The 61,397-nt window shown below is 36.6% G+C and overlaps 5 protein-coding genes across 6 annotated transcripts; 3 read left to right on the forward strand and 2 right to left on the reverse strand.

Annotated features, from left to right (window-relative positions):
* Window positions 1-10,821: 10,821 nt before the first annotated feature.
* On the forward strand, window positions 10,822-15,242 carry LOC127166533 (E3 SUMO-protein ligase CBX4-like). Its single transcript, XM_051111888.1, has 5 exons — window positions 10,822-11,048; window positions 11,241-11,284; window positions 11,756-11,821; window positions 13,155-13,221; window positions 13,361-15,242. Exons 1-5 carry the CDS (start codon window positions 10,980-10,982, stop codon window positions 14,741-14,743), a joined length of 1,629 nt encoding a protein of 542 aa, XP_050967845.1. The 5' UTR covers window positions 10,822-10,979; the 3' UTR covers window positions 14,744-15,242.
* Window positions 15,243-19,977: 4,735 nt separating this feature from the next.
* Window positions 19,978-21,959, forward strand: cbx8b (chromobox homolog 8b). The gene is made up of 5 exons (XM_051111903.1): window positions 19,978-20,142; window positions 20,258-20,301; window positions 20,563-20,628; window positions 20,719-20,785; window positions 21,003-21,959. The coding sequence occupies exons 1-5, from the start codon at window positions 20,074-20,076 to the stop codon at window positions 21,837-21,839; spliced, it is 1,083 nt and encodes a 360-aa protein (XP_050967860.1). The 5' UTR covers window positions 19,978-20,073; the 3' UTR covers window positions 21,840-21,959.
* Window positions 21,960-22,958: 999 nt separating this feature from the next.
* c6h17orf67 (chromosome 6 C17orf67 homolog) lies at window positions 22,959-25,575 on the reverse strand. The gene is made up of 4 exons (XM_051111912.1): window positions 25,403-25,575; window positions 24,037-24,125; window positions 23,692-23,829; window positions 22,959-23,374 (listed from the first exon to the last, which is right to left on the reverse strand). Exons 1-3 carry the CDS (start codon window positions 25,452-25,454, stop codon window positions 23,713-23,715), a joined length of 258 nt encoding a protein of 85 aa, XP_050967869.1. The 5' UTR covers window positions 25,455-25,575; the 3' UTR covers window positions 22,959-23,374; window positions 23,692-23,712.
* Window positions 25,576-26,412: 837 nt separating this feature from the next.
* Window positions 26,413-39,751, forward strand: dgke (diacylglycerol kinase, epsilon). Its single transcript, XM_051111887.1, has 12 exons — window positions 26,413-26,574; window positions 26,817-27,275; window positions 28,244-28,400; window positions 28,993-29,112; window positions 29,245-29,388; window positions 29,664-29,821; window positions 29,912-29,960; window positions 30,167-30,280; window positions 31,015-31,086; window positions 32,369-32,496; window positions 32,679-32,790; window positions 37,639-39,751. The coding sequence occupies exons 2-12, from the start codon at window positions 26,842-26,844 to the stop codon at window positions 37,852-37,854; spliced, it is 1,704 nt and encodes a 567-aa protein (XP_050967844.1). The 5' UTR covers window positions 26,413-26,574; window positions 26,817-26,841; the 3' UTR covers window positions 37,855-39,751.
* A 196-nt stretch (window positions 39,752-39,947) lies between these two features.
* On the reverse strand, window positions 39,948-53,773 carry trim25 (tripartite motif containing 25). Of its 2 annotated transcripts, XM_051111881.1 has the most exons (11): window positions 53,121-53,773; window positions 46,285-46,380; window positions 45,905-46,138; window positions 45,476-45,644; window positions 44,860-44,886; window positions 44,041-44,109; window positions 43,834-43,905; window positions 43,654-43,722; window positions 43,315-43,413; window positions 42,808-42,867; window positions 39,948-42,728 (listed from the first exon to the last, which is right to left on the reverse strand). In XM_051111881.1, the coding sequence occupies exons 1-11, from the start codon at window positions 53,712-53,714 to the stop codon at window positions 42,196-42,198; spliced, it is 2,022 nt and encodes a 673-aa protein (XP_050967838.1). In that variant the 5' UTR covers window positions 53,715-53,773; the 3' UTR covers window positions 39,948-42,195. The 2 variants fall into 2 exon arrangements, with proteins under 2 accessions (XP_050967838.1, XP_050967839.1); XM_051111882.1 differs by lacking the exon at window positions 44,860-44,886.
* Between the last annotated feature and the right edge of the window lie 7,624 nt (window positions 53,774-61,397).

Consider the following 61,397-nt stretch of genomic DNA (forward strand, 5'->3'; position numbering starts at 1 on the left):
TAAACCATACCTTTTCCTGCACACCTAAAAAGTGCACCTTGCTTTAGTTATATCATTAAGTAACATTACACCTACATGTCAACTCTCAGTGTAGTATTAGACTGCTAACACTTTCCCCAACACACATTCTACTGACTATAAGTAAGTTTGCACAATTATTCTACTTACCCTAACCCAAACGTAACAGTCTACAAATACTCAGCTAATACTCTATAGTGAGAGTTAGTTGACATGTATAGGTGCAAAGTTACAGAATGTCAAAGCGGATCATCAAAATAAAGTGTAACTGTAATATTTATTACAAATTTACTGATTAAAGTTTCCTCAACATTTCTTAAAGTGTAAGTGTCATGAACATGTGCAAGAATGTGACACTTTATGCATAGCCCATGTCTTATAGATCTATACTCAATGCTTGCAAGCACCTTGAGATGTTTCCTTTAGAAGGAGTGAAGGCAGAGTTGTAGGTGACAACATGATAACCTGGGATTTGATGCTATTCTGTGCCATATGTCCTACCGGATTACTGTTTTGTAAGGTAATCATTCATTTTCCTGAATTAATATTAAATGTGATGAAGGTAACTGATCTCCATTCACACCTGTCACTTAAATGCTGCAGTTTCATGGAAAATGAGTTGAGATACAGTTTATACACTCCCATACTTTTTCCTGTGAGTAATGCTCATAACTCAGAGATGGCCACTTTCATGCAGAGGTTAACTCCAACACACCTGCCTGAAAGTTTTTAGCGATCTTAATGACCTTAAATAGCTGATTCAGATGTGTTTGATTAGGACTGGATATGAAAAGATTAGACATCCCTACCAGTGTGTTTCTTGTAGAAACCATACTGAATTAAAGGTTGTAGTGCTTTTGTCGTTTTATCCTTTTTGTTGCATTTTTATTTTTTTAAAGACTGATCTTTTGTATCTTTTTGTGATTGATTGTGTTAAAAAATAAAATGACTAAAAATGGCTAGAAAATATGTCATTTTTATTTTAAAAGGTTTTCCCCAAACTTTGAAATGGTCAGGTATTTTCTGAAGTTCCAGTGAAAGGTAGTTGAAATATTAATGTTGTTTCAACATCAAATGGCAACATTGTTTCAACATTAGCTAAGAGTGAATAAGTGATGCTGGTTAAATAACATTACCATTGATTTTTTTTTTTTTTTCTGTAATCTCAATTTTGTTTCAACATTAATTGTGGGCGCAAAAGTAATGTTGAACCAATATCACTTCATAACATTGATTCAATTACATTTTCATTGATTTTCTGTCTAAATCTTAACTTTTTTTCAAATAATTTTAATTGCAGGTGCAAAAGTGATATAAAACATCACTTTGTAACATTAATTCAATGCAGTTAACATTGGCACATTAAAATGGACTTACTTCAATGGTTGCATGCTATCTTGAGTCCCTAACTACACTCTGAAAAATAAAGGTGCTTTAAAAGGTGATGCCACAGAAGAACCATTTTTGGTTCCACAAAGAACCATTAAGTCAAAGTTTCTTTAAAGAACTTTTCTTTAAAGATCTCTTTCTTACCTTTTTGTAATCTGAAGAACCTTCTTTTGCCACAAAGAACTTTTTGTGAAACAGAAAGGTTCTTCACATGTTAAAGGTTTTAAACAAACAAAAAAAGTTCTTCTATGGCATCGTGAAGTACCTTTATTTTTTTAGAGTGTATATATGTTAAAAAAGCGATAACAAATCTAACCGGACACTTCATGCAATTTTACAGTTTTTGGAAGTAAAAAGATTATCTTACAATTCACAAAAAAAAAAAAAAAAGTTTAGCAGTTTCAGGTTAGTTTAGCAGCAGTGTGGTAATGCTAATTAGATTTTTTTTTAAACTGTAAATTTACATGTTCTGTAAAGATTTACATTTTTACACTTTAGTTTAGAGACCAATTCTCACTATTAACTAGGTGCTTGTTAGCATACATATTACTAGCATATTGGCTGCTAATATATGAAGCACATATTAATGTCTCATGACCACATTTTGATCTCATAACCTTACCCCATATCTAAACTTACCAAGGCAAATGTTATAGTTAATAATTACTTTATAGTGACTGGTCCTAAAAATAAAGTATGACCTATTTTTATTGTATTTTTACAGAATAATTCTGGCAACCACAGCTGCCATTTTTTTAAACAACAGTGTTTTCTTTCCGCACACAGTGCAACAGTTTTTATTTTTGACTAAACTGAAGCTGCTGTTTGAACAAAACAAAAACAAAACGAACAAACAAGCAAACATTTAAATTAAAGCATTTAAATTATGTGACATGACTAAACATGAGTATCTTAGTGATTGCACTTTTTAATCAACACCTCTGGAACCTTTTTGTATAGAGTCACACGGGGAGCAGATCCACACCATTAACACAGTTAGAAACAGTCAGGAATGCTTGAGATTCATTGACTGATTTAATTATGTTTTGAGTCCTGTGATCTGGACGGTAGCAAGTGTCCATGTCTTTGTTTGAGATGGGGGGTGGGTTATTTATAGAGTCTCACCCAAGTGTGTGGGAGTGTGTGAGGAAGAGGGCAGGGTCATATAATACAGGACCGCACACACTAGGATGTTTCCTTTTCTCTCGTTCCGAATTACAGTAAACACCACAGGGAACATTCAGATGTACTGATCCCTTCTGGAATCAGAAAAGTTCATCTTTCTATTCTGCTGAATACATTTTTGCAAAATCAGTGAAGCTGGACCAGCTCGCTGTCTGACTTGGGAAACAAGGTTTACTGAAATTTAACACTCAGGAAGGGGATAATAGCCATTCAGCAAAATCTGAATGTATACTGGATCTTTGTTGATTCAGCACTAGTTGTCCATATCAATTTAGTTCCATTCATGAATAGTCATTTGCATTAGAAACTGACAGTGCAGTTCATGACAATTTGAATTTATTATATACATTAAAAAAAGATTGAAAATTCAAAGATTCATCGTAAAAAGAGAAAAATGTGCTGTCAGTACCCAAGGTCGTTATCTGACCTGACCCATAAAAGTTCATTTGATTGGTGTAAACTTATACAGTCAGGTTGCTTCATTTACATTTAATCTTATTTTTGATGAATTAATCCAGTTAATCTAAATTGTACAACATGAATCAAATTTTGGACTAATTAAAACATAGACCCTAGCACATTTTATAGTGTGGATAAATAATTAGATTTCAACAAATACACAAGCTATGTGATCAGTATAGAGATAAACTACATTTGGTTTATTAATGAAGAGCAGTCTTATGCGAAACATTGAAAAATAAAGTTTGTTTTTCTAATCTCTTGATTTGGTTAATAATACCTTTCTCATTAATCATGACATTTCTCAGTAACCATGTTTTGTTTTGCAAGTACTCAAAAGCAACCACTGTGCATTTCACGTTTAGTCATTTTCTTGAAATATGATAAACCAGCATGTAATTGATATGAAAATTACTTGTCTCCAGTCAGGACTTTGCTGATAGATCATTATTTGTGGCAAACTGCTGATGAGTTTTGACTGTAAGTAAATATGTTTCTCTTATTCTCTCTCCTGCTCCAGTATATTAACATGCAAACAGGCAAATTAGCCTCTCCACAAGTTAGGTACTCCAATCAATGGCCTTGATCCATGGGCAAGAGAGGAAACCGAGGATTTGCATGACAGAGGTGATAGGCACTGGCGTATGATGAGGATTAAAGTGTGCTAAGATGGAGATGTTTCAAAGATTTGAAGTCCTATGGCAAGTGCACAGGTTTACAGTAATATTTGCTTATTTCACGGTCCCATGACTTGCTGTAAAGTGTGGTAATTGTTATGTTAAACAATTATTAACCCTAAAAAAAATAGGTTTATAGAATGTCACATCTTCACAATGATACATAATGTGTTTGTAAAAACAACAGGATTTGCAAGTGCATTTAAATAATAATTTAATTTGTTTAAATAAATAAATAAATAAAACCACTTTGATGTGGATCCAGTTTTCCTTTTAATTGACTCTTAACAGACTTGGAGTGCAGTATCCCAGAACAAACACCATACACAGTTCTTGCATGTCTTTTGTTAGAGGTTTACCTGCAGGTTGTCGGTATATGCACGACTCCACACACCCTGATGCACACACTTCGCTTCAGAGCTCATTTTGCTCACTTTCTTTCCCTGTGGCTGCAAAGTGCTCAATACAGTATTGACTTGTTCTCCACGGCAACCTGCAGAATTCCACCGACTCCCCTCCACGAGCCTGGTAGTCCGTCTCTCTACCCCTCCCTCTTTCGCTTGCTCTGTCTCCACCGCTTCTCCCATCCCCCCATCTCCAGCTCTAGGGATGTGGTGACACTAAATGTGTGTGTGGTTGAGAGAGGGAGAGAGTGTGTGTATCATGACTTCAGATGTGTATGTGCATCATGCATGTGTGTGTCCACACACCATGTGTGTGTTGTGGGGGTGGCTCATTGCGTGGTGCTGCAGGCAGTGTATTTTAAAGAGCCAGTCACTCCAGCAGTCGTGGTAACAATGACTTCAGCATAGCCATTTCAGATCGCAAATTCAGAAAACACACACAACCGTCTGCATCTGTCAATCTGTCTTTCTGTCAATAAAATAGCTTAATAAAATCTGTAAGAACACATGTGACGTGAGGTGCACATAATTGCTTTCAAATATGCACATCATTTAGAATTTATTTTTCTGTATCTTACTGCTGTGCAGTTATCAACTGGATTTGATCTCTCTCAGTAGCATGAGTCTTACTGAAGGACACAGAGGCTCTGCCTGAGGGATGCAGTCCCATGAAATGAGTGTGTCATTATAAAAGGCTTGTTATGAAGCCGGATGCTGATCATGCTGCTCTGTGTTAATGTGGAAATGTGAGGGTGAGAGTGTCTGAAGCTAATCACCTCCCGCTGATGTCTGACTGCCATGCTTGAGGCCACTCTAAACATTTCTCTCAGTCTCCATCTCGCTCATTACATGACATTAATTTTACAAAAATTCTTTCAGTTTTAATATTAAGCTGCATTAATCAAATGTACACATATAACAATCAAAAAACACATGAACTGTTCTGGCTTTTAATTTTCTACTATTTAATTACAGTTATGATGTGCACTTCCCACCATTCCATAAAAATTATATTAGGAATTATATTAGGAAAAGGTATATTAAAGAACAGTACTAACGTCAAGCTGATGTCAGCTGTACATATACCAGCTACACTCTCAGAAAAAAGGGACAAAGACTGTCACTGGAGCGGTACCCTTTTAGGTACTGTTATTCTTCAACATACTAATATTCGCCCTATTTGGAGTAAATAAACCTAAAACGTTTGGCCAAGTAAGGTGTACCTTCTGAAAGGGTGACAGCTTTTGTACCTTTTTTTTCTGAGAATATATTAAGCCCACAGATTAACCTTTACCACCAGAGAGTTAGTGCGTCAAAGCCACAAGAGAGAAAGAAAATGGGAGAAAGAGTGGTAGAGCTAGACAGAAAGAGATTGTGTGTGTGCACAGAATAATAGTGTTCCACAGTGAGTCATTCAGACTGGTCGTCATTGTTCAATAATCATGAACATTACCTGCTATTTATGTACTGCACTCTGAGAGACTCTGAGCCAATGAAAAGTGTCTAACTCGGAGAGCTTGTCTGAGTCACTGTGATGACAGTCTGTTTTTCCATTCTCAAATAAGGCCTTTAGTTACAATTGAGATGCCGGTTGACACTGTTAGTGTGCAGGTGTTTGCAGGTGTGTATAAACAATATCATTAATTTTTCATTTTCATGAGTTCGCCTGCCCATCCAGTCCTAATGATTAATGGTAAATGAACTTGACTTTCTGTACTCAGTGGAGGCCTGAGGCTTGGTTTGAGTTCAGAGTTCAACTCCCCCCACCCCCCGTCCCCCCATAGCGGTACAACCTAGAGGGAGAATGAAGGAAATAGAGGAGGAGATGGTGAGGTGGAGGGATGCCGTAAGAATTGACGCTGAGACAGTGCAATGAGTGCTGCTTATATAGGCTCGTAATGATGATTGACAGGACTGAATGAATTAGGCTCCTCCGGAAGCTACGTTTGAAACTTCATTTAAAGTTGTGACACAAACACCTTTTATTTTTTATTATTCCACCTCTGTTTTGTTTTAGATGGGTTACAATCCAAAGACATTCCACATGGGACAAAGCCTAGAGTAGTCAGAATAAAATCATATTTCCAATGACAAATATATACAGTATACTGTAAACATCTTATGACATTTCAATATTATTTCAGTAATAAGCAAATGCAGTGTGAATCCTTTGTGTCTGGGCAGAGGAGAACTGGCCCCCCGACTGAGCCTGGTTTCTCCTCATGGTTCTTTTTCTCCATTTTGTCAGCGATGGAGTTTTGGTTCCTTGCCGCTGTCGCCCCCGGCTTGCTTAGTTGGGAACACTTAATTTTCAAACGATATTGTATACTATTTGAACTGAACTGAGCTGAATGATGATATCACTGAATTCAATGATGAACTGCCTTTAACCGAAAATTAAGTGTTTACTGTTGCCCTTTTGCATTATTGATGCTCTATTTCCTATTTAATACTGTAAAGTTCTGGTTTAGTTCTGTATTGTTAAAAGCTGTGTAAATAAAGGTGACTTGACTTGACTTGACAGTAATATGCACAAAGATCCCCCATGAGGGCAAGGACACTGATATCAGCTGAGAGGGCCCCAATGCAATACACAGTACAAGGAGCCGTGAAACCCTAGTCCTATGGCCATTTACCTGACATCTTGAAAGGATGGATGCAAGAACTTGCAACTTTATATGAATTAACTGAAGGTTAAGATTATGCTTTCCAGATCCCATCCATACTATATTCTTAATTTAATATTTCTGTCCTGTGATATTAACTGTAATTTGTTAAATCTGTTTATTGCAGATAAAAGGTGTAAACACTTCTGAGGTCCTGTACAACAGTTACTTTATTTGGGTTTTCATTGGTTCAGTATTAAATGAGAAAGAGATAGTGATATATGACTCATGAGGAGGTTTTTTTGTTTTAATAAGAAGGTGTGATTTGAGGTATGTATCTTCAGATGTTTAGTTGTTTATTACATACTGGTTGGATTAGTTATGAAGGCAGTAAAATGCATGTTCAATGATTTGTCATGCATCAAACATTTTCCTGGTAAACAGGACTGTTAAGAATCAGATGTATTCTCAAAAAAATCTCTACTGTATTTTTTTCCAGTGTGGCTGGGCTTTGTGTGTTTATATTAAAACCTACATAGCTGATTGTTTCACAATAGTAACATGCATTTCTTCCCCAACGTTTAATTGCGCCACTGAGTACATAATGGGTTTGGTTTTAGGTTGAAATCAGCCTGTCTTTATTGGTGGTCAATATCGTTTTTTTAAATGAATATTTAGCAGTGTTTCTGCATATATTTACTGCATATACTCGCTATAAAAAGTTATTTATTGTGTTCACATCTGCACTCTTATGACAAATATCAACAGTCATACAAACAGAATAATTCTGTTCAAGTTAAATACACAAACTCAATATCCATTTTAAATTTGAACTTCACTGTCACTGAGAAGAGGTGTAATATAAATAGTGTTGACTTGCCTGGGAGTTACAACCAAGGAAATAATTTCAATCTGAGTCTAATAGAGGCTGTGTATTACAGGTACTTATTTATTTTTAAGATAATTTTGTTGGTTGTGCTCTGTGCTCTCAATGAGCAAATATGGAGTGAAGTCATCTTCTTGTTTTCCATTCCATTTGCTTAATGAAGCATGCTAGTGATCATTTCTGACTGTTGAAAATTGAGCAGGTACTAAGTCTTCCTGACAACTGTAGCCATGTTCTGAGATAAGAAATTACCCCTATTATTCTAAATTATGATGGTCAGTGAAATTTTACTGACAGCAGCACTGGAATGGAGTAAAATCTGTCAGTTCAGAACACAGAAAATTACACAGACACTGGACACCTGGTCAGATTAGGATATCAGGGGGAAAATGAAGTGCAAAATGTAGGACAACTTGTCACCAAGTTTGCATCTTTTCATGCTATTTGGAATATTTGCTCTCCAGTGCAGTGTTAAAAATGATCAAAAGTCCTGACATGTCTGGATGTTGCACGAATCTGGAAGAACGTCAACTCTTGGTTCAATCAGCCTTAAAAGGAAATAACGCTGGAAGCACCTGAAGCTCAGCTTCACCCAGCACCAAACTGCACCCCTGGATTCCAGAGAACCTTTATGATGATACGACGGAAATTTTAAATTGGGTTGCAAACGATACGAAATTCAGTGGCGAGCACATAATTAACAGATTTCATTTGTCCAAACACCGTCAATTTTTTCAAAGGGTAGACCAGTTTGCGTGATATTTTAATAGCTATGTAAGAATGCCCAGTCAAAGACTGCGATGTCGAGTTATGCATTTCAAAAAACAACAGAACAACCAGCTGGAGGTCACAACTAGTGTTACCTTAGACCAGTGTTACCTTTACAACCTTTATATGTAACTGCGACAAGAAGGTTTTGAATGTCTAACGTTGAAATCAAAGCCAGTAGAAACTTCATATAGTCATACATTTTATATCCATATGACAACGAATTACTGAAAACATTACTGTGAATCAAATCTTTGAATACAGGGAAGTATGCTACTGCTTCTTTTTCCAACAATGTTTTATGGTCTTATGACAGACGTCTAATATGTGCGTTGACGGGACAGAATATGCTGAAATATTTCGTTGCATTCAAAGTTTTATCCGCCCCGACATTTAGGGACAATTCGAGATGGTTTCTCTCAAGAGTTTAACAACCCTTCGCCCTGTGATTAGTTACACAGACAATTATGTAGTTTTTCCCATAATATTCAGAGTATTTTATTGTATTTAGTACGAAGTCAGAAGAAATAGAATGTGTCAGTTGTTCTTAAATTTATTCTGAAGCTACAGTTGTGTTCTTTCTTTGCTGTGCGGTGATGTTTAAAAACACTTGAATTTGATCTTATTTGCAATCCGTCCTGTATGTTAGTACTTAAGGTAGAGTATAGGAAAGACTTCAGTCGACTTCTTTATTTAACGTGAAAGTATTAAACAAATAAGGAGTTAACAGGAACCTCTCACACGAGATACGAGCACCAGAGATCAGCAGGTTGAAAATACTGAAATGTTGCTTGTTGACGAAATAAGTAATTCAGGGTTGTCTAATGATAACATTAGTTATTGCATGGGGTAGACCATGACAATTTTACGCTACAGAATTCCCTGTAAAAAGACACAGACGGATTCACGCGATGAAACGGTTTGCAATTCGACAATTCGTCGTCTCGGCTAAGATTCATTACAAGGAAATCTTATATCTCTCTAAGAAGTCTATTTTTATGCAAGTGCATAATATCAGTGAATATTTCACAGTAATAAATTTCATATATTATATATTCAAGTATTTTCGCTGCTGTTCAGTAGTCATTGCCTTATAAGGAAAGGCAGTCGTGCCTTTCTGCAATAGGCTGAGAATTGCCGCCTGCAGTTAACCCTTATCATGCTGAATTTTTCTTAAGATTTCACCATTTTGCGGTCGCAAAGACACATTATTGTGATTCTATGATCAAGTAGATTACTGAGTGTATGTATGTAAATGCATCCGTGCATATTTTGAGTGTATGTTCACATTATGGTTGTATGTCTTATTGTGTGCACTTGTGTGTGTGCGCACGATTTCTTTCATACTCGGAAGATGGTACGCAGTACGCGGCGTGTAGCTTTTGTGGCATAAGGCAGTGAATGATTGGGCATTGCCCAGGGTTTTCACACGTTCGTTTGCCACTGCAGTTTGTTTTTCACAGGTCTTACAGCAGCCGTTGGCCGTCAGAAGGCAGATGTCAGATGAACTGAGTGCTTGAGGCTTTGAAGACCAACCACAATGACCTACATATTGTACCTTCGCGGTCAACTCTCATGTGCATTGAATGTGTACATGAGTTTAAACAACTATGTTCCTAATCATACTCTAATTTAGACTACTTGTAATCAGACAACGAAATAATTTGCATCCTACTGCATCTTATCCAAACGAAGACAGATGATAGAACATTAAATAGTGTTTAGAGCGAGTAGGTATGCGCGATGTTTAACCTAGACAGAATATCATAAAAATCACCAAATCTAATAGCCAAGACATTCAAATCTGTCATTTTAAACTGCCAAGTACTGGTTATTAAAAGACATAAACGATGAATCCCAATGCCGTCCATTTGATTATTTAATGCATCAGTGTTCTCCATTGCTTCAGTTGAGAAAAATATAAATTAAAAACACTGTTCAAAATGTAAAGGGTCAAAATATATGCTGTTCTTTAATTATCTAATTTGTGAACGTCTTAGCCTCAGCGTATGGGGTTTTGTGTAACCTGGGTGTTTGTTCAACATAAACATTTGTTCATAGCTTAAGCCTTCACTTCAGAAGGCCTATATGTCATGTATTCCTATTATTATAAAATGTTTTACAATATTACTTTCCACAAAGTTGTCTCTACAGTGATACAAACTTAAAATGGATGGTAAATCCACACCTTACTGATGCTGATAACGATTTAGCCTGTTTTCTGAACTGCTAGATGACAACTTAAGAAGTAATCAAGCATAAATTTATAAATTGTCACAAGTGTGCCCTACTTTGCGTCATGAAGAAGGAATTCTAGATCAGTACTTGAAAGGCTGCAGTAACGACTCTTCATTTGCTCAGTAAACCCGCGGCACAGGGCTGACCAGCCTCTACACCGCCCCTCCTGATGTGACGTCACCCCATGGCTATTTGCATGAAGTACGCTGTACAGCTCATTTGAGAGTTAAAACTGAATCTCGCTTGAGAAGCTAGAGACCATACGAAGCGGGAGAGCGCGAGAAGCCTGCGCGAGAAGAGCACTCATGTTATCGCGCGCACACTGAGAAGTATTACAGCGCGCGCTGAAATGGAGCTGCCCGCCGCGGGTGAGCACGTCTTCGCGGTGGAAAGCATCGAAAAGAAACGCATTAGAAAGGTTTGCGGTTTTCTCTTAACAAACACTTCACATTTTTCATGCTGTAAGCCTATAAAACGTGCAGGTGTAGGTTTGTATTTTAAAAGAAAGAACACAGGAGTAGGGATTTGTTTCGAAACCCAGGATAATGGATTATTTATTTTATTTACGGTGATTTCCAATCGTAACCGACTTTGTTTTTGATATTTGCAGGGAAGGTGTGAGTACCTGGTCAAATGGAGAGGCTGGTCTCCCAAGTAAGTTTCACTTCAAGATGTCACTTGCTTTGCTATTTTAATGTGTTGTGTTGTGTTGTGTTGTGTTGTGTTGTGTGTGTGTGTGTGTGTGAGAGAGAGAGAGAGAGAGAGAGAGAGAGAATTAGCGCTTACCAACTGATGCAGGAATGTCATAACTTGTGTCTATGATGAATAATAATGTTTCATATTTAAGCTTTATGCTATAGAAATGCGGTTGTTTTTGCAAAATAAAATATACAGCTATAATACTAATAGTTTACCAAATAGGAAATGTAGCATCAGCCATGTAGCATTAGTAGCCTATTTTTTACTCCCTAACATTCTTGAAAATTCGTTTAGTAGGACCTTGGTGGCGTTATTCGTTCAGATGACAGCCACGTTAGAGAGTTCGGTTGAGGGTTGCTGGTGATATTCATGCTTCTGTGCTCACCCCCTTAACCTCGCTCTCCGCCTGCTTTCTTCTCTTTATAGATATAACACGTGGGAGCCAGAGGAAAATATTCTGGACCCAAGACTTCTCGTCGCTTTCCAAAACAGGTGAGGCACAGGAGCGGTCTTGGTTTGACGCTCTGAGCTTGTACAGCCGAAAGGGGAGGAGGAGGGAAGACGCTTTCGCTGCCGCTATGCGTGTTCATTTTTTTCACTTTCTCTCACTGACAGAAGGGGGGTGCACTCAAGAGCTGGAAAGAGCTTGTGCGCAGGCGCGCCATCATATACAACTGAATTTAATTTCGCGATACACCAATGCCACGGCCAGGAACTAGCCATTAAAAAATGTTTACATACAGACGTGGCCAGAAAATGTGAGCCTTTGAGACATCTTGCATTCCTTATGGAATCATTTTACCTCAACAAACGCGCCACCCTTTCAGTATTGTACTGTTATTTATTTCGTCCGGTTTGGCTGACAAGTGTCCGCTTTTGAACATCTCTAGACGTCCTAAACCGAAAGCATTGCAGTAAGCGCAAATACATATTATTTTCTATCAAGCTTACAGCCGAAGTGCACCCCCACACTAATTGACTGCATTTTGCATTACAAATGGTCGGTTTTTCCGTGGCTACACATGCATTCACGCCTCCCCGAAATTCCACGCACATTTTTGTCGGGTATTCATTCCTTTGACTGGCATCTGCGCGCACCATTAGCGGTCTCCCTCGCGACGCGGAATTCTGTTTGGAGTAATTGCACGCGCCCCTTGAGTATAGAACCGTTCTAGGTCGTCTAATTAGGTTTTTGCGATATTATTTTATAGAAGGTCGATGGGAAAAGAGCTGATGGCCCATTTCTTTCGACAGTCAATATGCTTAGTTTGAGCTAACAAATAAATAACAGAACCCATTGGAAAAGCTTGTCAAACAACGACCATTTATTAATAAGTGTTGTCAGTTTTTAAGTGTTTTTCCAATTAGGATTATCCACCAAATTAGTAAACAAGATGTGTGCTGACTGAAGCAACACAGAATGTTCTTTATATGTGCAAATTTTAAGAATGCCACTGGTGGGCAATTTAAAGCCAGATCATATTTTAAAGGATACACAAAACAGGCAATAACTTGACCATAATGCACCTTCGGAAATAAAGGTATAAACGTTGTCTCTGGGGCAGCACCTTTTCAAAATGTGCTAATATTTATCATTTGGGTACTAATATGTACACTTTATGTACTAATATGCACCCTTGGGGTAAAGTACAAAGGTACTTTTCGAAAAGGTACTGCCTCAGTGACAATTTTTGTACCTTTTTTTCTGAGAGTGTGGGACAAATCGTCAGAATAAATCAAAAGTGGAATATATTAGCTTGGGTCTTATCTTGAATTTGGTTTCTTTTTATCATGACTTTCTATAATCTAAAACTTTTCTTTTCAGGGAAAGACAAGAGCAGCTAATGGGTTATCGTAAACGAGGGCCAAAACCAAAACATCTTCTCCTGCAGGTAATTTACCATCACTTACAATATACAATATACATACAAATATGTCTATGGACGCAATGTACCCAATTAAGTTCTGTGGAAGTCATGTCACTAATTGTTTCTACTGCAAAGCTCATTGTTGATTTGTCTGGTTTCTAAGGTGCCATCATTTGCGCGAAGATCCAGTGTTCTTACTGACCTTCAGGAGGTGTCTCAGGGTGAGGATAACCAACCCAAAGCAACTTCAGACCTGGTCCAAAGCCAGCAATACCAGCTTAACAGCAAGAAGCACCATCCCTACCAGCCCAACCCAAAAGACAAGCAGGGAGAGGCACGGATAAATGGGAAAAAAAAGCACTACTACCAGCTTAATAGCAAGAAACACCACCACTATCAACCAAACCCTAAAATGTATGACTCCCTGTATCAGAGGGTCAAGGAGACCAAAGTTCCTGAGTTGACTGACAAGGAATGGAACTTATCTCCAGCTCTACAGCAGAAATGGGTCCAAGATAAGGAATCTGGGGGCCTCAGTAAGGTGAGGAATATTACAATGGAGTTGAAAAAGCTTCCTAAACTAAATGGTGGAGCTGACTTAAACATGAACACAAGCAGTGATGCAAAGGAAGACAAAGCACCGCCCAATGGAATAAGCAGCAAACTGAAGATTGTGAAGAACAAGAATAAAAACGGGCGCATTGTCATTGTCATGAGCAAATACATGGAAAATGGCACCCAGGCAGCTAAAATTAAGAAAAGAACAGCAGAGTCTGAGGAAAAAAGGCAAGAAAAGGATTGTAAGTCCTGTGAAGCAGATGAGTGCACAGAGAAGATAAAGCACACAAAGAAGCAAAGTCTTGTGAAAATGATTAAAAAGGACAGTGAAGCTGAGTCTGCCGGTTTAAGGCTTTTCAATGGACTATCATCTTGTGGAGGGGACAATCCTAAAAAAGCATGCTCCATAGTATTTGAGCCAAACAACTCAAAGAAGCCTGGCAGGACTGGAGATTATGTATCTAATGAACAGCCCTTGCAACTGACAACCAAAACCAGTCTGACTACAGTGCCTTTTGAGAAGAGTGATCAAAGATACACCCAATCTACTCAATATGGTCCCCCCACCTTCCCTCAGAAGCGTTGCTACTCGGAGCCAGACAGTGACAGTGGGGAGGCTAAGAGGTTCCTAAGTTCTCAGAGTATAAGTGCTCCAAGTACTGACTTGTCTCACTCTTGCAACGGCACCACACACTTTAATGACCATCAGCACTCTGGCGAACATGACTTTGAAATCCTGGACTCCAACCAAGATGAACCCATAGACCTCAGCTGTGTAAGGTCGAGAGAAGAGAGAAAAATTCCTACACATTCTCAGATTGGAAACTCTATACTGACTGGGAAAGCAGCAATCTCTACACCACAACAAGTAGAGAAAGAAATGAAAAAATCTGTTCCAAACTTCACACCTTTTCTTGGGAATATAATAATCACAGATGTCACAGCAAACTGTCTCACAGTGACATTCAAGGAATATGTTACAGTTTAGGAATATGTGATGAATATAAAGTCTATAAAGACTACTGACTATTTACTGTGAATCTGTATAAATGTAAAGCATGTCTAATCATCAAGTTTTTAAACTTGCCTGAAATTTTTGAAACAATCTAGTGTAAAGTTTTGATAGTTTCAGATTGTGTTTGATTTAACTGATCTGAATTAATTTTCAAATTCACACATTTAACTATTCCATGTTAGGGATAGAAAAAAGAAACTAAACAGGTTTTCCTGTTAATATCTTGTATCATATTAGCTTAACGCTGTTTGCAGTGCTGTATTTCAGAAGGCTTAAATATAAGAAGCACTTACTACACATGTAATACTGAGAAACGTTTTCTACTGATCTGTCTTTTATAGTCTTTTTTTAAGTCACTTAAAATGTGTTATTTAGGTTTGTCTAAGCATATTAAAAGTTTTATTTTATGTTCTTGAGTAAGATCTGTTTGTTTTTGCCTGTACTGTGAGCAGGTGTGTGTGTGTGTGATGAATAAAAGAGTTCCTATTAAACACATGAGAGATGAGCAAACAGATAGGTAATTTGAAAGATAGCAAAATATTACTATCATGTAAATGCACAAGACATCAGTATCAGACTGAACTTTGCACAGCCTTTAAATAGAACATGGATGAAGAGGAGGTGAGTAACACGTGGACTTGTCATGCGGATTTTTTTCTCAATTGTTTTTTTCTTTTCTTTTCTTTTCTTTTCTTTTCTTTTCTTTTCTTTTCTTTTCTTTTCTTTTCTTCTTCTTTTTTTTACTAAAGAGGGTTTGCCTGCTTTTACTCCCTCCGCAGTACTATATATTTGGGCACTTTTATTATTTGAGAATGAGATGGGCACTCATTCTCAGTTCTAAGACATTTAATTCATTTCCTTTAAAAAACATGGCAACGGTGCCAAAGTGTAGTACATAACTCTGATCACCAGCTGAAAACTGGCACGTATATGGGAGTATTGGCAGCAGTGTTGTCTCACTATAGCATCTCTGTTATAGACTAGGCCTAACTTAATACTCTTCCAGAAAAGAACGACAGTAGGGCTTTATAGTCTTTAATTGTGTGATAAAGCTTATCTACGCATATATCTGGACACTTATTATCGAGATCACATAGTAACATAAGGGTTTCAAGAAAGAAACTTTTCATTTTCTTGGGCGTTGGATTCATTTCTATTTATGAGATACCACATTTCTTGCAACAAGAAACATTAGCTAAGAAACCAAAAATCTGTTTTCATGACGTTGATATTGCCTCAAAAAAAAAAAAAAAAAAAAGAAATTCCGTGAGCTGTCAGGCAAGGCTAACATAAGCATAAGTTATAAACAGTTATAAACAAGAAGGAAACGTTCTCCTGGCGTTCTAATGGGTTTTCCTTTAATGTTAAGATAATGTTCACAGCTATTTAGAATGACTGTTGTGTAAATCGAATTTTGTGTCACAGCATTTTAATAGCATGGTGAGCACAGAGATTATCAAAAAATAAAATATAAATAAACAAATAAAAAAATAAATAAGTAAGTAAGTTACCGGAGCTCTCGGGGGGTTGGGGAACATAAACAGAGCTGATATTTTACATCTTATAGACATTATTATACGTGCGTATCAGGCAGAATGCTTTATGCAGATCCCTCACAGGTACTCCAAAATATTAATGAATGTTGAGTTTATAGATAGAATGTGCATTTTAATGTCATCCAAATAGAATAATAAACAATGTGCTTAAAGCTATTACTAACTTTGTTTATGCGCAAGACGGTCCATACAAGACCAGCAAGAAGAGATTCATCCCGTATAGGCATCGTCAAAGGGTTTATAGGTAAAAGACACTCTAGGCTAGAAGGATATAAGAATAATTATTATAGGTTTAACGGTAGCTTTCGCTTTATATGGTACTATCATGGAGCTTGTATAAAGCTTTAATAGTCTGATGTATAAAACTCTACTCATTTTTGTCAGCGCTAACATGGCGGACAGCAAACGTCTCTCTTTCTCACAGCAAGCTCATGATTAGCATTAATCCATCCAAAAACTACGCAGGGGTTGGTTAGTGGTGAAATTTGTGTCAAAGATGGGCTTCGGAAAAGCACTTAAGCCTCACTGAAACGGAATCAACCATTTCCTTTGCTGCACCGTCTGAGATAAAGCTGCTCTCGCTGCGGTTATAAAATGGCTTCCTTTGGTCCATCCACTTTATTTGCGATCAGCTTATGAATTCAGCTTTGCTGCTGTGCATTTTAGCTGTAGATGGTTAATTTCGGCAAGTTTATTTAAAAGACGATTTGAACAGCTTTTTTAAAATAATAAAGTAATAAAGATTACTTGAGTTAAGCATTAGGTTACTTAATTGCACAGATGGCTTTAGTAAAATAAAGCATTTTGATAATGAGAGGTACAAAGACATTCTAAAGCTTGAGTTCATTAAAATATTGTCTTACGTTTGAATTACCTACAATAATAATGTGATAACATTAAATAATAATAATATGATCTTAGTACAAGTTGCTTTCAGGAAGACAAACGTAACTTATGTTTATCTTACTGAAATAATTAACTAGCAGAATATATGCAGTTGGACTGCTTTTTTTTTTTAACTTACAAATCAAACAACCGTCAATACAAGTTTTCTTGTTTATTGGCAAAGCTTAGATTAATTTTATGTGGCATATTTATTTTTAATATAAATCAATAACTTAATGCACGTCTTTCCCGAAATTCACAAAGGATTTACAATTATGTAAAATTAAAACACATATGGCGACTGGTGAAACTAATATGCGGCAGAAAGCGCTCGATTTATGGTCTTATTAAATGTGTAAGTCTTGGACACAATGTGACCTAAATAATCAATAATCCAACAAAAACAGGGAAACCATGTAAATGTTTTTGGTAAAACAATTTATGTCGAAATATACCTTTTTTCAAACATTATCGAAAATTGCATCAAACTGAATGAAACACACGGAACAAAAATAGTAGTGTATTTGCCATTTCCCTTTGCAAATTGTGCAGAATTTGTCATGCTGGTTGCCCAGAAACGAGTTAACCAATAATATTCTTCCAGCTCGATCTAGAGCCCATATACGGATATAACCACTGCAGTAGTCAAACCACCAATCATCTTCCGCAGAACCAACCACAAGTCCGCTGTTTACCTGTTTTTGTTATGTATATAAGAAATGAAAATGAAAACCAAAGCCTTGGTTTTACTGTGGAGAATTCTTTATACAATCGTCACAATATTTCTTCAAACCACTAGACTATTCAACTGTTCATTATTATGTAGCGGATGCATTATATTTACTCACCGAATAAACCCCCAGCATAAACTTCGTTTTCAGGCCACCAAGTTAACAATCAATATCCCTGCGTTCATGTTTATTTTCAAAGTTTTAAGATATTATTTTAAGATATTTTTTATAGGCCTAGCCTTCCTAAATAACGTTACATTCAAACGCATTTTACAATTTGAAAATGTCTAAAATTCACACAGGAACGAATTAATTTATATCATAATTTAGCTACGGAATTTTTATTTTTATTTTTTTACCTGTGATGCACGGTTTGAAATCCAAGTGATTGTGCAGGAATGAGCATACATTTTCGGAAGAGCTGGGATAACAGAGTATTCCCTTTTATGGCCATTTTCCTTGATGTGTATAGCTGGTATTAATGTTTGCTTGCAATTTCAATACTTAGGTGAAATTAATTATATTTATATCGATAATTCTATATTTGAAATATAATTTTCGCTAAACCAACATAATTATGTGAGACTTTTTTAATCGAATGACATATGAAACACCTAATTTAGACATTTTAAAATTTATTTTTTATAAAAAAATAATAAAATATAAAATTATAAATCTCTCTCTCTCTATTTTTTAAAAAAAAATTAAATAAAGTCGAATTTTTTGAGCCAAAATAGCTGTGTTAATGTAGAAAAAGTCTGGCCTATATAATCGTTGTTAGGGAAACCATTTAAGAGGTTACCTATAGTAGTGCATTTAGTAACTCTTGTTAATAAAAAGTTAATAATCATAAAATGTGCCATTTGCATTATTGTGCTGTCTTTTTATTTCTTTCGTTGTCTTTAGCAGAAGTTACTGTTCTTGTTATCTTTGGTCTGTTGTAATGTTTAATAGGATACATATTTATATCATCGTTTTAATTTTTTTCAATAATTAAATTGGGGTATAATTTTATTATTGGGGTATTTTATAAATGAAGTATAAAATAAAAATCTGGGATATTATTACAATGGCGCTGTTTCATAAATATGAGTTTGATTCTCATTTGGGTGCACATAGGCTACACAAAAGTGTCAGTCAATTAATTGTTCATTATTCATAATTATGAATAATAATAATAACTATTATTATATTTATTGTTATTATTTCGAAAGAGCTATACAGTTGAAGACAAAACCTAAATATCTAGTAATTTTGTTAAAACAAGTAGGCTGGGTGGTCTTTTTTTCTTTATCAGAAAAAGAAGAAAAAAATAACACCTTTTAGAGAAAATAACGTGGTAAAGTAGGTTACCCTACCGTACTCTTTAAATCATCGTTTAGTATAACCTACTGACAAATTCAGCCCGTTCTGTTTATTTAACGGCTTTTAGAAAACGTATAAAACACACACACAAAAACAGTCATTTTGTATATAATTATGCTGTTATTCTGCAGTAGGACTCATATTCAAATCAGTATTCATTTCCATCCATGATAAGTTTGTCTTGCATAAAGACTTAATGTATGATTTTGGCGGGATTGGTAAAATAGTCTCGTGAAAAGCATAATATCGATTAAAATAAGGTGACATACATTTTTCTATAATAACACATGTAACGTTACAGTAGCCTATATCAAAGTAGCTATTAACAGAAAAATTGTAATGAATTATGCCTGTTTGAGAAAATGCAACATTTTAGAGTCCATATAGCCTATATGTCCTTGTTCTGCAAAGATTTAAATGATTACGTTTTCCTGTTTTCTAGTCTTGACGTAACACTTACGACGAAACATTAAAACCATCTGATGTGTTTATTCAAGTATTGATCAGATCTTATCATATTTCTGTCAAGAATGCAGGTATGTTACTAAGAGCAAGCCCCGGCTACTTAGCAACAGCGAAGCCAATGAACAGCCTCCAAATCTTTCCACCTACAAGCGGTGCCAAGGCAACATGCTAAAGAACGTGATGACGTCTGGCTGTGCACGAGAGTATTATGGGCTGTATGGAATTCTGAAGCTAGAGCAGGCAGACCGGACTCGAGCTCACAGCTAGCTTCGCTGCAAGCTAACGGTAGACGAAGGTAAACATGGAGCTGTCGGCTGTCGGAGAGAGGGTGTTCGCGGCCGAATCGATCATCAAGAGACGAATACGACGGGTATGTGTTGTGTGAGAGATATCTCGACATTTTTGGCATATACGTGCTAATGTCGTCGTCTCGCGCTAACGAATTCTTTTTGTGTGTGTGTGTGTGTATGTGATGGCACGCGCAGGGTCGAATGGAATATCTTGTGAAATGGAAGGGCTGGTCACCCAAGTGAGTAATGCATGCTCATCCTGTCTGTGGTGCCTTGCACTGGTGTTTTGGTGACAGTGATGGCTGTCAACCCTGCTAGATATCGCGAGGGGCGTACATCCACTGGCAGGTTAACATGCTGGTTATTACTGCAGACTGGTTTTGGCAGATGGCATGCTGCAACATTAGCTGGCCCTGCTAGCTGGCCGATAGAGCAGTGGTTTAAATACGTCTAGAGATTGACAAGTCATTACATTAAACTTTTTTTTTTTGTTCTCACAGGTACAGTACTTGGGAACCAGAGGAAAATATCCTAGACTCACGCCTATTCGTTGCCTTTGAAGAGAGGTATAAAATGAATAAATAAAGATAAAGAATAAACTATTAAGCGACCAAAAATACAGACGTTTTCACACATGCGCTTGTATTTGCATGCAGGGAGCGCGAGAGAGAAATATTTGGACCCAAGAAAAGAGGACCTAAGCTCAAGACTTTTCTTCTAAAGGTTATTGTCATTTATTTATTAACAAATAGATAATAACAACAGTCTTATTGGTGAAATTATCAATATATATATATATATATATTCCCACTTAAATATTGACTGAAGTTATTGGGTTTGCACTCAAGTTTTTGTCTAGGTAAATAAATTGATACATTTTATATAAGGGCATACTTTTGTATTCTGTACTAATTTTTTCAAAATCATGTATTTTTCACAGGCCCAAGCTAAAGAAAAGGCAAAGTCTTACGAATTCCGAAATGAATCATCCAGAGGCATTACATATCCCATTCCAGAGCCTGTGGTAACCCCTAGAGCAAGAGAGGGGCTACGTGCTGTGGTTCCCACAATTTTCCCTCCCAGCACAGTCAACCGAGGGGAGAGTGTAAGGATTCCACCTCCAGAACCAAGGGAGCATCGTTCTTCACACTCACCCAGACCTAGCACTGATGCATTTACCCTCAGCCCAAAAAAGAGAGGACGGAAGCCCAAATTACGCTTCACAGATGGTTATACAAGCTCCTTACATCCAGAGCATTCAAAAAGAGCAGCAGACGAAACCATGGCAAGCATTCCTTCCAAAATGGCAAAGTTAGGTTTGGGAGAAGAGGAAGAGAGATGCTCTGAAATAAGTGGGAGTATTAAGATCTCTCACAAGCACATGGATGCTACTTATTCACACAGACAAAACAGAGTCATTCCAAGCAGGAGTACCCAGCATATTTCTCCAGAGTGGAGTTTGCATTCCAGCAGAGTTAGTGCAGACTTACAGGGCCGCAGGACTAATCCACAGACAAGCCACTTTCACCATAAACACCTGAAGCACCATTCAAAACGAAGAATATTTGAACATGGTGATTCCACCAGCAGACAGCCTTCGCTTATTGCCAAAATTCCAGTGTCACGCATATTTGGAGAGCCAGAGGAAGGAGATGCTTGGAAGCCTTCCTTCAGTAATGTGGAGAAAGTCATAGTTACTGATGTGACGACGAACTTCCTGACTGTAACAATCAAAGAGAGTAGCACAGATAAAGGCTTCTTTAAAGATAAAAGATGATTCTTTACTGCAGTACTCCAGTATGCTTCTTTCCTCTTTTTAGAAGGCCTTTATTGTCAGAAAATATTCTGTGTATTGTATAAAAAATCTTATTCTGTTTTTTTTTTTTTTTTTTTTTTTGTCACACTGAAATCTGTATTTATTGTGAAAATGCTGCTTTAAGAGATTTGCATGCACTAGACAGTTAAACAAGGCCAGAACTGCGTTCAAATACATACAGGAGTTCTCAGATCATTTGTTGTAAATAAGTATTAATTACACATTGTTTACCTGTAAACATACAAAAGTATAATTTGTCTCCCAGACAAATATTAAAAACTCAAACATTTATGTACAGACCAAGGGTTGGCATTTTGCACACTAGACCTAACCTTGCATCACATCATTACGTTTTCAGTTCTTGTAATTCATCAATTCTTGTAAATGTCATTGATTTTATTTTGTCATTTAATACTGTAAGTTACCTTGTACACTTATTTCACGGTACAGCCGTTAACAATTTACACATATGAAAGTGTAAAATGAAAATCTAATTTTCATCTCAACTCAAAAGTAAAATGTAGAATGACCACATTTCTTTTGTTTCTGTTTCTTAAGCTCGTATTCGTAAATATTTTGTAATGTTAAACTTAGAATTCTACGTATTTTGTAGGGCGATTTTGTAATTGTGATTATCTATGAATTGTGCGAATAAAAGTTATTTAATATGACGTTAAATAGAAAAGCGCACAGGCAGTGTCCATACTCGAATCATATTGAATCATTATTTTACAAATAGGCTAACATAAAAAATATACATTAGTAGTGTAATTAAATTAAAAACAACAACGTAAAACTAATATTTAAATGTAGGCTATGCTTATTTGCACGGAGTAGCATTAAATGCAAGACGAGATTTTTCGGTGTTTTAAGGGGGAAAAAATCTACGTTTAAATTTGGTTAAACAATGGTGTACTTATTGATTCCATTTTACAGGCTTATATTTGTTTACTTATTTAGGTTTTATGCTTTCTTGTGTGACACGTGACAAAATGTAAACTTTCAGGTTTACATACATTCATTATGCTTTCGATCAATCAGTGTTAGGCCTTTAGATATTGCCGTGTAAAGGTCAAACTCTTTGTTTATGGACCGTTTGCGCATTATTACTGTTTTAAACTTTTAATCTTGTAGTTTCGATTTTACCCATATCATAATGTAACTAAAATACTTCTAAAACCCGTAAGATGAAAAACCACAGTCACAATCAAAATATAGCACACCATTTTTATTTTATTAATGAGTCTCATTCAAAATGCGATTTCGTAATTCGTGTTTATTTATCTTTTTTTTTTTTTTTTTTTTAAAAAAAGAAAAAAAATCTACAGATTGTAGGATCATCTAAGACATCTAAAATGCGTCTACATTATTAGGTGGGTGTCTTCGTGGATTGCGTATCCTTGGCCTCCTCGGCATTTCTGGGTGTTTTCGTTTTTACTGCAATCTATTTCATGGTCTTCATCATCTTTGTCGCCGCCGGAATTCCTGTCTTCGCCCTGAAAAAAAAAAAAAAAAAGATTTGCTTTTACATACGGGTAGAATTTTAGTAGCCTACATATAAACATATATATATATATATATATATATATATATATATATATATATATATATAAATTTAAACCGGAAGAAAAAAACGTCCCATATGACGTACAATTATGAATGCCTTTATCCGATTTTTTGTTGTGTAGACACATTGTAAATCTAATTACTTTCTTCACCTAGCCTAATTCTCTTGTATTTTAAGAAAAAGTGTCCAAGTAAGCTCAAGCATTGCAGTCTTCAGGGATATACAAAAGCTGAGGGGTGTCAGAACCTCTAGATCTCTGCAGGCCGGTTACACAGGGTAACCGTAGTTGCGGTCACAGCGAGGGAAGCAGTGAGGGTTCATCCAATGCTCCATATTGGTCTCCCGAGCCCTCTGCTCCAGCCTCTGCATATGCAGCATGTGTTCCTGAAATACACATGAACTCTGAATTCTAGAGTACTGACGTGAAACTAATTTCACTTATTGATTTGTTAATAATTTTTTATTTAAATCCAGGACAAAACAATATTTTTTACTGTCACTAAGAATTACAGCCAGGCTCTCATGCATGATGTTTTCTTAAGATTTGTTATTAAGTATGTAAATAAAGGGATTCTGTTGTTGGCATCCAACCCTCATAGGTTCATCAGGGTGTCCAGGCTTCTGTCTCTTGGTGCGGAGTAGCTGCTTTGCAAAACTCTCCTTAATGACGGGGTTTGCATCTAGAATATATACATGTATCAAAATCACCATTTTATACTGTAAATTCACGGTAATGACAACATGGTGCATTCATGTGAATACATTTAACTTATTTATTTTTCTAGCTAAAGGGGTTACTTACAGTGTAAAAATGTCACACCAATTGATTTATTGATTTATTATGTATTTTTATGTAAACAAAGACTTTAATTTTGTGTCATTTAATATTACCATTCTTTCTTTCTTTCTTTCTTTCTTTCTTGCTTTTTAATACTACATGCTAATTTTATTTTCTCCATTCTTCCCCAGGCGGCCATTCTGTCCTCTGATCCTTTATTCTTTCAGATTTCCTCGAGTCCTTTGGGGGTCTAATTTGTATGAATTTTGGCCTTTCTCTTTCCCTCTTTCTTCATCTCTCTCCCTTTTTTCTCTCTCTTTCACACAGACAAGTACGCACACACATACACTTCACTCACTTTCTCTCCTGCCTCCCCATTTCAACCCCTCCCTCCCTTTCCCAGCGCTGTTTCTCTATGGAAGAACACAAAGTGCCCATTCATGAGCGTGTCTCCCCGGGGAGCGCGCCCCTGCGCGCGCGTGACCTGGAGCTCTGACCCGCGAGGGGTATGAAAATGAGCCCGTTACGGTAAACACTGACGTGGCAGATAAACAGCCGAGCAGCGTTTTTCATAGCAGTTTTTATACGTTTATCTCATGTTAGTGTATAATTAGATACGATTCTTTAATTTATAGTGGGTGGGGAGGATGGGTAAAATTATCACATAATTTTTAAGACTAGTGTGTTCAGGTAACATTTTTAGCAGCTAAAACTATAGGAATAGAAATATATACTATAGAATAGGATGGGAATATATAAAAACAAACACAAATAAAATGGAAACACCAAAAATTAATAAAAACAACTACGCAAATTTTGAATTTGCTATTCAATAAGCTATTATTAGAAATAGTTTAGTGAGGGGATAGAAATAGCAGGTGAGGGGATTAAAACAATGACAATAGGTAAGCATAAAACTTAATGAAAATAATCTCACAGAAATACACACCCATTTCTGTCTTAACTAAAACTGCAGGAAGACCGAAAAGATAATAACTTTTCTTCGAATGTCATTATGTCCAAACGTTCCAAAACGCTCTTATTTTGCATGGAAATTATTATTGCTAAAACAGGTCATATGCACACAAACTTCACAACCCACAGTGAGAAGAAAAATAAAGCCACATTAATATGCAAATAAAACCTATGGTACAAGATTTCTACAGAAAAAAAACATACCAGTGCAGAAGGTCAATAAGACCACGCAAAAGAGGCATACCAACAGCTTCATTTTTTACTTCCGTCCGTCCTCAGTTCGAAATAACTGCACTTCAGTGTTTACCCAACTTATGAGGAGGAGAAATACACGACAACGTCATTTAAAAGTTACCCCCACAGCACCTCTGCTCACAGGCCACTGGATAGGCTACAGAAGAAGACGACTCCTGGTAGCACATCTGGATGAGTCTGTTAGTTACAGATATATTCCACAAGATGTCGCCTTTACTTAAACGTCGAAGTCTAGGCCTATCACCCTGCTACATAAATAATAAGGGTTAACCCTAATCCCTGTAGTTTTGTGGTTTATTGAAAAAATAGACAAGTTTAAAAACTGCGTCAAATTTTCAGTCATTATAGAATGTCATTTTGTTGTTTGTGTATTTCAGTAACAGCACCTGCTGTTGGGGCAAAAAGGCACAGTTTGATAATAAATAGTTGGCTGACTTTTCCAGTTGTTAAAATGACATGGTTAGATTTAGATAAATATCATAAGCTGGGTATCACAACATACTACTTTATCTTAAGTATTTGTATAAATACTTGATGCCTTTTACCCTTGTTTGGAGTAAAAGGCTCACCCTGCCACCTCATACATTTATAAGATTTTAAACAAAACAAACCACTTTTATGCTAAATAAAAACATATAGTATATATATTTTTTCGGCAATCATACATTATGGGAGTAGTGAAAAACACAAACCTCAGGTCTTATTTTCAGTACTATTACCCATAGCATTCTTAATGTAACATTTATGCTTAATGTAACATTTTCCTCTGTTTCATTATAAGTTACCCCATTTATTATTTTTCATCTCACGGCAGGCTACATGATGCTCAACTGCCATTCTGGTAAGCTGCAAAAATCGTGCAAATGTTACGGTTACGGTTTTCATTCTGTCTTACGTATTGTGTTCCTATTGGTCACTGACCATGTTCCGTCATAAACCTACGTCATCATTTCCGTTTCCGTATATTGAACTAGATGAATCTTGTAATGTTTTTATCCGCTTTTTGTGTTATTACAGTAGTTTCAATGCACTTTTAAAATGTGTGGATAACAGAGATGATGACGGGATCTCCCCCTTGAAAACAAAATGTAGAACATATACGTGAATGCATTTTATCTGCTGTAAGTAAAATTTGTCATGCTGTAGCAAGTCTTTGACAGCAAGGAGGTGTTTACGATGGCTGTGCTGTAACATCAGTGCGACTCAGGTTTGGTGCATTGCCTGGCGATGCGATTATGTGCTACTCGTTTGGGATTAGAAATGGGATATCGTTGTGGGACGTCAAGACGTCAACACCTTGTCTAATGACGATTGCAGGCAATTACTGATTATTTTTATCTTCTCTTACTTGTGCATGTCAAAGTTCCTGTAAAATTTGAATTGTGGCTATGGAGGAGAGTACTGAGGAGATGAGGGAGGAGTGGACCTTGCTCCTCTGGACCACGGTTGCTGTTCTGGTCCCAGTGCTCATCACACTGTGGTGCAGCTTCCAGCGTCCCAAACGCAAAGTTTATTTGAAAGATTTGTTCCGAAAGAGCAAACACGGCTGGCACTACACGGACCTGTTCAACAAGCCCACCTACTGCTGCGTGTGTTCTCAGCCCATCCTGCAGGGGGCGTTCTGTGACTGCTGCGGCATATGTGCGGATGAGCAGTGCATACAAAGGGCAGATCGCATCCTCTCATGTAAGGAGATCATGACCCAGAGTCAGACAGATGGGATGTTTTACCATCAGTGGGTCAGGGGAAATGTCCCTCTCGCCAGCTACTGTGCCGAGTGCAAACAGCAATGCGGGACTCAACCTAAACTCTGCGATTATAGGTATTGCATTTAACACTAAACTTTGTTTCTTGATATAACAGAAAAAAAAACAAATGATCCTCCTGGTGTGAAATAGCCTACATCAATATCTAAAACAGTGGTCATAGACCTATATTGTGTCAGGTAAATTAAAGTATTGAGGAAAGAACAAGGCAAACAAAACAAAAAGCTTTTTAATAGGGGTTTGAACTTTTTGAGTTGAGAAAGAAAATACAAATAAACAATCAAAAGCTACCTGGACTATCTTTAATTATAAACAACAACAAAAACTGTTTTGAAAAGAACAGATGTCCACCTTCCTAGATCTTTTATGGTTTTAATAGTTACGTCAAAAGATTTTTAAGTCAAAATCAGTTTTTACAAGAAAATGAAAAAGAACAGATAAGTGTTTTTACATCTTAATTTACAGCAAAAAGGATTGCAAAATGGCAACAACTTAGACACTGTGCAATATCAGCAGAGAGCCAAGAACAGAACTTGAAAGGGTCTGTTGAAATCCATTTGTGTTGAGGCTGTGGCACTTTAAAATACATCACTGACTGTTGAACAAACAGTGCAAATCAGAAGCCTGTCCTACTTCATGTGTTTAATTATTCCAAAGTATGGTTTGATTAAAAAGTCAGTAATCCCTGTAATCCAGCTATTATGTGTGGTCAAGGGCCAGGTCCTTCTACCTAAGTCCTCAGTGTCAAAGGTAGTTCTAAACTGGTGCCAGATCAGCTTTTGCTGAGGCACAAAGCAAAAGAAGTACTGATTTAAAAATTATTTTAAAAATAATGTGTGCCATTATTTATGATACATTAAGAATATATTATAGGCACAACAAGGAATCTTACTATGAGGTTTACAATAGAAGCTCTGCAGTCAGTACAGTGCGTTCAGTGTATCCATTTCAGTGCTTTATAACAAGCTACCAATTCTAAGTGCCCTCACTCACATTTGCTGTATTTATTTGGGAAAATATATAGGTGTGTATGGTGTCAGACCACAGTGCATGATGACTGCCTTTCTAGTCTGAATGATGATCTGTGTGATCTTGGAGAGTTCCACTCTGTTATCATACCTCCATATTACCTCTATCAAGTCAACAAGCTCCGCCGAAGACACCCTGATGAGTACAGCAAGGTGAGGATCCATCCATAACCACAAACACAAACATTTGTGAAAATTGTGTGGTTTGTCTGTCATGAGTTGAGAAATCAAATTTTTCTTCTGGGCTACCAGCAGTTTTGAAATTTTGCAAGCCCTGAAGCTGCCAAAATGACTAATTTTCTACAATCCTGACTGAATGACCGGAGTTGTACTGGTTTAATTTGTCACTTCTTTCATTTATGTTCATTTTTTTAAAAAAATAATCTCTTGTGCTATTTTAAAAGTAGTTATACATTTTTGTAATGTGTACTTATGTAGCAGCTAGCCATTGATTCAAATTCTGCTGTTGTGATGAATGAAAATATGGGACCTTTATGAGAGTTTTGGGCAATTCAGATTGTAAAAAACAATAAGGGTGTTTCATTTTACATACTTGATTAAATTAATCAAATTACAAACAAAGAGAGTTTTGGAAAGGTACAATTTGTGGAAACTAGAAACAAATCAAAGAAAACCGTCCCTTTGGTCCTTTGCATCAGTGCATACACAGTCCACAAAATGAACAATGAACAAATGATCAACTTAATAGTCAATTGTTTTTGTTTTGTTTTTTTAATGCATACAGCTTGCTGCAGGGTGTGGGAGTGGCTGGACTCCGGTTCTGGTCTTGGCAAACACAAGAAGTGGTAACAACATGGGCGAAGTTTTGCTGGGAGAATTTCGTACCCTCCTGAACCCTGTGCAGGTGTCATTTGACTTTGTGCTTACATTCACATATTCAGCCAGTCTCTCTGTTTCCATGTAGTCTTGTCTCTTTTTATGATTGAATGATTGAATAATTGTTTGAATTTTATTTTTATTTTTTTGTTTCCTCCAGGTGTTTGATCTCTCTGAGCTGCCCCCCTCTAAAGCCTTGCAGATGTGTACTCTTCTGCCCCCAGGCAGTGTGCGTGTTCTGGTGTGTGGGGGTGACGGCACAGTAGGATGGGTTCTGGATGCCATTGATACCATGAAGCTGAAGGTAAGAGCTGAAGAGCCGAATAGTTGAGTGGGCTTGAAAACACAATACTTTATACTGAAGGCAGTTGTTGCGGATGTAAACCCAGCATATTTCTTCCCACATGTTTTAGCGCTGTGCTATATAATGACTGTATGTGGCCTGGCTAGTAGGATGTGTAATATCATGATGTGATGCTTATATTGACATTTGTGGTGGTTTTTCATTAAAAATGTAATTTGTTGTTTCTTGGGTTATTAAAATGTTATCTGTGTTTATCTGTCTCTCATTCTGTATAGGGTCAGGATCAGTTTATCCCTCTTGTGACAATCCTGCCATTGGGCACAGGCAATGATTTATCAAACTCTTTAGGATGGGGAGCAGGATATGCTGGAGAGATCCCAGTAGAACAGGTGCTGAGGAATGTTCTAGAGGCTGAGGTAGTCAAAATGGACAGGTGAGACCCTGGCTGTTTGTATTGTTTTGTATCATGAGGAATGGCTTTTGTCATTCAATTTGTTTTGTATTTCTGTTGTGAATGTTTTAGGTGGAAAGTTCAAGTTGTCTCCAAAGGAAACTATTTTCGTAAGCCAAAGGTCAGTACGTACAATATATGATCGACCAGCAGGACGATGTACCCCTGAATGTAAATTAAATTATTTGTGTGCTAAGCAAATTTTAACATAACCAATTTATTAGCATAAAATCCTATGAAATACAGTATTTGTTCAGTTAACCATGACACATTCAATTCATGAAGAAAAGAGATTAATATTTTAGCGTAATGTTGTTTTCTCGCCAGGTGTTGTCCATGAATAATTATTTCTCAGTGGGTCCCGATGCTCTCATGGCACTGAACTTCCATGCGCACAGAGAGAAAACACCCTCCTTTTTCTCCAGCCGAATCATCAATAAGGTCTGTAGCCTGTCTGTCTTTTCATTTTTCATTTTTAAAAAATTAAATTGAAATTAAATCGAAAAAGGATTTAATATTGATGCTATATGGCAAGAATGTTCATTGTGTGATAAACTGCATATTTCATTGTAAAAACATTTATATCTAGAAAGTCTTCCAATTTCCTTTATTTAACTTATGTTTGCTTATAGTTTACTTGTTCTAAAATAATTTCTTCCCTGTAAAGGCTGTTTATAACTGAGAAAATGCCATCATTCTGGAGTAGATTTATACATCCACAGTTATATAAAAGGGACCTTTTTGTATTAAGTGTCTTTAACTATTATGTCCTAACTTTTGAATTAATCATTTGATGCAATGTATTGTGTACATATTAGTTTTTACATTGTACTTTTATTTAAAAAATTACATCTGTAATAAATGTCTTTATACATCTGTATATTGACCCCCCCCACCCCTTATTCGACTCTTAAACCTAACCATACCATTAAACTTGTCCCTAATCTTAACTATGTCTCACCTCAGTAGCAGCAAAATAGTTTTTCAATAAAACATGAATGCAGTAATTTCATTGTACCTAAAAAAAAAAAACTTTGTCTATCTGTCTACTACTTGTAGGCCTATTACACAATTTTTCCTGTATTAACACACTGCTAGTTTCCCCTGTTTCATTAAAAACAGAAGTGTTTTGTAAATACATGTCTGATACTGCTGACAATTGTCTTTTCTCACAGGCAGTGTACTTCCTCTATGGAACCAAAGATTGTTTAGTGCAAGAATGTAAAGATCTGGATAAGAGGATTGAGGTAAATTTAATTTGCTTACTGAGACAAAAGTGTTTTCTGATCGTTTCGTTTAGTTGTTGTCATCACATGATTAGCGTGTTCTCTGGAAGTTTTAGCCTTGACATGAACTTCCTGCTTCAGTGCTGTGGTGTCTCAATACACAACACACAGTACTGTGATGTCAATACAATACACTGAACAAATTTTAATACACTAGGCATAATATACTTACCGACTTTGTAAGCAGTCACGGAGGAAAACCAGCCATCATACACTACCGGACTTTAAAATAATTCTTGCTGCTCTGATCTGGTGCCAAAAAGTCATAGTCTGTGACCATTGTACACTATGCGATTTTCTGTAACATCTGTCAACTCAAATCTGCAGACTGGTTCTGACTTTTGGCAACTAGCGTCAACTTGTTCAGTAAATCAGGAAAATCGGGGCAAAAATTGTGTAGTGTGTTACAGCCTTAAAAATCTGTTGCTGCATCCCAATTCTGTCCTAAATTATATTCAAAATTAGTATTAGTGTGTCTCAAATCATAGTATGTTGAAACAAGTATCCCAAAGGAACCTAGATAGTTTACTATTTCCATTGGAAATTCAAAGTAGTGATGTGTGCACTCTCTAACAGCTAATATTGCCCACAACCCATTTGCATGTTGGTTGAGAATTCGATTAGAATTATAAACACGGAAAAAAAAAAAAAAAAAGTTAAAAGACTACAGACATGACAGATATGCAAGACCAAAGGACAAGTACAAAAAGGTATTTGAGTGATTAATAATCAATATCTGACCTGATGATAAAATATTTATTCAGTGCTATCTGCATTATATTCCATCTGCAACCACATTGTGAACTTTTATAAAGATATGTTTGGTCATTCATTTTTTAATAAAGCATTATGCTAACACACAAGAATTTTTGGCCTCTTTGTTTCTCTCCAGTATGGTGAATTAGGACACAGCACTTCTCTAACGAACAGCTTCAAGAAACAGCTCAATATTGTTACTTTTGGTTTTTGATTTCTGGTGCTTATGTAAGAACATGTTTTACTTTCTTTAAAGCTGCACTGTAATTTCTGCACCACTAGCAGCACCAAACAAAATTTCAAACAGAATTTTCTAAACAGGTTTCTCAAATATTGCCTTATCCACCATTGTTCATACAAACCAGTAGACCTAATTCAAATGGGAGAAAATATTATTACATTTCCCAAATCTTAATCTTCACACATATGGAAGTTGCAGCATGATTATAGCTTTATTGCCCGTTAATGCTTAATTTTGCCTCTTTAGTTGGAGCTGGATGGAGAGCAAGTGACTTTGCCCAGTCTGGAGGGGATAATAGTGTGCAATATCGGCTACTGGGGCGGTGGCTGTAGACTTTGGGAAGGAATGGGAGATGAGCCCTATCCTCCAACACGGTGAGAATCCACATGCTACTCTGACACTTATATACTTCTCTGAACTATACTTTACTATACAGACTCATAGCTTTGAAATTAAATAAAACTTTATACTTGTAGATCTGGATCAGAGTAGGATGACCTTTGAAAATACTTCCTGTTGATTTAATATTTACCTTATGTCTTTTTTCTTTTTTTAGTGTTGATGATGGTTTATTAGAGGTGGTGGGGGTGTATGGATCCTTCCACTGTGCACAGATCCAGGTGAAACTGGCCAATCCTGTGAGGCTAGGACAGGCACATACAGTACGGGTAAGACAACAATGTTCTTTATTCATACAGCTTAAATGGTGCTTAAGTGTGAGTCACGATTCAGCTCCATGGTGCTCAAAACACTGCAATGTCTCCACTTTAGGATGCGCAGGGTTCCCATGGGTCCTTAAAATCTTTGAAAGTTTGTGAATCTGAAAAAAAAAAATTTCAAGGCCCTGGAAAGTTTTTGAAAATAAACATACAGAGATATAGCTCCTTGAACGTGCTTGAATTTATTTTGTGCAAGACGTTTTCTGGAAAAAATTCCATATGATTTCCTCTGGTCTGCTAATGTGTTATTTCGCCAGCACTTCGTGGCCTATGCATACTAGCTTGCTTGATTTACATTATTTACATGCATTTACGTGTTACGTTAAGTGTTTTCTATGTGAGGCACTTTGTGTTGTACGTTGCCATGACATTCACGCACGCACAAAACTAGTACGATGGTACCTCAACGTTTCACAGAAACTGTGAAACATTGCAAAAATATGCTGAAACCACTGAAACGTGATGCCTGGAAAATGTCTGGAAGATATTTGGCTCACCAAAGAAGATTACAAAAAATAGCTTGCCAGAGATCCAAAGGATCATCACTTGTCCAGGAGCAGAGCCTGTTGTAAATCTGCAAAAAAATGCTTTTGACACATGAAAACTGTAACAATGTATCTTACAAGGTAACACGATGTAACCTTGCTCTCACTTGAAATGTGTCCCCACGTGAAGTCCTTGAATTTGAGGGTACAGGACCTGGAAGGTCCTTGAAAGGTCCTTGACTTTGAAGTTAACCTAGGTGTGGGAACCCTGGATGCGTCTATAGCAAGTTTGTTTAATCTATTTCTTCAGTACCCCGCCAAAATAATCATATATACACACACACATACACGTACATATATATATATATGAATAATTAATTTGCGGAAACAAAAATCTCAATTTTTAACAATTTTCAAAAATCATTGTGCATTCCAGTTAATCTCAGTCAAACTGCAGTTGGGTTATTTTGATATGAAGTAAAAATAACTAAAAAATACAGCTAACTAACACAATAAAACACAATAAAAACATGATAGCATAATAAAAGAAACACTGCAAATATGACTAAGTATGACATTAAAAGCCTAAAATTCACTTGTTTAAATCTCGCCTCTTGTTTTTGTGTGAGCTCTCAGTCTGAATGAAGAAATTATTGACATTATTGGCGTCATTGACAAATTATAAAGTAAGTAAACAACTCTCCCGCTTAGATATCACTGCTTTGTGTCACATCAAAATGAAACATGAAATGTTTTGAAAACGTGATGAATGTGTCAGTTTTTAGTTAGCATTCAGCTTGATGAAATGAAAGATGTAAGTTATCTTCGTGCCTTGGACAGTGTTTACAGGGCTTTTTTGACCATGACCTGAAAACAGGATGACTATTAAAAATAACAGCTGAACATCAGTGTTTATTTACAAGTGCAAATAGCCCGTCTTGTTGGCAGAGGCTATTTACACTAACTCCACCCAACAACGTGTGATTACGAAGCATTACAAAAGACAATCATCTAAAAACAGCTCCAGTGACATAGATGGTAAAGTATGTGTTAAAGTAGTTTTTGACGCAATCGACCAGGGTTTGGATACGTGTTTTGCCAAACTTTTTTTTTCTACTTTTTCAAGTCAGATATCACATCGTTGTTATTGTTATTATTGCATACTGTTTTATAATGTACTACAATACTGAGGTACAGATAATTGCTACTATTTGCAATAAGTAGTACAAATAGCAGAAAATCCTGCTAGATTCATATATATGAACTAAAACCAGGTGCCCTCACGCATGCTCTAACCGACAAAATACCGGAAGTGGCGCATTTAACGTCCGAGAATCCATGAAACACATCGACTGTTTTCCGAGGCTGCATCAAATTCCATCTTTGCATCTTTGCTGTGAGTTTGGATTTATTGTAAAGTTCATCTGGGTACGTAGTCCAATAGTGAGACAGGGTCCTAATGCTTTCTGTCCAGCAATCTGTCATTTACATGAAACGACTGCAGTAATTAGCAGGCAACAGGAATTCAGTGAGCCAATCAATTTCTAAAAGACAAATCTTACGTTTTTCTTTTTCAAGTAGCAATTTCACTTGGATCACAATGAGGGAAACGACTTTAATGCCTGTCCAGACCTCTATGCTGAATAATAGCAATCCACAAATCTGCTGACGATATTAGATAAAAAAATCTTAAACTGAACTGAGCTGGATGATGACACGATTGCATTCTGTACAGCTGCTTCATAGCTTAGTTAAATTTGTTTCATAATTGATGTATCTGTTTAGAGTTGGTTGTTCTTTGAATTTTATTGTTTCCGCCTATGGTTTTGCCTATGTTTTTAACAAAAAGTACCACAGCAAAAACAACTAGACTAATACATTTAATTTAATAGTTAGACAAGTAAACAATTAGTGATAAAATAGGAAGAAACCAATCAGAAATGTTATAAATAAATACAACTGAACAAATTTCATGTACAGAAATTGAAATTATTTATTTTCATAAATAATATATAGATTAATCCTTATTAAAGTTACGAAAGATATTCAGTCAAGATCAGTGAGTTCTTTCGTTCTTTGATTATTGTTAATGACAGACAGCACATTTAAAGGGGTCATCGGATGCTAAGTTCACTTTTACATGTTGTTTGAACATCAATGTGTGTTGGCAATGCATGTACAAATCTACCCTATAATGATAAAAATCCATGCAGTGGTTTTTAATTAATCTGTAAAAATAATATTCCCTTTTTCAAATCGAGCCATTCTCAAATGCCTGTCTTTGTGGCGTCACACCGACAGAGGCCGCTCCCACGATAGTTGATTGACATGAGCATTTTACCTCAAATCAGCTGTCAGAGTCTGTCCTCTTTGTTTCGGTGCCAGAGCAGGGATGTAAATTAGACAGGAATATCTCCGATTGAGGTGTTGTGTTGCTGGATGTAATAATGAACATAGTGGTCGTCATTTACTCCTGACATCTGAGTCCTGAAGATGCAGTAGATTACGTTTCTTTGTGAAGGGACTGCGCCTCCCGATCTACATATATCCGTCTATGTTTGCGCGAATCATTTATGATCCAGCTTCACTTACAGCAGAAGTATAAGGGGTTTTTTAATGAAACTTTGCGATCGCCTTTCCTAATAAAGTGCTAGTTAGCAAGTTTAGCGGCTAAACGCGGCTAAATGTGGCTAATGTAAACAGGCGCATCTATCCACAGAGAGAAGAGAGGGGCGGAGCGAGCAGAGCTCATTTGCATTTAAAGGAACAATCCCTCAGAATGGGATGATTTTTGCAGAGCTCATTTTGACAAGGTAAAAAGGGTGTTGTTTTACACAACCATTGAAAATTTTTAACCAAAGTATATTATAGACTTTTCATTAAGACCCTAAAGAATCATATCAGCTTGTGGAAAATGCGCATCCGATGACCCCTTTAAAGGAGAACTCCACTTCCAGAACAACAATTTACAAATAATTTACTCACCCCCTTGTCATCCACGATGTTCATGTCTTTCTTTCTTCACTCGTAAAGAATTATGTTTTTTGAGGAAAACATTTCAGCATTTTTCCCCATATAATGGACTGGTATGGTGCCCCGATTTTGAACTTCCAAAATGCAGTTTAAATGCGGCTTCAAACAATCCCAAATGCGGTTGTAAACTATCCCAGCCGAGGAAGAAGGGTCTTATCTAGCATAATGATCGATTATTTTAATACAAATAATGCAGTTTATATACTTTTTAATGTCAAACGCTTGTCTTACTCTGCCTGGACTGTTTTTGTTCCTGTTCATGACAGTTAGGGTATGTCGAAAAACTTCAACTTCAAAACTTATGTTCAAAATCGTCCTATATCGGTTTTACCTTTTTTGTTAAGGGTGTTTGATTATTTTTGCATGTTCACTTTGCAAAGACTGGGTCGGTACTCCTGCAGCGATGTAGGATGATTTTGAAATGATTTTTGAAGTTGAGGGAGAAAATACGTTCAGAGTTTTTCGACATACCCTAACTGTTTTGAGCCAGAGTACACAGAGTTCAAGGACTACAAGGCAAGACCAGCGTTTGAGAATAAAAAGTATTTAAATTGTATTTTTTATGTAAATAAATGATCGTTTCACTAGATAAGACCCTTCTTCCTCGGCTGGGATTGTTTACAACTGCATTTGGAATCGTTTGAAGCCGCATTTAAACTGCATTTTGGAAGTTCAAAATCGGTGCACCATAGCAGTCCATTATATGGGGAAAAATGCTGAAATGTTTTCCCCTTTAAAAGAAAAAAAAAATCTTCACGACTGAGGAAAGAAAGACATGAACATCGTGGATGACAAGAGGGTGAGTAAATTATTCACAAATTGTTGTTCTGGAAGTGGAGTTCTCCTTTAATAGGCTGCTGTCTCTTTAACACCAAGCGCACGTGGATATAAAAATACTTGTTACACATGCCTTTTCTTTCACATCTGTTTGTGTTCACTTAAGTCAAAAACGTGTGTGTTGATGATGATATTTTGACGTGGTTTTGTGCATATTGGTTGGTAAATCTGAAAGAGGAACTCGTTCCGACATGGAACAACATTTTCTGCACTCAGTGGTTTGACAACAGACACAGGCTGGGAGCCCGCTCCTGGACCACTGTTCTCTGTGCTCACACTTCAGATTTGTGGGCTATTCTCAAACAGTGCACACATTCCTTCCCTCTGTGCGCTCAAATCTTTTACAATCACATTAAAATGCGAACACTGGAATTGTTAAGAAATGTAATAATAAGTTAAGGTTACTCTTTATTTACTCTGTATCCTTTGCTTTTTATGGTAGCTGGTGTTGAAGAGTTCTCGAATGCCAATGCAGGTGGATGGAGAGCCGTGGGCGCAGGGTCCATGCACCATCACCATTACCCATAAGACCCAGGCCCTCATGCTATACCACAGTGCAGAACAGACAGATGATGATGACTCCAGTGCTTCAGAGGCTGAAGAACCCTCGGCCGATCACATTGACACAGCTAGCAACGCACAGAAAACATTGTCTTAGTAAGACAGAGTCTTGCTAAGTCTTAGTAAGGCTGTAATCACTCTGTTTGTGCTATTTCCATCCCAGAAAGTAAGACTCCCTGATGTGATAAATGTCTGACGTCATAAACATAAATGTACATAATGTGCATGTGCTGCTTTAGTAATAACATCTGCAGTAGTTATTTCTGGGAGTTTAAAAGCTCCTTTGTCTCTCAAGCACAGCTCCTGCTGTTCTCAAAGTGTCCACAAGATGGCCATCTCTGTTGAAACATAGGTTTTGTAGATTTGTGTGCATATTTTTTTTTTCTCCCAGGGAGTGTTACCCGGAAGCTCAAAGAAGTGGCTCAGGTTTTAGCAATTTAGTCCACAGTGGAATCATATTTAGCTGTAAGCAGAGCTCAGGCAATCATTAAAAAAGTTAGGTGGAGAATGTTACAAAGCAAGCTGCTTAGACACAAATGTTTTGCACTGATCTTGAGTGCCATAGGCCTGTGAATATACAACTCACTGCAGAAATCTTGTATTTGAGTTGTATAATTTAAACTGTGCAATAATTTTGTTTAGGTTCTTATGTTTTGTTATTCCTTTTGTGAAACACCTTTGCACTGCTTGAATCTAGAGTAGATTGTGAATGGATGTGCCAGTGATATCTTATTATTTTGCAACTCTTCCACTTGTGTTATTGAGTTTGTGTTATTAATGAAATGGCAGTAATGTTTCAGAGCACTGGATTAAGATTCTTTATTTTGTTGTTTGCATATGCTGCCTATCAGGCATTTTTATTGTGTTTTATTCATTATTCAGTTTCTCCACTTTTCCATAGAGATTTGTTACATTTTTATGCATCCTGCTTGAGTAAAATTGACTTTTCCTAGAAAATAACCACCGTAATAGGCTTTCTGAGATTTTTCTTTAGTCCCACTCTTCCAAATCTTTCAGGTTTCAGTGCAATTGTAGCATAAGAACAGTAATGTTCTTGAAAGAATTAAAACTAAGCCAGAATAGAAAAAAGAAAAACAGCTTTAGGAGTGGTAATATGTAATGTCATGTGTTTCATATAATCATATCTACATCTATGGCGTTCCTATTAGTAGAGCACTCAAGCACATGACATTCTCTCCCTGAACTAGTGTCACCTCTGTTCGCAGGAGTTGCACATATTATCCATTAAAACCTTGTTTGAGAAATCTGAGATTTTGTTTATGTAATGTATTTGAGTAATTCATAATTTGGTTTAGGTCATTTAATAGTTAATTTCATGTTCAGAGTGATTTTTACTGAAACAATCTTACAAATTGTTAAAGAAAACTGTAATCTGAGTGGCAACCATTTTTCTTATATAATTGTAAAGGAGATTTTAATACTTTGGAAGCTAAAAGGTTTACAAGAGTGTTACCAAAATACTCGATAATACTAGATAAGGTATATATCATTTTTCCTCAGCAAAGACTGAATATTTTTCAGTTAAATTTTCTTCATCAGTTGTACATCAAAATTGAAGACTGCTGTATCAGTCTTTAAAACAAGAAAGGAGAAAGGATAAAATCAAAATTGTAATATTTGTTTTTTGATCAGTGTCATGAAAAATTTCTTTTTCCATTATGTATATGTGTATAAATTCTGAAGCAGTGATTGTGATGAAAACATTTTTATGATTGTAATTGCTCTCTCTCTCTCTCTCTCTCGCGCTTTTTCCTCTTAAGACACCTGTTATGTTTCTAAAACTGTATGTTACACACACTCTAATTGTCAATGGGGTTTTAAACAAGAATATTATTCTCCATGGGAATACGGATAGTTGATCATTTTAATCTTCTGGGAGTGCTGAATGAAATGGGATTTTCTGTATTGAATATTGAAGTTTGAAATGTTTTGCACTGACTTCTGTATGCTAGAAACATGACACGTAGTTAATACCCTTGGCTTATGTCTTGTTTTTCAAACACAAATGTAGCCTAGTTTTTTATCTGACAGTAGCTGCTCCTGGAATTGTTTAATGTGTAACTAGGCTTGTTTGTATGTGTCCAGATAACAAGTCATATATTACAAGTTGAAGATGATTCAGCTAAATCATTTAATTAAGTTTGAACATAAAGAATCTTTGGTCAAAGACTTGGTTTATTTTTTTATTATTTTTTGAAATTTTTATTGTTCAGCACTGAAAACAATATGAGCTGCACAAATTAACAATCACCATTAAAGAAACAAGAATAAGTCACCCCATAACAGTGTCACAAATGTAAATACAACAGAAGATGAGAGAGAAAGAATAATACATTTAGATAACAGTATTATATTTATATTGTCATGTCATGCTTTTTGGTATCATTATTGGTGTAATTCATTGCTATCATTGTAATCAAAAATGTAAAATATTTTCATGTAGATTTTTTAAATAATACTTCCTTACTATTAAACTTTCTGAGCTATATGTTTAGATTGATATGGCATTTCCTTAGTGCAAAGTGGGCCTGTTTTTATTTTGTTTTAGGAAGAAAAAAAGTCACATTTTAAATATGTTAGTATTAAAGGAAATGGACTACTTTTACTCATACATGGAGAGCTATATTAATATAAATGTCAACTGTATTTGATTTAAACAGACTATTACAGACAATTATTTTGTTATCTAAGTGTTTCCCAATATCTATTCAGCTGATAGAATGACCACACAACATTTTATATTTGTAATAACGGTTTGATTTACAAATAACACATGGCTACTTGTGCTGAATGTTTCATTTTTAACACACATTTAACACTTGTTGGTTTGACAGAAATGCACATGCTTAAAAACTGACTGCACTCAGCCAGGACACTTTGATCAGGTACCAAGACAACTGTACCTCACTGCTAATGGACTTTGCTCATGTGATAAAACCAACAAATGTCAAGCATGATCATGTGATGAAGTTAAACACTTAAACCAACTCACAACTAACATCTGGAAAAATAACAGAATTCAGAGAACAAATTAAGCGTATATAACATCTCACATTTGCAAACCACATATGTACAGTACACTGAATTTCTCCCTTTCTGGATCAGTGACACAATACCATTTACTACACAGCTCTTGATTTTGGTCAGTCGTAGCAATCATTCAAAGTCAAATATTTTTGCAAAATGACCACTAAACTATTAAATTGACTGTTTTCTTGCGCTATTTTCAATTGAAAAATTTTCAGCATAGCTGTGCCTGTATATCTTGTTTCACTTTCCAGTCTTGTTCTTCTCACCTAAATAATTTAAGTCTAAACTAGGGGTAGGCAACGTCGGTCCTGGAGTGCCGATATCCTGCAGAGTTTAGCTCCAACCCTGAGAAAAACTCACCTGTCTCAGCCCTAATAACCCTGAAGACCTTGATTAGCTTGTTCAGGTGTGTTTTATTAGGGGTTGGAGCTAAACTCAGCAGGATATCGGTAATCCAGGACTGACGTTGTCTACCTCTGGTCTAAATCAACATTTAATTTCCTTTTATTTGGTAAGTAGCCATATAATAGGATAACAGTCCTTACTGCAAATGCAATACAAACCCCTTGACTTTGTTGAGGTTTATTATTTAATGAAAGTTGGACTGGATTAGCCTTTAAATATCATCTGTCCGTCAATCTATTTTTTTTTTTTTGGTCAACATTACTTTAGACATTTATTAAATAGATTAAGATAGATTAAAAGACTACTTTATGCATTCTGTACAATCACAACAGACCTAAATTGGTGTTAAAAAGATTACATGCATCAAACCTGGCTTGATTAAACCCCATAAATATGACCATGGACCACAAAACCAGTCTTAAGTGTCAGTTTTTTGAACCTGAGATCTATACATCATGAAAGCTGAATAAATAAGCTTTCCATTGATGTATGGTTTGTTATGACAGGACAATATTTGGTCGAGTAGCCTATTTTAATATCTGGAATCTGAGGGTGCAAAAAAATAAAAAATTATATTTTGATATATTTCCGGTAAGAAATGTACAAAGTATCTTAATGGAACATAATCTTTACTTAATTTCCTAATGATTTTGGGCATAAAAGAAAAATCTATAATTTTGGCCCATACAATGTATTTTTGACTATTGCTACAAATATACCTCTGCTTCTTAGGACTGGTTTTGTGGTCCAGGGTCACAAATGAATATTCTTTGAAGATATTTTAATATACCATAATCATTTTTGCCCATCCATTGAAAATCCTTCAAAGATTTCATAAAGCTTTCACAAAACATGAAACTTGAACATTCTGGTTGTGACTATTACTGCATGGACAAAAAGATGAGAGAATATTAAACATATCTTCATTTGTGTTCCAAAGATAAACAAAACACAAATTAATATCAGTTCAACTCATATATTCTCAGTTGCTGAGCTTGCACAAAGACACACAAGAACCATTTGAGAAGATCCAGAAAGCTGGATACACAGCCTCAGTGAAAGGAAAGACAAATGTGTGAAAGGGGTATGCCCGGTCCTGCACAGTATAGAATGTTGCACTTCCCTGATCACAGTCCAGCAAGATGCCCACACGGCTTGAATTGGGATTTTGCAACACCGTCTCGATGCTGTTGTGCCATGCAGAAAGCTTCACATTAAACCACTCCACACACCAGGAATCTGCATTACGCCCCAGACGGCTAGAGGGACCCTTGCGGTCAATTCTTCCATATGCAAGTCCCAATCCGCAGAAGTTGTTACTGCTCATTTTGATCTCCCAATAATGACGGCCCTGAGAGAAACCCTTTGTGCAGAGCACCTGGGAACAGACAGAAAAGCGAAGGGGAATATCTGGATAATGAGCTGGGTTGTCCGAGACTGTCGCTTTGGTGTTGTTTTCAGACAGGGAGATCCGCTTGTGAGCTGTTCTGACATCAAAATTGAGGATAGTGCCATCTAAATGGGAGAAACACAAAGCATATAGATGTAAAAGGTGATGAACAAGTAGATAAAATCTAAAGTATGTCAAACTCACATTTAAGAAGGTCACTTCTCTTAACCCAGTTTTGGACAGCTAGTGAACTAGCAGGTGAATCTGTGAAGAGAGAAAGAGGAAATCATAAAAAAGCTTTCAGAAACCACTAAAGTATTATCTCGAAAGGGAATGAAAGATTAGGTCATTTTATTAATGCATTAGTTTATCAAATCAAAACAGTCAGGGGTGCATTTCCCAGTAGCACTGGTTCTTCTGTTTTTGCCCATAAAACTCAATCTGCTGTTTATATACATTTCAGTCTATATAGTGTGTCAACAACCAGTGCCATTTTTGAAGAGTACACGTGCATTAATCAAAACTACTTTGTTGTATGGGAACTGCGCCCCTGCATGAGATTCAATAATTTTGAAAAAACTTGTTCTGATATATTTCTTGTTTGCTTCTAGAATAGAGTCTATTCTGGAATTGCAGTAAATGGTGTAGTTTTAGAGCACAGATCCCTTAGAGTTATGATTAAATTTAGGAGGGCATGATTGAACAACATACTTATGTCAGGTATGTCTACAGTTCTAGGTGTGATGTCAAGCAAGTTTTCCATGCTTTTGGAGAAAACTGGATTTGGTCCTTTAGAGGGATTCCTAGACTCTGGCAAAGAAGATATGCATATAATGTTAGAATCATTTCTAAGTAATATTAATTTGATCCACATTCCTTTCCAGAACAATTTGAGAAAATCTCTGTGAAACATAAGAATCTAATACAGGCCCCTTCTTTTTAAACCCAATCACTAGGTGTGAATATGTTTCACACACATAATAGTAATCAGACAAACAGTAATAGTCAGTTGTAAAATAATGAACATGTAAAGGGGTGGTCAGAGCTTACTGTTTGGCCTCTGGTCTTTATGTTCTTTGTGATCCTTCTGATCTTTATTATCTTTATTAGCACCCTTGTCTATCAGGAAATAGAGAAGAACAATGAGAGAAAGGTGTACATTTTAATGCATGTTGTTTATGGCTCCAAAACATTATTTTAAAAAAATATATATATAAGCAGTTGACTTACTGGAATTTTTCTGTTTAGCTCCTGAAGGCTTGGCTTTGGGGCCGCGGCCTGGACTGGGAGATCTTATGTGTGCTGAAACATTGGGAGAAAAATGATTTAAAAATGTATGAGAAAAAGTAGTGATGAATGGATGGATGGATGGATTTAGGTTATATTGAACCAAGAGACAACAAAAGCCCATTCAGTTGCATGGGAGTTACAACTTACATATGTCTCTTGGATTTGGCAGGAGGGCAGGAATCTCACTTGGGATTCCTGGGAATTGGTTTACTAGACCTAGAGGATAAGAGAAGTGGTGCAAATCTTATGGTAGCAGTTTATTAAGAATAAGGCCCTAGGGCTGGGGAATTGTTACGATTTTATCGATTAATTCGAATTTTGCCACAATTTTTTTATAAATCGAGGAATCGCGATTGTAAATAGAAATATCACCAAATGTTAGAATTACACATGTTGACAATATGCTAATAAGAACAGTTAAAAGGAAAGAATGATGCGACCTAATGAAGGTGCATATGATTGACTGCTCACAGCTGACAGACTCCATGAAGAATTTTATGGTTTGGTTTGTTTTAACAAAACATTTGTAGTTAGTAACAGTCTACTGGTCTTACACTTATAGTGATTTTGATTTTGAATTGGCAGTTTTCTTATATTATTTCTAAATATATGTGCATAAGACAAGTTTGTTCAATATGCAACTTCATATTTCTTGCATCTTTTCTGAAAAAAAAAAAGCTATTTAAGAAATGATTTGTTTTACATTTATACCATGTTGACAACATAATGTGTGGTGCACTTGGAATAGAACTTTAACTAGATGGTAAAAAAAGAAAATGTTACATTTTTAAGTTTTTGATCAATATCGAAAATTGGTCAAACATTCTAGAAAAAAAATCGACATGTTATTTTTTGCCATATCTCCCAGCCCTAGAATAACAACATACAACTGGCAACATTATCACTTGTATAAAAATGCTTTACATGATTAGTATATCCCAGATTTATTTTAAAACGCAATCTCACCTGTACCAAGAACTGATTTCTCAAACTCTGTAAAAACATATGTATATCAGACATTTTAGCATTCACTAAGACTATGTGTTGTTGCTGTATAGAGGGTTTGCACTGATGTCAAAGAAAGGCCAAAACGTGAGTAAAACAAACAATAATTAGTTTAAACTAAAGGTTGCTGGACTAATATAGTGTTCCTTACAACTTACCAAAGATCCAGTGGTCCATAGATATTGATATGTAGCCAGAGATTGTGTTTCCTGACATTTATTCCATTTATATGTGCCTGATTTTGACGTCGGGGAAATAAATAAAGTAAATTTGCCTGTGAACGTATTTTGTAAATACAAAATAGCTTGGTCTAAATCTGGGTGATCACTTATATCAATGTTATATTGATAATGTTATATTGAGCAAAGCTCTTTCTCGCTTTAGATGAGTTTTGTGTGTACTGTCGTAGCATTCGCGCTGAAACCAATGCTGCCATTTAGTCTTTTTGGCACTCAGTGGGCAGAGCCGCACTCGCTCCAGCTGACAGTGACATGCATACGTGCATACCCTCTATACTGAATCAACTGCAAACATCAAAACATGCTGCATAATTTATACAAGTTCTGCACTAACTCACCTGGTTTAAGCAGAAAGATTCTATTTTCTGTTGGCTGCTCCATTAATTTGGTGATCCACTCCTTCAGTGCAACTGCAGAGGAATGATAACCTATCACCTCTTTACTTTCCACACTCATGCGAGGGTTATAGGGCTCAAAATTTACCACCGAGGGCAAATCCACAGAGGCCTGTGACAGAGAATGGCAAAGTTAAGAATACAAACATGCAATCTGCATTGAATGAAATTCAGGTTAGGTAAAAAAAAAAAAAGATCAATAAAGAGAGCACATCTTGAACTGGCTTTTTACTTTTTGTAAGAGATCCTAGACCGGCACTCTTACACTAGCCTTCACACACAGTATTTAATTATACATCTAAGACAAAAATAACAGTACTAAAAATTCTAAATTTATTCCACATTTGCTCACATAATCATACTCTGGATCACCTTTAAAAATGCTAGTGACTGCGACTGGTCCAGCAGACTGTTGATCTCAGATTTGGTCCTATTCATCTTCTCGACGTTCTCATTAAATTTCTTCATCAAGGAGACCAGTTTGCTCTGACCTTTCTCCTGTTCTTTATTGATAGCAAGCATGGCTTCTTTCTCATCTCTGTCAATAATTTCTCTGATCTGCCTGTATTCTGCCTCAAGAATACGTTTGCGGGTTGCAGCTAGGTCCTGGAAAAGCAAAATCAAAGGAAATGAAAGCTCCACATGCTGACATATGTGACGTTTAAAACGGTATATGCAAATCTTGCCATCTATTACAGTACCTTTATCTGATTCTGCTTAAAATTTCAAAAGAAAAATAAATATTTGCCAACCTTTAATTTGCCTTGTTGCTCCTTCATCTGTGTGATAACTTGCTGATTCTTGTCAGTTTTGACTTCAAGGATGTTGAGCTTGTCAGTCAGGTCAGTCTAAAGAAGTTTTAAGAATAAGAACAAAGTATTTTAGGGAAGTATTTTAGTATTTTATGTTTCAGATCACACAATCCTACTCAATGTTTTCATATTAAATAATACAAACCCTCAAAACAAACACAAAAATTTTATATATTACAGTTATTGGACACTATGCTTCTGTAATTTGTTTAGAGTCAGTTTAAGACAGCATGTCTTTTTTAAAAAGAGATTTTTAAAAAACTTGTCAAAATTTATTATTATATAGTTTATATAAAAAAGGTATACAATAGTTACGGTTGTCAAATTAAATTGGCAGAGCAGCATTGAAAGTGTCCTGATATTTAGTACAACAGCACTGCAATTTAGATTCTGCTTTCTGTGCTTGTCTGTGTTCACACTGTAGATATTTTTGTTGGATACTTTATTTTTAATGTAAGACCAAGTACAGCCATTTGTAACTTAAATGTTCAAAACGTCCGGTGTCATCTGGTCATTTATGCTGCTTGATAATGCAGACTGGTATTTGTTGTCATATTAATTGAATTTTCTGTCAATATCATTTTTAGTTGCTTAGGGTTTCTTTCACAATTAAGAGGAGAACGGGATAAATAAAACTTTAACATTTCAATCTCTATCACTGTGCATCACACTTTTGTAACTATTTTCGGTGTAGAAGAAATACACTGACTTGCAGTGCAGAGTTCTTTAAATGCGTGTAAAGAAGTTCAACTTTTAAAAATGCATCTCAAGACCTTGCTCATTTTCAAATTCCACTACACTAAAAGCAAAAATTGTATAAATGGCCCATTCTTCATTCAGCTCACTGCGGTTCATTTTGCATTTATTTTGCTAGTCTCGCATAGCCAGACCTTCAGACTGATGGCAGAAGGTCTGGGAACTTGGAACTTTGAATGACCAAGGCCTGCTCAAGAGGGCATATGACTGACAGGTAAAGCAACCAATCAGGTTTTGTTTTGTGCTATGTCATGTTTAGGGATGTAGAAATGTCCCCACAACAACAGTCTGGTGTGTAAAACTCTTGAACGTATTTTAAAGATTTTGTGCTGCGAACTTTAATATTTCACAAAAATTTTTTGAAAATCCAACATTTAGTTGATCCTGATAAGCACCCATCATCACAGTTATGGTATACCACAGTTATGGTAACACTACAGCTTTTTAATTTCTTGAGGGGGTTTGGTATGGTTCAGGCTAGAAGGGAGACCGCTGTGGGTACCGGGCATGTGCACATCAATCTAGTGTAATTTTTGTCACACTGTACAACAATAATACTGTTTTTGTATTATAGTAAGGGCTAGGTTTAGGGTTGGGGTAGGTGTAAATGTTAATAAGACACATTTTAATAGGTAGAAAATTCAATTTCATTGTTAGCTTCCGATCGGAGCTGTATCCCTTCTATGCATCAGATGTTTAGCCACCAGTCCATGGGCATGACGTCTGAGGCTGAGACTACTATTTTGCTTAATTTATGCTACTGAACACAGGAGCTAAAATGTAAATCTACCACAAAGCAGAGCCCAATGCTTTTCAGCATAGACAGACAGATTAAAATGAGCCTTGAGGGCCTGCACTGTAAAATGAAAGACTGAAAAGTCACCCAATAGTTTTTAAAAATAATTACTGACATACAAAAATTATGTCAAATCTCCCTTTTCTAATAAAAATACTAGAGAAGGATGTGGGTAGGATATGGGCCTGCATTGTGTACATGAAAGACTGTCACAAAATTGAATTACTTTTTTATGGAATCACAAGAAGGGCAAACAAGGAAATTTAAGCGATTTAGAAATCTCAACCACGACATGTCCGACCGAGCTCTTATCATCCGATCATAGTTGGATCTCTCTATTAGTACAATTAGGCCTTACTGCTGCTTTTGATACTTTTAAAAACAACATTCTATTGGATAGGCTAGAAAATTATTTTGGCATCAGTAGAATTGCATTGACATGCTTTAAATCGTATATTTTCTGACCATTATCAGTGTTTTTTTAGTTTTTATTTTTTAGTAATAAATGAAGAGATCTCATATCAATCACAATGGAGTGTAACAAGGCTCACTATTGGGACTGTTGCTATTCACCTTTTTGCTACACTTGGGAGATATTAAGAAACATGCAGTTTTCACTGTTGTTGACAATAGTCAACTCTATATTCCTTGAGGCCTTACAAAACCTACCAACTGGCAAAAGCAATGGAATGCATACTTGATATTAAAAACTGGAGAACTAGTAACTTCCTAATGTTACAACCTAATAACTAGTAACTAGTATTTCCTAGAACTAGTAACTTCATAATGCTAAGACCAAAACCTACACAAGTTATAAGCTAGTTAAGTCTTATGTCTAAGTTTTGATGGATGTTCTGCCTTCGTCATCAGTTAAAAACCTTGGTGTGCTATTTGATAGCAATCTGTCATTTGAAACTCACATTTTTAAAATTGTGTAATCACTAAATTACAACATTATGCTCGCTCTTTCTGAGACAGAAAAGTCTAGTCATGCATTCTAAATTTCAAAATTAATAACACCTGTTGTTCAAAATCCAGCAGCTAGAGTGCTTACTAGAACTAAGTATGGCCATATTAGCCCAGTTCTGTTAACACTACATTAACTGTCTTTTAAATGGATATTCCCCCCAAAAATAAAAATTCTCTCATCATTTACTCACCCTCATGCCACCAACATTTTGCGAAGTGTGATATGAGTGAGTTGTGTAACCCATGTGAGAAGTGATGTGGAAGCATAGAGAATTATCAAAGAGATAATATTATATATATTTGACTATATTTAAGAATATTTGACTGCAGGTGGTAGATCCTTTTTCTATTTAACACCCAACCTCTGGTCTTCTTAGCGCTGTTCGGGAGGCAGATGCACTCTTGTCAGTTTAAATCTAGATTAAACTGACATCATATTTCTTTACCTTTAAAGTTCCTAAGAGATTGTTAGCCTGCATTATTACACAGTTCTCTGGAACACTTGTGTTTCGGATCTGGTCGGTGAGCTGCGGACCACTCACCACCAGATGTCGCTCTCACCTTGTTTTCACGCACGGACTGTTATACCACACCCCGGACTACATTCCCCATCAGCCACTGCTCTCATCACCTGCGCCAATCAGAGACAGTATTTAAAACCCGGTCTACCTCTCAGTGACTGCCGAGTATTGAATTGTTTCCTAGCATTCATACAAAGCGTTCTCTGTGTTATCCTGTGTCTAGTTTTCTTGTTTTGGCCTTGTTTACCAGTCTCGTAATTTAGCCTAGTTATTTCGTTTTGTCTGTCTCGCTGCCTGCCTTTTGAAACCCCTCGCCTGTCTTTTCGGATTACTCTTTTGCCTAGCCCTCGTTCGGATAACGTTCGCTGCTGATCGACCCTCGCCTGCTTTATGGACTATTCTTCGTCTTGCTGTCTAAATACCTGTTTGCCACTGTTTGACCCTGCCTGCCTCGACCATGTCTTTGTCTCGTCCTTTGAATAAAAGTTTGCACATGGATCCGCTCACCTCTCGTCTCACTCCCTCTGTAACAACTTGATTCTGATTCTTGATTCTGGTGAATTCACGCAATTCTGAGATGTGTTATTGCATCATTAGCAATGCCAACCAACATGCGGCTCATCCAGGCACTTGAGGCTGGAGCTTCATTCACATCTCTCATATCACAATGCTGTCATCTCTCATATCACACTGCTAAATGCAACTGCTATCATCTTGCGCCTCAGTTAGTGACTGTAATTACTGTACAATGAAACTGGAGGACTTAGGTATTAATAGTAGGCCAGCGATAATATTGTTGAAGTGTTCATCTTGTTGCCAGCATTGTTGTTTTGTACAGTGTAATGGATTTAAGATAATAAACAGGTGCGATTTTAAAACACGTTCTTCTCAAATAACATTTTATGTCCTTGTGTTTGTAAAAAGCTGTGTAATTAGTGACACAACTGTACATTATGCCTTAAATATCTTGTCTGAACTTTGGCTAGACTCAAAGCTGTTTGTTAGGAACTGATTTTCTTTGCGGAAGCTTTGTGTTCAAAGAGATATTTAAACTCAAGTCAATATGAATGTACTTTATTCTTTACTTAACAATAACTGGGAACACTTCCCACAACACCTGATGTACTTTTGTTGCTTAGAATTAGGAATGGCACCTATGCTTATACACTGATCAGCCACAACAATAAAAAACACTAACATAAGAAGTCAATACCATTGTTTATACTGTTACAAAAGCACCTATCAAGAGGTAAAATATATTAGCATGTGAACAGTCAGTTCTTAAATGTCATGTTTTGTAAACATAAATAATGGGCAAGCGAAAAGAACTGGATTCAGGGTCATGGACACCCAAGTCTCGATGTGCATGGGGAGTGAAGGCTAGCTTGTCTGGGCACACAAAAGAGCTATTCTAAGCCAAACTGCTGAAAAACCTAATTTAGCCCATGATAGAAAGGTCTAACAGTGTACATAGCACACACAGTACATCAGAGTTTGCTGTTTAGCCAGGCAGAATGCCCATGATGACCGTTGTTCAAAGTGCCTACAATAGGCATGTGAGCTTCAGAACTGTACCATGGAGCAATGGAAGAAGGTTGCCTAGTCTAATAAATTACGTTTTGCTTTAGATCAGGTTGATGGTCATGTAAGACGTATCTGTGTCATTTACCTGGGGAAGAGATGGCAGCAGGATGCACTATGGGAAGAAAGCAGGCCAGTGGAGACAGTGTTATGCTCTGGTCAATGCTCTGCTGGGAATTCTTGAGTCCTGGCATTTATGTAGATGTTACTTTGACATATATCACCATGTTTTAAGAAACGTGACAAATAGTTCAAAGTGCTGCCTTGGCCTCCAAATTTCCCAGATCTTAATGCGGCTGAGCATCAATGGGATGTGCTGGACCAATATATCCACTTCATGGAGGCCCCACCTCCTCCAGGACTTAAAAGACCTACTGCTAATGTCTTGGTGCCAGATACATTCAGATAACTGTTTTGAGAACTGTTTTGCCAGCACAGAGGGGACCTATGCACTACTAGGCAGGTGCTTTTAATGTTGTGCCTAATCAGTGTATAAGTTAATCTTTATAATTGTTGAACTGCAACACTGGATATGTTCACACTGTCAGTTTTTTGGACTGACAACTACATTTACTTACAGGTGTAAGTCTCGAAATGTCCCTTTCACACAGCAGCTTACAGTAGCGTCTCGAATACTGTCTGTATGAACATGCAACGGAAGTCAAGCTAGTATTCCTTACCAGTAACCATAGGATAGTGACCAAAGTCAAAGATGGCAACATCCATAAAACTGACTGGAGCGGCTCCGGTAGAGACTGGATATAAAACTTTCAGATGGCATACACCTCATTTCTCTGTCACTGTAAGTGACTGAAATCATACATTAAAATATGCAACACACAGCAGAAGCGCATTTGTGCGGCAGAGTGTCTCTCTAGCACTGTATGACGTGACAGACAACTAGTTGTCCAGTCCCAGTTCCGTTCACACAGCGCGTTTTCTGAGAATGCAGTTGTGAGTCCTGAAAATTCACAGGTGTGAATTTAGATATAGAATGCAGTTGTTACGCCAGTAAATATCCTTACTGTGTGTGAACATAGCCATATTGAAGGCATGACATGTAAGTTTTTCCCGATAGAGGGCACATATTCAAAATAAACAAAGAAACAAATGCATAGTTTGAAGATGCCGTGTTTGAGTACGGAATCATGACAGTTGTTGCCTTCATTCCCACAGTCGATGCAATCTGTCAGGACTCTGGCAGGAATCATGTCCATGGATGAGCTAATGTATTAAAGACTTATTAAGATCACTGTAATAGGAAGCAGGTTGGGGCTGAAAGTCGTGGAAGTGAAACGAGGATGCTGGAGCGATTGGTAATGAAGGATGAGTACCATACACGGCTCGAAAGCAGCAGAGCTTTAATTATTCCATTTTTATGCCACTTTTTATTATGGTTTTTGTTTATTTTAATAAAAAAATCTTACATATTGTGCCTTTAAGGACTCAAATACAGGACTGACAACTGTATTCTGCTGCTGTGTGAATGCGGCCATAGACAATGTTATTGAACTAAACTGAATCAACATTGACCTAAATTAAGATGAATAATGTCAGCTGACTTCTGCAGAGCAGAACTGAATTTTGCAATACTGTTTGTTTCGTGAGGCTTATTTGAAAAAATCTGTATTGTAAGCTCTTTACAAACAGATGTGACTTGACTGAAAATATGAAATTTCCTTTCCTTCATTTATTAAGTGTGCATACGCCCAGATTTGATCTAAGAGTGTGTCTGCCCTTAAATCCACGCCAACGCTCATTTTGTAAAAACTGCCTTTGACCTGGAAAAGTGCTTAGCAACAAGTTCAAGATCTTTTGTGATTCATAGAATTCACATCTGAAAGGGAGGCGTACGTGAGTTTTCTGTGCATAGGCCTACATCCATTCTATGAATCATACGTACCTATATTTGAGAGATGATTGTATGATCAAATTTAGGATGGTTTCTGCGCAACATTGTCTGAATGAGGCCCGAGGTTTATGGCATGACCTTACAGATTTCACATTGAAATGCTGATGTCAGGGTACGCAGGCACTCTTGCTCTTTTGATATTACTTGAGTAAATTATGCTACAGTAAAGCCACTTTTCAGTATTATCTATCATATTCTTTTCACATCTGTTTGTACATTCAGGTTTACAGATAGGCCCTACCTTTTGTTTGAAGCGCCGCTCATCTGCGGTGATAAACTCACAGCCTTTATGCATGTCTTGCAGACAGGTACTGCAAATGCAACTCTGGTGCTGATTGCAGTAGAACTCCATCAGCTTGCCATGGCTTGAACAGAGACGCTCCATCAGATCTGGCAGCGGATCAGAAAGTTGATGCGCCCGAAAAATGGCATTCTCCCGGTGAGGCCTGACGTGATCCTCACAGTAAGACGCCATACATGTCAGACAAGTTTTGACCGCTTTGGCTTCCATACAGTTGTCACATTTGATCGCATCAGGATCTTTCTTTTTCACCTCAAAATGTTCCTTGACGGGTTCAGAGACACCAGCTTTTATTCTATAGGCTTCCAGCACCGCGCTGAGGACGGTGTTCTTCTTTAATTCAGGTTTGCTAGGGAACACCATTCGGCACTGAGGGCAGGATAGAGAAGATATCCTGTCGTTCCATGTCGCTTCGAGACAGTTGGCGCAGAAACTGTGTCCACAGATTAAACTCACCGGGTTGTCGAATAGACATAAACAGATGCTGCACGTCAACTCGTCCTCGAGACCCAGTAGAGACATATTTTCCGCCATCGTGACACGTCCCGAGTGACAGCGATCACTGACAACAGACTCAACTGCTCTTACCGAAAACGAAACTAGGCGGAGAAACGAAACTTAAAAGGTCCACACGTCACGGAGTCACAAAGCCTTAAAAAATAAAATTAAATAAAATAATAAAAATAAATTGTCATCAGCAGACTGTTCAAAGATAAGTCAAATAAAATAAGATTAACTATAATTTCCAAATTAACTACTATGAAAATATGCTGGTCATTCTAAAGTGTTTATGTTATTTGTGAATTAACTAATGAACTAAGAGGTGTCAATAGATAAAATAATACAAAAATTAACTGCGATTATTCCTAAATTTGCTGATATCCCTAAACCGATACATGCACAAAATGTTGCTTTTAAATAGTACTTTCATGCTACATTCAAATGCCCTAATGCAATTCATGAAAAAAATAATAATTTAATAAGATTTCTTTTGTTTTGTTTTTGTTTTTGTGTTGTGTTTTTTTTTTTTTTTTTTTTTTTTTTTGTTTTGTTTTGTTTTGTTTTGTTTTGTTTTGTTTTTTTGCTGTCTCTGCGCAGACCTTGTTTCTGTTGTTGTTGGGGGGTGGGGGATTTGCGTAAAGGTACAGATATCATATAGTTTCTTCAAATGTACACAAGAGGACGCTCTTTGCTTATAAAATCGGTGTTTGAGATTTGATTAGTAAAAACAAGACTGAAAATCTGTAGAAAATTTAGAAGATTTTGAAGAACTTTTTAGCATTAGCATTATTTTATTTAACTATAATCTACATGTCAAGATGTTTATTATAGTTAGCAAGTCCCCTTTAGCAAATAGCATTCATGGAAAAAGACCACTTCTATTAATCTGAATCTCATACTCATCTGAAGAATGTTGTGGGTCGTGGTGAATACTTTTAATCTGAAGTTTATCTAAGTTTAAGATAACAGTTCACTGATCTTTAAATACTGTAATAATTTGACTTTTTTCCCAGATACTTTATGCTGATCCTTTCCCAGATGCCCCCATTTCTCTCTTATCCCCTAATTTCCCCAAAACATACATCTGAATACACATTAGTCTATAGAGTATTAAACTTAGAATGTAAAACTTAAGAGAATAAAAACTTCAATCAAATTTTGAATTAAATTTGAATTTAAGTACAACTAGATTTGGAATGCTTATGGAGTCTAATTGCCTTTGATAGATTTGAAATGCTTATGGAGTCTAATTGCCTTTGATGTATAGGTTAACTTGCTCAGTGACTACTGCCCTAATTCAAAATGATCCACAGAGCTCTAAATAAAGATTCTTGTGTATGTGTGTGTGTGCTCACCTTTACTGATTTAGTTAGTTAGTTACTTGTCCTTTATCCATGATACATTATTTTTTTTGTTTGATGAGAATTAAGATCACATACAGCAGGCCACCTGAAAGAGCATAAACAGTCCATACTGTGAGTTTGCCTCCATGCATCACATCGAGATCTGACAATGAATAATATTAATATGACCCCTGACGTTGACATTTTCTGGCATGGTGTATGACATGTTTGGTGCCACGTTTAGCTCTTTCTTATGTTGGAAGCTGATAGATCTCAACAATAATTAATCCAGTGTTAAATTCTAACCTAATTACACATGGAATCAATGACCTTTCTACTAACAGGAAATACTCCAGAAACTGTTAAGGTTATTAAGAGTCACCTGTAATTTTATGCTAAAGTACATTTAGCATAAAATTGTTTGAAGAACAGAGGACCATACTTTCATGATTTAGGCGGCTTCATATTTTATGTTGGTCTTTCAACCCATATAATGATGTTAAACAATGCATCACATTTCTCTGGACTTCCTGTTTCAGCTTTGTTTAGTCTTTCACACACCAGAAAGCAGCACACCAGCCTAGAGTGAAGAAGTTTATAATGTCATTTCTGTCCATAGAGGAACTGCATTATAGGAACAAGAGACAAAGAGGGGAACATTAAAAATTCTACTTCATGCTTAAACACAAAGTTCAGGATGACCGCTAAATGTCATTGAGTTGTGTGTGTTTGACATTTGTGATGTGTTGAGTGTCCAGATGCTCACAGCAGGGATAACCTCCACCTCCTGTAGACTGTGGCCATTTGGTCACAGAAACACTCACATTGACACACACATGAGCCTTCATTAACACCTTACGGTGCCACTGGTAAACACATTCCGTTTCTCCATTTAGACTCCTGTAGTGTTACCGTGACAGACAATATCTAGGGAATAGAAGAATCCTCAGTGGTCTTAACGTTGCATACATTATAAAAAATATTGGGGAAAAAATAAGTTCAAAGCAGCAAAAAGTGATGCTATCAAAATTTTATTATTTAAACTTCAACTGCTGCTGTTATGCCTTCATTATTAACTATTTTATCTCATCTGGATAATGGTACTGCAAAGTAAAGAAAATGGGTTTGATAGCCAAGGTCTTTATAAGCATTAATACCCCTTTTTTACACATAAAGAATTTCATGTTATCAGTGTTCTCTCTGATTTGCCAGCATAAGAAAGCGTTTGTTTTTAACATGCTTTGGGTTCACTGTTCATTCAGATCAATAAACCTGCTCTTTGCTGTGAATCTTGGACTCATGGCTTTGTTTTTCATATCAACTTTTGGTCAACTTTTCAGGCGACACCCTGTTAGATGTGTCATTTGCATGTGTGTATTAGAGTGTTATTTATTTATCTGACTCAGTGTGACAGTGCCAATCTCAGAATTTTTTCAGGGTTTTATACCATTTCTTCTACCAAACGTCTTACATTTCCTGTGTTGTTTTCCTCTTTGGCTTTTTCCCCTCTCCACTCACAGACACACAGCCTTTCTTTAATTAGGTTGCAGAGTGCTCTGTGGCGTTATGGTTGAATGAAGGTGCTGTCACATGGACTCAGTTCTGTGCTACTGCATACACAAACATTTCCATTGAACTCAGGACAGTAATTAATTGTACTGGGACAGCTAGCAGGCTCTTTTTATTACCTTGTTTGTGTGTGTGTGTGTACCTGGTATCCCCTACATTATGGGGACCAAATGCCAGTAAATACTAGTCAATTTTGACCTTGTGGGGACATTTTTTCATCATAAATCATATAAGAATGAAGTTGAAAATCTAAAATAGCAAAAAGTTTTGTGTGAGGGGTAGGTTTAGGGGTAATATATAGTAGTCAACATCTGAAGTGGATCAAAACCTTTCATCAAAGTTGTCCTAAAAACAAAACAATATCCATTCTTGTCTTAGGACAACTTTTCCCACATCTACAAGAATGTTTCTAATGTGTTTTTCTAATGTATTATTTTATTTCCAATGCCGTGACCACCCTATGCACAACTACCCTTTATTTATATAACTCACAACACACTGGATTTTATTTCGAATTATTATTATTAATAATAAATGCAGATTATTGCAGTTATTTACTTTTAGACTAAACACAATCGTAAACAATGGACTGACCAGAAAGGTTCCTCTTGATTTATTAAGACCCATTATTAACTACCCACATTATTAAAAATATCTTCTTTTTTCTTCAACAGAAGAAAGAAACTCATGCAGGTTTGTAACAATTTGAAGTAATGTAAAATATTAATGTTAAATATTACAATGAGAAAGGAGGAATTTTATGGTTTTAACAATGATGTTTTCTCAACATTTACAACATGTGTTGCACAGATGATGTGTTCTTTAGATAATGTATATTTGTATGGTTCTGTATAGCTGTGACATATTTTCTGGCCTCTCTTCCACTACTATCTGTTCCAAAAACCTATGAACTGCCAACCTAGGAAGCATTTTAAAGCATCACAGCTTGTGCCCTGTAGGAAGCTGAACTATATAAACATTTAGGTTTTTACAAATTCACAGCCATAAGAGAGAGACTTTTTAAAGTAAGAGTAAGACTGAGTTATTGCAGTTATTGACAATTGAATAATAACCAACACTTCTTTCCTTAACATGTTTATTTCAAAGCGTACCAACCAGCTTCCTTATTTTAGCACATATTGAACTGATCTCCAGATCATTAATGTTACCTAGAAAGTGATAAACATTTAAATTTTTACAAATTCACAGTCATCGTAAATAGAAAGAGTTTAAAAAGTTTAAGAGACATTTTAGGAAGAGTACCAAATTTGTGCCTTTTGCCTGACCTGACTTTTTTCTTTCCTGTGACTACACAGTCAGCATGTAGCTGCGTTTGTGCTGAGGGGATTTTTCTACAAGCAACTCAGTTCTGCAAGCTCTTCTCTAGCCATAAGTTAAAAACTGGAGTGGAAGGCTTATCATCTACCATGCACCACTGTTATCAGAGGTTTTTTTTTTTTTTTTTTTTTTTTTTTTTTTTTTTTTGAGCTAAGCAGCTTGTATTGAACTAAATTTATAGATCTCATTAAATGTAATTCAGTTTAATATTCCCTGGTTTTTGTTTAAGAATGCCGAAAATGCAGAGCTACAGGGAACAGCTGGGGCATTATCTTTTCTTTTGTGTAGACCCCATGTGATGAATATTCGTTCATGGGGGTAAATCTGCTGGAATTCAAATTGACTTGAGCTTGCAAACTGCAGGGGGTCTGCATGTGCAGGCAGGAGGGAGTCTTAGAAATCAAAAGCGTAGACCAATCTGATGACCTCTGCAGTTTGCCAGTGATGACAGTTTTCTGGCTGGAATATGCTAGAGTGAAGCTGTGTTATTGGCACAGTCCTGAAAAACATTTTCTGTGGTTATTAGATGCTTGTTTATCACTAAATTTCAAGCATGGCAAATGGATTGGGTTATAAACTTACATCTTTGGTTTGACTGCCATTTTACCAAGGTTTGTGTGAACATGCTTGGTCTTAAACAGTTCTTTATGTTCGCACATAAAGTTTCACACTTTTGACAGCTAAAAAAGTTCGCATTTTCACAAGTTTGTGTTAGTATTATCTAGGCATAATAATGACCTCCTCTGATAATCATTACATATGCTGGGGGAAAGACTTTGTTTATGTATTCTGTCCCCAGTTGTGTTTATTAGTATGCATGCAAATCCTATGGCCAAACACCTACAGTTCTGTAGCCCTATCTGCTGTTAAATACTATTGCCACTCTGCCTAAACACAATTTGTTTAGCAAGTTATTCCTTCACATCTTCTGTCTCTATTCTTTTCTTTCATCTGTTTTCAAAGAGTTCTGTTTCTATCTCTTTTGTAGAGTCTGTCTGTTTTTAAGATAGTATTTTGAAACTTTGCATGAAGAGAATCTTGTTTCCACATTTGTGTGTTGATTAGGTTTCTTAATGTTTCTTAAGGTGCAGTCACATTGGAAAAACTTCATGGGCAAAAAAGGTCTGTCTATTATCAATAGTGTAGCGTTGCATGTAACATAGGTCACAAAAAGTCAACTTTACAGAGAAGCTTTCTGTCTGTCAATGCAACAAACCCATGTGACCACTGACATCCTAAACTTTCTTATCAATTTACTCATTATTTTAAAGAAACATTACTGCTTCAAAATTCACATTTTTGGTATGGGTGTGTGCAGTTTACATTGTAGAACAAAACATCAAAGTGTCATTAAGTTATATTTACCACAGGCTTTATTTTACTCATAAATTAAAAAAAAAAAAAAAAAAAAAACATTATAAAACCCCATAGGTAAATCTCGAAGGAGCCGGTGACAAATTACATAGTTCTGACGATGTTCTGACGACATACACAACTCTACTGTGTGTGATTAGTTATAAGCAATGCTTTAAAAAACATGTGAAAAGAAATATGATGCAACATGAGCAGATCTAAATTTGCTGAAATCCACATTTTTCATTTCATTTTCACTTTATTTGCAACAGGTGTAGTAGATTTCATTTTTTAAAAAAATTTCCATTTATCCCCAAGCCCCTGTTAATTTTTAAGTGGTGCTCACTGCACAGCCAAATGGGCTAGTCCTAGTCCAGCTCTACCTTTGTGGACCTAATGGGTGAAGTTTAACCCATCCTGCATCCCAATGTGCATACTATCTGCCCTATCTGCCCTAAATAGTATTGAAAATTACTATGGCATAGAATTTAGGATGGATAGTATACACATTGGGACGCAGGCCTAGTTTAGGGATAGTGTTATGGTTGGGTGTGATTGGACATCCAGAGGGGGAGCTGGATGTCCAGCACTTGAATTCTCAACTAGGGGTTGAGTGAAAAGGAACTCTGACTTGTGTGAGCATTCCATTCGAAAACCCCGACATGGTGCTCTGATTTTCCTGCCTCTGATAACAAATCGAACACAGCATAAGCCTTGCCCAGCCTTACACACACTCTGCCTAGGCTTTCTACTTATTTGAACTTTTATTTCACAGTGGGCTGTAATATATCTTCAGCTAACGCATTAACTCAGATCTCCACACTTCTTTGATTAAAAAAACAGTAATGTATTCTAAAGTTATTTGAAGGCTTTTATTCAATCAGTCCATGTGAATTATCCTTTGGACTGCCAAGTCTGAATTGAATCACTGATAGCCTTTACAAGGAAAGTGGCACAAAACTTTAACAAACTGCATTTAAACAATCAGCCTGCAGCCATTGGTTGACCTGTGGCCAAACTCTTTCTCAGAGAGCCCATGAGAAAACATTCCTTTCCAGATAATTAGCTTTCATTTATCCATCCACCCCCCAAAGAGCCCTATCTCTTTCCGTCTCTGTTTCTCTTTTTTCACAATCGTTCTCTGATGTCTCTAAATCTTTTTCTTAGCAAGAAGCTAAAATGTGTAAGATTAAATCCGAGGTCAGAGTGAGAGAACATTGACGCCATCCGTTTTTTGTTCCTCTTACAAATACCAAGAGAAACAAGATACCACTGTCTAAATGAGATGCCAGGAAGAATAAGAGCTGTAAACGCACTAGTGTGTTTGTTTTAAACTTCCCTCAAGAGGTTTGGCTGAAAGAGTTGGCTGTGGTTTTGTGTGGTTTGGGGTCACTTGTATTAATGTGACATGAAGTGAGAAACTGGAGACAGGTGTGGATGAAGAAAATTTACCTGATCTAATGCAAAACATACAGTGAGAAAACCTGATATGAGGAGACATACAGGGGATGTGAGAATAAAACATGTCAGAAGATAAAAATCAACAATATATATTTCAGAAAAGGAAGAAGTGGGGCAAGTACTGATTCAGCACATGCCTCAGTTGGTCTAGTATGGAGCAGCAGGTGTATGTTATTTCTTTAAGATGGGCTTTGTTTGAGAACAAATGTCTTCAGGGATTATGCTGCTGGGGTCTCATAGTCACAGGGCTTTAGAAGTCACGGGTCATTGGGGAGTGGAGGGTAACAGGACAGTTCAGTCAAATAAATTAGCATTTAATGCTCTTGTACATCTTATTTGTTTTTCACAATTACATTTCAGAGCAGATGTAGCAGTAAGAGTAAGTTTCTTTCTGAGAGATGGTTACAGATGTAAGACAGCTATTTGAGAGAAGAGATGTTTCTAATTCTGCAATAGCGCAACACAACCACAAATCTAGTTTCACAATGAATCATGCGTAAATGCACAATACAAACTGGTCTTGCAAGGAAGGAAGTGAAATTGTGAGGTTTGGTGCTTTTGTGTGTGATGTGTTGCAATTAAACTTGTCTCCTCCAGCTTCCCCTTTTGTGTTGGTGATACAAAACCTTTGAAAGTTTTCTTTTCATGTGTT

This window comes from Labeo rohita, chromosome 6, assembly GCF_022985175.1.
Source record: "Labeo rohita strain BAU-BD-2019 chromosome 6, IGBB_LRoh.1.0, whole genome shotgun sequence".
NCBI classification, from domain to species: domain Eukaryota; kingdom Metazoa; phylum Chordata; class Actinopteri; order Cypriniformes; family Cyprinidae; genus Labeo; species Labeo rohita.

What these genes read in the sequence shown, in the direction of transcription:
- cbx8b (XM_051111903.1), top strand. Translation starts at nt 20,074, where the DNA reads ATGGAGCTGTCGGCTGTCGGAGAGAGGGTGTTCGCGGCCGAATCGATC. An exon ending in TTCGTTGCCTTTGAAGAGAG is followed by an intron (nt 20,629 to 20,718) that starts GTATAAAATGAA and finishes ATTTGCATGCAG; the next exon opens with GGAGCGCGAGAGAGAAATAT. An exon ending in TCAAGACTTTTCTTCTAAAG is followed by an intron (nt 20,786 to 21,002) that starts GTTATTGTCATT and finishes TATTTTTCACAG; the next exon opens with GCCCAAGCTAAAGAAAAGGC.
- trim25 (XM_051111881.1), bottom strand. Translation starts at nt 53,714, where the DNA reads ATGGCGGAAAATATGTCTCTACTGGGTCTCGAGGACGAGTTGACGTGC. An exon ending in AGCGGCGCTTCAAACAAAAG is followed by an intron (nt 46,381 to 53,120) that starts GTAGGGCCTATC and finishes AAACTTCTTTAG; the next exon opens with ACTGACCTGACTGACAAGCT. An exon ending in GAGAAGTGACCTTCTTAAAT is followed by an intron (nt 42,729 to 42,807) that starts GTGAGTTTGACA and finishes TCTCCCATTTAG; the next exon opens with ATGGCACTATCCTCAATTTT.
- dgke (XM_051111887.1), top strand. Translation starts at nt 26,842, where the DNA reads ATGGAGGAGAGTACTGAGGAGATGAGGGAGGAGTGGACCTTGCTCCTC. An exon ending in ACCCTGATGAGTACAGCAAG is followed by an intron (nt 28,401 to 28,992) that starts GTGAGGATCCAT and finishes TAATGCATACAG; the next exon opens with CTTGCTGCAGGGTGTGGGAG. An exon ending in ATCTGGATAAGAGGATTGAG is followed by an intron (nt 31,087 to 32,368) that starts GTAAATTTAATT and finishes TTGCCTCTTTAG; the next exon opens with TTGGAGCTGGATGGAGAGCA.
- LOC127166533 (XM_051111888.1), top strand. Translation starts at nt 10,980, where the DNA reads ATGGAGCTGCCCGCCGCGGGTGAGCACGTCTTCGCGGTGGAAAGCATC. An exon ending in TGGAGAGGCTGGTCTCCCAA is followed by an intron (nt 11,285 to 11,755) that starts GTAAGTTTCACT and finishes TTCTCTTTATAG; the next exon opens with ATATAACACGTGGGAGCCAG. An exon ending in CTCGTCGCTTTCCAAAACAG is followed by an intron (nt 11,822 to 13,154) that starts GTGAGGCACAGG and finishes TTTTCTTTTCAG; the next exon opens with GGAAAGACAAGAGCAGCTAA.
- c6h17orf67 (XM_051111912.1), bottom strand. Translation starts at nt 25,454, where the DNA reads ATGAAGCTGTTGGTATGCCTCTTTTGCGTGGTCTTATTGACCTTCTGC. An exon ending in CTTATTGACCTTCTGCACTG is followed by an intron (nt 24,126 to 25,402) that starts GTATGTTTTTTT and finishes TATATATTCTAG; the next exon opens with ATGCAAACCCCGTCATTAAG. An exon ending in ACCCTGATGAACCTATGAGG is followed by an intron (nt 23,830 to 24,036) that starts GTTGGATGCCAA and finishes TGTGTATTTCAG; the next exon opens with GAACACATGCTGCATATGCA.